General features: G+C 42.4%; 4 protein-coding genes across 8 annotated transcripts; 2 read left to right on the forward strand and 2 right to left on the reverse strand.

Moving 5' to 3' along the window:
* Positions 1–6,685: 6,685 nt before the first annotated feature.
* On the reverse strand, positions 6,686–12,987 carry C1H11orf97 (chromosome 1 C11orf97 homolog). The gene is made up of 4 exons (XM_009508448.2): positions 12,770–12,987; positions 12,095–12,199; positions 9,023–9,148; positions 6,686–7,168 (listed from the first exon to the last, which is right to left on the reverse strand). The coding sequence occupies exons 1-4, from the start codon at positions 12,861–12,863 to the stop codon at positions 7,161–7,163; spliced, it is 333 nt and encodes a 110-aa protein (XP_009506743.2). The 5' UTR covers positions 12,864–12,987; the 3' UTR covers positions 6,686–7,160.
* A 2,848-nt stretch (positions 12,988–15,835) lies between these two features.
* Positions 15,836–18,683, reverse strand: ANKRD49 (ankyrin repeat domain 49). 3 transcript variants are annotated; one of them, XM_064441356.1, is made up of 3 exons: positions 18,567–18,683; positions 17,828–18,098; positions 15,836–16,787 (listed from the first exon to the last, which is right to left on the reverse strand). In XM_064441356.1, the coding sequence occupies exons 2-3, from the start codon at positions 18,083–18,085 to the stop codon at positions 16,329–16,331; spliced, it is 717 nt and encodes a 238-aa protein (XP_064297426.1). In that variant the 5' UTR covers positions 18,086–18,098; positions 18,567–18,683; the 3' UTR covers positions 15,836–16,328. The 3 variants fall into 3 exon arrangements, with proteins under 3 accessions (XP_064297426.1, XP_064297428.1, XP_064297427.1); XM_064441358.1 differs by lacking the exon at positions 18,567–18,683 and adding an exon at positions 18,175–18,392; XM_064441357.1 differs by lacking the exon at positions 18,567–18,683 and having other exon boundaries at positions 17,828–18,168.
* Positions 18,607–42,913, forward strand: MRE11 (MRE11 homolog, double strand break repair nuclease). Of its 3 annotated transcripts, none has more exons than XM_064441354.1 (20): positions 18,607–18,689; positions 19,194–19,297; positions 20,092–20,224; positions 21,118–21,278; positions 21,911–21,998; positions 22,908–23,049; positions 24,714–24,828; positions 26,336–26,521; positions 26,968–27,139; positions 27,846–27,926; positions 28,476–28,602; positions 30,447–30,550; positions 32,982–33,155; positions 35,936–35,998; positions 36,977–37,181; positions 38,124–38,207; positions 39,244–39,299; positions 39,777–39,844; positions 40,219–40,297; positions 41,410–42,913. In XM_064441354.1, exons 2-20 carry the CDS (start codon positions 19,278–19,280, stop codon positions 41,458–41,460), a joined length of 2,109 nt encoding a protein of 702 aa, XP_064297424.1. In that variant the 5' UTR covers positions 18,607–18,689; positions 19,194–19,277; the 3' UTR covers positions 41,461–42,913. The 3 variants fall into 3 exon arrangements, with proteins under 3 accessions (XP_064297424.1, XP_064297423.1, XP_064297425.1); XM_064441353.1 differs by having other exon boundaries at positions 18,674–18,800; XM_064441355.1 differs by lacking the exons at positions 18,607–18,689; positions 19,194–19,297 and having other exon boundaries at positions 21,137–21,278.
* A 4,886-nt stretch (positions 42,914–47,799) lies between these two features.
* On the forward strand, positions 47,800–52,016 carry GPR83 (G protein-coupled receptor 83). The gene is made up of 4 exons (XM_009508207.2): positions 47,800–48,248; positions 48,996–49,121; positions 50,185–50,318; positions 51,087–52,016. The coding sequence occupies exons 1-4, from the start codon at positions 47,862–47,864 to the stop codon at positions 51,709–51,711; spliced, it is 1,272 nt and encodes a 423-aa protein (XP_009506502.1). The 5' UTR covers positions 47,800–47,861; the 3' UTR covers positions 51,712–52,016.
* Positions 52,017–52,340: the final 324 nt, after the last annotated feature.

Consider the following 52,340-nt stretch of genomic DNA (forward strand, 5'->3'; position numbering starts at 1 on the left):
GGAAGTACTTTGGAAGATGCAGAGGATTTTCTTTTAAAACAGTTGCAATTTAGAGAGTGACGTTGAGAGAAGGTTTGAATAAATCACTTAGCAAAAAAACCCAAAAGTGACAGCAGCCACAGTAGCTTTGAATTCCTGTCAAATTCAAATAGTTTCAAGCACCTCTAAAAGGATTAACAATTTGGAAAACTAAAAGAAAAGAAATTAAAATTTTAAAATCTCGCAGCTATTTAAAAATTACAAAACCTTATGGTTACCAGAAAATTACTTCTTCCAGCCCAGTTTCACAGAGCTGGTGTGAAAAAGTATATTGGATAGACTCAAAATATTTTTCACAAGTCATTTGCTTTAGTTAACTAAGAGATCATTGATTCAGTTCAGGGACTGTTTGTACAGAACTGGAGACTTTCCAGCTCAGACACTGCGTGTTTTCATATCCATCAGCTATAGATCCAAGGTCTCTCATACAGATCTACTGGAGGCAGCAGAGTTACAGCAGGCATAAATTCTCACCGATCATTTGGATTGCAGCATAGCTTTTACACACCACATAGGTCGAGGCCCTGTGACTTGTCTCTATATTAGTAAAAAAAGTGATTCAAACCTGTTTACCCCAAAACTAAGGAAGAGTTGTGTGTGAGGTTGGTGTTAGGTTAGTAACTAGGTTGTAACATATTAATTGTATATAAAAGTGCTTGCAGACTTCTGTTGTCCATGTTGTAAGAAATCATAAAATAGAGGAAACACCAACAGCTGTGGTTGTAGTCGATATCATACTGCCTCTGCTCTAACGTACAGCGTTGGTTGGCAGGAATCTCTGGAGGTCACAAACCCACCCTCACACTCGGAGGAGCACCACTGCCAGTACTAGCCAAGGTGCCCACCTAGGTGCTGGCTGGACTAGCTCCAAGGTGTTGAAAATATGCACGGACAGAGACTCCACACCACCTCTGGCTGCCAGGGCTGCGCCACCCTCTCAGTGCAGAATTTTTTCCTAATGTCCAACCCTGACCCTCCCGACCTGTAATTTGTGGCTGTTGTCCCTTGTTATATCCAAAGAGAGTCTGGCTCCATCATCTTCGTAATTTACCTTCAGGTAGTTGCTGGCTCCCATTATATCATCCCTTCACCTCCTTTCGCATGCCTGAACAAGGCCACCTTCTTCAACCTCTCCTCTTAGCTTGTGTGCTCTAGGGTCCCTCATCATCTTGGTAACCTTCCACTGGATCCCATTCTCAACATCCTTTTTGAACTGGGAGGCTGGAAACTGGAGACAGTATTCCAGGTGCTGCTTCACCAGTGGGGGGATAATTACTTTCCTGTCTGCTGGATGTACTTTTCATGTTGCTCAGCAGGTGACTTGCTTTATTTTGTAGGAGAGCTCACATTCAGCTTGATGTTCATGTACCCCAGCTCCTTTGCAGCATGGCTGTTTATCAGCCAGCCAGATCCCAACCTGTACCAGTGCATGGGATTTTTCTGCTCTACATGCAGAACTTGCTCTTTCTCCTTGCAGAACTTCCCAAGGTTTCTGTTGGCTCACTCCAAGTTCATCACGGCCTCTCTGCACTGAGGCTGTACGAGCCAAGATGTCAACGCTGCTTTCTATTTCAGTACTGTCTGCAAAATAGTGCAATAGCCAATAGTAGCAAAAAAAGTCTCCTGGTGCAATAAACATAGCATCTGTCTTGACAAATAACACTGGTTTCATTCACAAAATGGGAATCTGGGAAAACTATTTTGCCACAGTATAAAACTGTAAAGAAACGTAGACATACAATGCTAAGGGAGAGTCAAATCCTTAGGGCATGAGCTGTGCCTAGAATCAGTCCAGAGCCCATCCAACACAATGAACGCTACCTAAAATGAGCACAATCCCTAGTTTGCCTTAATTAAGGATTCAAGGTGGCCCAAAAGCTCTTCTGTTGGTAATTTTGTTTATTTAGACATTTTTGCAGATAATGTGAGAAATTTGGGAGTCAGTGGGAGAGCTCAGCTGACTTCTGTGGAATTCTGATTCACTCACAAAATCTGATTCTATCAGCTGCAGTGGTAGTTCTTATTTTCCTTCAGAAACTTAAATTTCAGTATTGATATATGACTTTGGTGGAGCCTTTGTTTAGTCAAGTTTTCACTTCCATTGCTTGAAGATTTGATGTTAAGCCATTCCAGTTCCAAAGCCTAGCCAACATTTACATGTTGCATGTAGTCCACTAGTTCAAAAGTCATTACAGAATTTATATCTAAAGCACAATGAAACCTCTTTTTAAGACATAATTTAGAATTTTTACAAATTACAGATCCCATTGTTTTGCTATTGCTATCTGTCTTCAAACCTCTCACAATGTGGGAGATAGCACAGAAATATGTTTTAGTTCGATATTCATCATAGTCACAACTGAAAGGAATGATAGGTATGCCTTCATCTCAGAGTCTCACAGCCTCCTAGAAATTCTGGTGTAGTAAACTGACAAGCAAGACCTGATGTGCTGCTCTAGAGGGATACAAGGAGTGACCTCACTGTCAGGACCAAGGTTAGAAGTCAGGTGTCCTCAGACTTCCATGGAGATGAGGAGTTTCTCCTTTTGAATGTCTCATTTATCTTATAGAGAAGAAATACCAGCCTGGCAGTAGCCCACATCAGCTCTAGTTTGCCTCATTTCTGATGTAAGACACAGGTGTCTGTGACACGATCACAATCAGCTACCCTGCACTGGTAGGGCTTTGTCAAGCAGTTTTGCTTACTGTGACTCAGGAAAAACTCCATACGTGCCACTGGGAAGTACAACATGATGAAGCATTGCAAGATGCCTGCAGACGTTCCAGAGGGAACACACCTGGTTTTGTCTGCTTTGGAGGTCAACCATCCCAGGAGATAGCTCCATAGACTGAGGACCACACAGACTCCTTGGCGCTGTATGCACATATTGGGGAACTGCGGTTTAACTGCTCTGTGAAAACCACAGTAAGCGCCACTGTTGCTGATAGCCAGGAATTTAAAATAAAATGCTGGCTGTTAGTAATGAAGCTGTTGCAAAATAAAAAACATTTTACTTATTTGAAGGTTAAATGTTCGCTGTTTCTAACAGCAGTAAATGTTTTCACCTAGAGCTTCCCAGCTGGCTTCCTCTTCTACTCTGACTCACTCTGTTTTGTCACACTTGAGAAGATTTTAAGCCTAGAAAAGTCTTTGAAGCTATTTGTCAACCGTCTTGCAAACACAGTTTAAAAGATACTTGGAAAATGTATTTTCAGCTGCAGCTATCAAGCCAGCCTCCTGTCACCCAGGGAAACCCTGTGGAGTTTTTCCTCCTAAGAAAATGTGATCAGCTACAAAGAGTAGCAGGCTGCTATCTGGTACCAAAATGACACTAAGAATGACTTTGAAATCTCTTCTTCATAAATAATCCCCATGGTTTCAATGCAAGTTTTTGCCAAGAAGGAACCTAAATTCTGTATGAGAGAGTGATAAAAGTTCTGTTGTGTATAAATTGCACGCTGTATTTTAGCATGAAGTTTAAAAGCCTGTAATTTTATTATTTAGTGCTTCATATTCAGGATTATGATCTTTATGTTTGGAAGTTTAGAATCCTGAAATATGACCAGAGAGAAAAAATTCAGCTGAAACTTGATGCCTGGCTCATTGGATGAACAGCTTCTGGAGAGACAAGCCCACGTTATTGCACATGCAGCAAATGTGGTGTTAAAATATTCCGCCTGGCAACAGTTCCACTTGTGACTGTGAGTAGCATTGGATTAAAACTGTGTGAAATTGGCATTTCCAGGTCAAGGCACAGGCATGAACAAATGTGCTGTGCACACTGTGGATGGAGGATCCTGTCCCAGAACGCTCTTTGACCTCCCTTTGCAGCACACATCTTTGTTGTTCACCATTGTGCACCAAAGAAACTCAGAGCAGAAAACTTTCCTACCAAAACCACATATGTGTACCAGCAAGTCTGAATTTGGCTCTGTGGATATTTGTTAGCTGTTATGATGGATTTCAAGCTTCCTTGGTTTTTGGAGCACTGGACCGCATGTTACACAGCAACAGTGGCAGGGGCCGTGATGTGCAACCAGCTCTGATGCTCTCATTTTACCCCGTGAGCATCCCCCAGGCCGGAGGGCAAGGGTTTGTGGTAGGGCTTTTCTTCAAACACCTTTAAACCTCAAGCATCGACGCAATGTTTCAGTCCAGGAGATAAGACTAGCTCTAGTCTGAGGTAAATTTCCTGAACCACGTACAGCCTAGTTATGGGGTTCTCAACACCAACTGCATTAATAACTTGACCTACTCCTGTTGTGCTTCATTGCTTGATAATGTAGACGTAGCCTTTGAAAGATGTCAGTGTTTGAACACTGTTATTAATACATGAAAGCAATGATAACATTTGTCTTTCAAAACAGCAGTGTTTAGTTTGGAAATGAAATAATATTAAAAATACTAAGAGAAAAGGGTGGCTGAACAGTTAGACAGTAAAAAATCAATATGTTAAAATGTAAGCACAGTTAATTTAAATAACCCCAGAGCCCATTTAATAAAATATTGTAAATATATTATATAGTAATATTAATACCATTACTATAATATTATGCAGTGTTATTATATTTTAAAAAATTACTTAGTTTTATTCAAATGAAGGATGAGACATAAAAAGGTCATGAACATTAATATATTGGTCTAGCTAAGAATTACCCAAGCCTTGTAACTGAAATAAAATATTCAGCAGAAAGGATCTAAAAGACGTTTCTCCACCTTACAACTTGCACAAAAAGGAAGAGGGAGCAAAGGCACAAATGAGAATCACAAATCTGCCTTTGTTGCAGCAAATCTAAGCTAGTACAGGAATCCAGGATAGACCCAGAAAGTCTTTTCATTTGGAAAATTTTAAAACAAGATTATAAAAAAAAATTGCTAAGAATGAGAAAGCAGGGAGAGGGGGAGTAGAATAAAAATGAAGTAAGGTGCAGAAGTCAGATGCAACAAGCTTAATCAAAGCCTCTATCTGAAAACCCAGTGTTTTTCAACCATTATTGTGGTTCATGACCAAATTTGCATCTAAAAAGTGAGAAAAATGCGTTGAAAAGCTGCTACTCCTCTAGTGCCTCAGGTGCAATTTTCAGCGTCAAAAGCGTTCACTTGAGCCAGCTAAGGGGGGTGGGGTTCCCCTTCTCACTGATATAAAAAGAAACTTCTGGTGTCATAGAAGAGTTCCAGACACTGAAAAAACAAATATCTAATTTCATTCACTGATAACTGTAAAAGAAGCAAAGGAAAACAAGGTCTAGCTTCACAGAGTTGTCACTGAGACTTTTCCTTTTTAACAATATTCAGTGTGGTTTAGATGATTCCTTAGGACCCGGAGCCCCAGAAACAAATCCCATCTCTACGCCTCAGGAAAGATGTGAATTATCAGCCTGAGTTAGCACTGGGAATAAAGAACTCTTCGACTCTGATTTTAATCAGAGTTAATTTTTTTTCACTGCACAATACAATACCCACCTTTAAAAAGACCAGAACACTTGTTTATCCCACAAACGTGCTGTCTGGGAAGAATTCTGGCAATGAAAACTGTAGGATAAGTGCTAAGCATTATTAATTTGGAAAAGAATGTGCTACAATTATTCTAGAAATCTGGCAAAGACTGATCATCAAGTTAGATTGTTAAGCATGAACACAGGAAATACCATGCCTACCAGCCTGGTCCACCATCTCGTCACTTGATTGTGGATTGTCATCTCCCTCCCATCACTCCTACTTACAGTTCTCCTCCCTGGGTTGGCCAGGCAAATGATCACAACTATGCATTTCTTGTGCTATCACAGCACTTAGGAAACAATCATGGATCATTCTAGATACGCTACAAACATAGCTTTTGTCCCACTTGTTCAGGTGAACCTCATCTCTTCCTAACAGTTCTTAGTCCTCAAGAAGAGACACCCCACAGTCATTAAAGCCAGCTCCCCATTTTCAGCACAGCTGTACAAACAACAGTTGGCCTACAGGATCCATCGATTCCTCCAGCCCTACCCCCTCACCAGTAGGACTGAGGAGAAACCACCTGGGCACCTCTGTCTGTGATTCACCCTACAGCAATGTAGTCATGCTTGATATGCTCCACATCTTCCCTAGAAGCATCATTGGTGACCGCATGGAAGAGCGGGAGGGAGTAAAAGTCTGCAGCCCAGACAAGACTCAGCACGCTTTCCACATCATCCCAGATCTCAGCCCCCAACAAACCTCCCCAGATGGCGCATTGGGGCAGCAACTGGGAGTTTCCATCTCCAGCAGCAGGGAGTCCCCAACAACTGTCACTCCTCACTTCCTCCTGCAAGGCTCAGGCACTTTGCTGGAGAGAGCTTCCAGCCTCTCACCTGCTACCAGAGCACTGAGGCTCTTCTATAGCTGGAAATGCCACTCCTGCCTCTAGTACTTCCTCCAGTCATCCACGACCTTTCGAAGTTATCTTTTGTTCTGGTTTTATACAGTACCTAGAAGGATCCATGTTTGTTTCCTAAGTGGTGTGATAATACAAAGCAAACTAATGATCATTCGATATTACCTCACCATACCAATAGTTAAGAGTGAGAGTTAAGTGACTGGTTATTTCAGGTTCCATGCTGCCTCTGTGGTCCTTTGACACTATGATAACTCTTACATATATAGAGACTATATATGAGAGGCTTATTATGTTAAACTTTTATTAAATCAGGCTAGACATTGAATCACAAACTCTTGGCTTCTGAACTGCTCTGTTTAATGAATGGACTCAGCCTAAGCCATTTTAAGGCATCTCTTCAATCACATTACAATCTTCTGCTGGAACTTAGGATCACTTTGCAACAGAGAAGCCTACGAAAACATCAGGTTTCACAGCAGCACATTTTTGTCTGCAACAACATTTTGTAATCTTTGGATTGTGACATTTTCATCACTGGCTGAAATATGGATCAGATTTGACTACTACAACATCAGATTAAAAGGCAGCACGAGGATATGAATAAAACAATAACAAAGATAAAATAGCTCCCCCCATCCAAGCAGAAATTTCTTTAAAATCTTAGAAATACAGATCTACATTTCCAAAGGCAGCTAGCTAGTCATTCTGATGTTTGATTCAACGCATCAAAACAGGCTCAGGTCTTCACAGCACTAAAGTTCAGCAATCTGTAAAAAAACCAAGATGCTCTCTAAGGATGGATGAGACACCACATAGCGAGCTCCCAAACCAATACTCGCTTTTAGGGAAAGGCAGTAAAAAGGAGAAGCAAAATTAAATGCAGTAACTACAGTAAATTCGGCAACAATGATGTATTTTTCTTTTTCTCTATTTATTTCTCCTACATCTTTTCACTTCACTTCTTACAGTTTCTACCTCTGCATTACTGCTGAAATGTATTCTCCCCTCCCCAGTTACTTTCAGGAATTCCCAACGTTCTCTTCTATGTCTCCTCTTTAGTCCCCTTTTCTGTCCTTCCTCCTTTTGCTGGTGCCTTTCCTTCTGGCACCGAACACAGCAGGCTTATCTTTCTAGAAACCCCTCTTCTTTTTATCCATTTCCATAGCCTGTACCTACTCCATTTCTTCCCCAGATCCTTACACAGAGGAGGGTACGTGAACAGAACTGGTTTGGTGAGTATTGGAGCTGAAGCCAGATTGCTTCCAGTTTTTCTCCTGTCCAGTATCTTTCCTGCCTATGATACCTGCCTATTCCGCTGCAAAACAGGCAGCACAGCTAGTGAGGAGACCACCACTTGTCTCTAGCAGCAGTCTCTGGGAATGAAGATACATCTAAATTCTCATAGGAAAACCAACAGATCCCATAAATTTCAGCACCTAAATCAATTTGAATAAACTGCTTTTTTTAAAAGCTGTTCTTTCTTCACAGATCTTAACAGGAAACGGAGGAGATCAGGATCTTTGAAAACTCTGCGTGCCTTCACTAGAAGTCTCAGGTACATGAGTTTTAAAATTATGTCAACATCTCAAAACTCTGAGACAGTCTTTGGTTCTATTTTCTATGGTGTGCCTAAATTTTCTTGGTTTAAGTACATACCAGAAGTGACTATGATTAATAACTGGCATAGATTAGCCCTGCTCTGTAACCAAAATATTCCTACAAATAGTAACTCTAGAGTAAAGGCAGCGTGGCAGAAGGCTGTACTGGTTAAATGCTTCTTATACTAGCAATAACTTAATTCATGCTGCTGTTGTAACTAAGATGCCACATCTCCAGAGCTCACATGAGTAAGAGGAAGCAGGAGGTGCTAGTCATGCAGCTAGCTGTATTTTTAAACCACTAGCCCCTGAGATGTGGGAAGGAGCTTCATTTAATGGCAAAATATACTGAGTTCATATATTCTGCAAGCTCATGGCACTAACAATATTCCTCTTACAACTTTGTTTCCTTTGGTTTGGAAGCTTTCAACTTCTACCACAAAGTTAATACATTTCACTGAAAGAGAGAAGGTGGGCACACGAAGGGATTTCAGCATGATCTTCTAAGCTCATAAGGAATAGGTCTGCTCCACAAACTAAAGAAATACATGCCCCAGAACACCAGCTGACCACTGCAGGCAAATACTAAAATGCCTGAAGTGATACCTAGATTGATCTCTTTTCAGAAGGTGTGTTGGAGGAGGGCTTTTCCAAATGTTTGAACTTGTACAGGTTGGATGTTAAGAAAGGCAAGTAAGGTTCATTACATATACAAAACCAACACCACCTATCAGTAGCAAAACAGTGAATATTCCACACATTTACAAAAGGGTTCAGAATGAGATAATGTGACTCAACATAGCAGTCCTAAACAGGTTTCTTATGCAAAGATTTCAAGTCTGTTGGCTACTCTCTAAAGGAAGAGGTGGGTTAGCTCTGCAGAAAGATGCCCGGAGATTATTACTGTAAGACCATATAGGTAATCTGCAGTCCTGTGAGATGTCTATGAGCTATAAAATAATATTACCCCACAATTTTAAAATGAGGTGTTAATAGTGAAAGTTTCGTATTATTGACTCTTACTTTTCATTCTTGCATGCCTTGAGTAGAATTGGGGCTGTAAAAGTAAACTGTTTCTGTTCTGTGACACTGGTTTCAGGCTTCCAATGTAGAAACTCTTTTCCACACTCCAAATTCCTTCCAGAGCCACTGTTAACAATTTGTCAGAATAATACTGTTATAACTGATTCCTTCAACTTCTTCTAGAATTAATGTAACATTTAAAAGACAGTCCCTTTGGTCTATACAGTAATCAGCAGTTAAACAGAACACTATAATCTTCCTCCATAGTTAATGAAAAAGACTGATATCTTCAGAGAGAAAATTCAGGTTGCTGAAGGTATACGACACTACTGTCTGTAAAACAGCGTAGGACTACTAGGGTCCTCACTGAAGCTGATCTATAATGTATAAGAAACAGCAGTAATACCATCAATGCATCCAGAGTGATTTATTGGTCATACTGGGATACCAAATGCCCTCACACAAAGGTAGCACAACATCAAACTCTACTCCCCCTGCCCCCCCCCCAAAAAAAAAAAAAACAACCCACAAACCAAACAACAAACCCAAACCCAAACCCCTCAAAAAAAAACCTCCAAAAACCAATACCACCAAAGCAAAACAAAAAAGCTAATTTATTTTCTGGAAAGGTTACAATTTACTAACCACCAAATTTATGTAAAACAATTAACTTGCTAATAATCGAAACTGTGTAAAGCAGCAACTATCCAAACTGACACCTGTTCCTTATCAGAGCCCAGGCCACTTGGGGAGCATCTCTAATTGTCCAGATATATACAGATGAAAAAGGCACTAGGTACATGCTGAATAATCTGTGCACCAGCACCTATTTGACCTTCTTACACATAGCATTGTTACGCTATGCATATAACATTATGCTATACACACCGTTTATATACTGAGCTTGTTATACATCAATATTGTATGTTCCCGTAATGAATATTTTTGTAGTGTTTCTATATTATCTTTAGTAGTTTAAGCCTTTGTAACATTCATTTCATTGGGGACTCCCCAGAAATCATGAGAACATATATGGTAGCATCCAGTTACACGATCAGACTGAAATATTCCAGACAATTTTGATCCACTGGCAGTTGGATGCAGTGAAATATAGTTGTGTTCAGCTCCTAGTAACATTAGGCACGTGAGCAGATTGGGCAGAACCCATGTTAACATCTGCAGTTCAGCTACTTGTCCAGAACCCCTTTACAGCCAACGGGAAGAGAACAGGCACTTCTAGAGCAGAACACAGGCAACAGTAGGTATCTGGGGAAAGTCAGAAGAATTGCAGTTTTCCAAGTGCCCTTTTCTCTCCATTTACTATGACCAGAGCCTCAGCAACAACCTGCATTAATTTGCAGGTGTGTGCTGTAACTGCTTAAGGAGCCTAATCATAGTACTGGTGTTTGCAGGTTCAAATAGTCTTAACATCTGACAGGAGAATGAGTACATCTCCTCACTTATGTACATTTTTGTCTGTGAATCCAACTGCTTTAAATTAACTTCAAGTGAGTTTAGACTTGGGTCTCAGTCCTACGTAAGAGAAACCAGACTTTTTTCAAAATTTTCCGAATTTGGCAATGAAGGCAAAAATGCCCGTATTACGTTTGTGGAGGATGTAATAATTAGGAGATATAGTGGTGGGCTTATTCCAGCAAAATGCAGCTTGATACAACCAAGGAATAGATTTACTCTGCGGAAGAGAACGTGGGGCTACACTGTATTGTGGAGCAAAAGCATCATGGATTTAAGAGTAACAGTTGACAAACAATTCAAGGTCCTAGTGCTAATGTTAGCTCTAAAATAAGTAGATTATTCTCTTTACAGGTTACTAGTGACACAAACACTGAAACACCACGATCAGATTTGATATTCACATTTTAAAAGAGGAGGCAAAACAATTGGTGAGAGTCCATAAAGAGCCCAAACCAAATATATGTGTACATACCTTCTCTGGAAGAAAGTCCTGGATACTAATAAAGCCACTATTATATATCCAAGAAAAGCAAGGAGCTGAATAATGCAAATCCAAATTATTAATCAGGATTTTTTTTTAATACACCACCCACGAGAACGAACTAATGAGGGAAGCTGTGGAATAACCAGCTTTACTCAGTGGACTCTACAGAGAGGTACCTAATAAAGTATAATGGCTTAGCTGATTAAAGGCAGTAAGACCCTGTATTCAGTCAGATAAGATGACCTACCCTTAAACATTACAAACTTCTAAAAATTAATTTTATACAATTAGATTAATAGATCTTATGGCTGCAGGAGACCACCAGCGTAAGTTTTGTCTTATCTGGGTCACGTGGCTTCAGGCTCATTCCTGCACCAAGACCAGCAAATGAGCTTGGACTAGGGCTAACAGTTGAAGTACAAAATATTTAAAGTGTGTATTAAAAATGGTGAATCTAAGTGATCTTTGTTAAATTGCTCCAGCACTAAGTTCTCTTCTTGTTAAAAACACCAAATCATTTCCACTCTGATCTTACCTCATTTTTACCGCCAGTTCTCAGAACTGTTAACAGTTTAGCTAGACGGAACACCTTTTTCCCTCTTAAGACTTCCATTTCTTCCTTGGCCTACTGTAATCAAGTCCCTCCCAAACCTTTAAGCTGCATAAACAGACTGATTTTCTAATTGCTTTCACTGTTTTCTTGTTCTTTGTTTACCTTTATCACTCCTACCTCAACTATTTATTTTCAACGCCAACTTTAGCTCTGAACAGCAGAAGGGGACAAAGTATTCTAATAACCACAGCACTTATTTCAAAGAAAAAAGGTAACAAAACCTCCCTTCTGCTTGGCATTTGTTTCTGTTTTATTAAATGGAGAGAGATCATATGGAATTATCCACATTCTCTATGGTCCTATAATTTCAGACTTTAAAAAAAAAAAAAGTAGTAATAAAGACTATATGCAATTCTTCTGTTTCTAAATGTTCCCCAGACTATTAAATAAATGTTCTGGACTGTGTTTTTAAAACAATACTTTTGCCACAGTTCCTCAAAACAATTTATATTTCACTTGCCCTGACAAACACTTGCCATTTGCTGATAAGGAGGATTACCTGCAGCTGGGTGTTTAACATAGCATGCTTCCTTCCCAAAATAAAGCTCTTCTTCAAGTATTTCTTTAACTCTCCTAGATGGCTCAACATGCACAGATTTCTTCCCTGTTAGTAAAACATATTACAGAAGAACCAGTTATTTCAAATCCCCTGAATGCTAGTGTGCTTTGCCGAACGTAACGTCATTTTATGCTGCTCTACTTCGGTCTTTCACACACTTGACGCCAAACCATTTACAACTACCCATCACGCCGAGCCCCGGCGACTCCCGGCCGCGGCGGGTAAGTCCCAGAGCGGTGCTGGCGGCCCGCAGCGCGGCGGGCGGCTCTCGGCTCTCCGCGCAGGAGCCAAGGCCACCCCAGGGCACTGCGGACGGGGCCGCTGGTCAAACCGTGCCACCAGCCCAAGGCAGGGCCCCGCATGCAGGAGGTCTCCAAGGAGGTGCCCTCGCTGAAGGAGCCAAGGAGGGACCAGGGCATCTCATGGCAGCAGGGGAGTCCCTGCCGGACAGGGACTGCCCGCACCCCTGCCGCGGCGGGGTGCACGGCGCCGGGGGAGGCGAAGGGCCACCGAGTGAGGTGGCCGCAGGGGCCGGCGGGGAAGGCTCGACTCCCCCGAGGGGACACGCCAGGGGGGGAGGCCGGAGGGTGAGGCGGGTCCCGCCGCCGGGCTTACAGGGCTGCCCGCCTACCGCCGCCTCGCCGCGGACATCGCTGCCCGCCTCCTCGGCTGCGGCCGCCGCCGGTTGCGCTCCGCTCGCCGCCCTCATGACCGCCGCCGCCGCGCCGAGGCAGGTAGGGGCCGGTTGCCACAGGAGCGAGGGCGGGCCGGGGCGCGCCGGCTCCGGCCAGCGGGAGGGAGAGCGGCGGGCGCGGCGCCTCGGCGGGGCGGGGCGGGGCGGGGCAGAACAGTGCCGCGCCGCCCTCCCCGCCCTCCGCCATGTTGGGGCCGCTTGAGGGTCGCCGCTCTTCACCTACCGCAGGCCTAGACCGAGGAGGGCAGGCTGGGTACGGCATTTCTAGTCACAGCTGGGGCGTTTTACCACTTCCAGAGGCCAGGGTTAACACCAGGGGCCCTCCCAGGCAGGGTGGGAGCAGCCACCATCCCTAGGGACAGCAGGTGCGGCCACCTCCTGCCCGCTTGGGGCATGGGGTGGGTGACAGCTCTAGATGACATTAACAGCTCTTCGTTTCTGTCAGGCAGCGTTACTGCGCTCGGAAGCAGGCACGCACATCATGAACATAAAGTGTCACCCCTTAAGGCAGCGCCTGCCTTACGAAAGGATGCCTTGTCATCCTCACTGGGGGCCGTGGCAGACTGATGGAAATAAAGAGAACAACCCAGTTTAACTGGATGGATGATGTAGCGTGGTGATTCACGACACGGACTGTGTATCCATGCTCAAGCAAAGCCAAAGGCTGTTTATTCACAAAGAGCAGCCTTAATATAGTCTGCCTCCTGAGCTAGTACTTTTTCCTTCTCTCTGCCTCTGAATGTGTTTTATCACGCTAGCTCCACATATGGTATAAACATAGGTAAGCGTGCTTTCCTGCTTCGGTGCTCCAGCTGTGTCCCTGACCTTCTGTCCCAGATATCAAGGCCTTAGTTCTGTGTTTTTGTGTGGGTTGTTTTTCTGTCCCATGGCTTGCATCCAATAAGGGCGATGAGATCACGGGAGGCCACATTCACTTACTCCACAATGTAGACCTACTAATACTCAAAAGTACTAGCTTGGTTTTAATAATGCTCTTCATAAAATGAGGCATCTTGAGATGCTGTTTACAGGACTGAAGTAGACTTGACTGTCCTTGGTTTGCCACTGTTGAAAGTTTTGAGAAAGAAGAGCAGCTGGCAATTACAGTAGTCAACGGATAATGCTGCCGGCAGGTGGATGGGGAAGCTGTCCCGCTCGCCTGGCCAGCAGCTTTGCCCTGCGGTAGCTTCCTTGAAATCAACACTTTGCATACAATAGTGAGGTTTTCTAAGATACAGGCCAAGTCTAGTTATACAAGTGCATGATGTAATGCATTTCTGTATTTTTCCTTGAATCATTTCAAGGTGTATTCATCTTCCACAGATGACCTGAAACCAAACTTCCAAAATAACACGCATCAAAAATCATCTGGTACCATGCATAGTTCAGAGGAAATCCTGTATTTTTTAACAAGTGCTGAACAGGGCTTCTAGAAAGGCAGGTCACAGAGGTGCCCTCCACAGATGCTTCATCAGAGCACCACATGTGGGCCAACATACCCCAACCCTGCTGCTTCACCTCTGTTAGTGGTGTCTTTAAGGAGCTTGGGGTCACTCAGTAAGGCATCTGCACAGGACAACAGTGTGTTTTGTTACAGCTCTCATACTGAGTGACAGTACCTCAGGTTTTATATTCAATTTTCAGTTCAATTCAGTTAACACAGAGAAGCCAGTTTCTCCACTGCTAAATTATGGATGGCAAAATTGAAGCTCAAAATCATGCAGTGTGCCATTACCATGGGAAAGTCTTCAGCATACAAATTCCCATGCAATACAGATCATCTGCTGGGCTGACAGCACTGCTGAAGTTCTACCAGTATCATTCTAAACCACTATTCATAAAAAAAAAAAAAAAAAAAGAAAAAAGATCTACCTGCTCAGAGTGATTGTTTTGAGATGGTACTGTACTGCTACTTAAAACCCTGCACTCATTAAGTGCTTGCATTTAGTAGCGATTGTTGTCTGAGACTTACTCTTGAACCAAGGTGAGGAAGAGAAGAAGACGAAGAGTACATTAGTGGACCTCTCGTAGACAGCTAAATAATCCAGAGATGTTGATTCTCCAGAAGTTGAAAGATTGAGAGGTGCAGACTGATACAGCTGATGTGAACAGTAACACTGGTAAATTAAACTCTCAAATCAACTCTAAAAATCATAGATTTTTTCCCTTGCCAGCTGAACTGACAAACAGAAGCAGCAAATTATGATGTGTCTTGTGAAAATTTGTATTATTAGTTAGTATTTTTTCTGCTAAATTAAGCCAAGTAGTACTCAGTGCTAAGACCTGATAAGAATGCCTCAGATGAAGGGTCCCAGGTCTTCACTGCAAACCAGTGCGATGCTGGCAGGCCTGCAGAGAGGAGCTGCACCCAGGTGCGTGCCAAAGGCCTCAAAATCTTAACAAACCAACCAATGCACCCCCACCACCTTCAGTTTGGTTAAGTGACAGCAGCCAAACCTGTCAGAACCTTTGGAAGCACAATTCGGATGTGAATGCCTGGGATTAATAATACAACCTATCACGAATTTAAAAAGTGTCAAATAAGAAAATAAATGAATGGTCTGGAAATCAGGGAATTTTGAGAAAAGTTTTTAAACTATGCCGATGGCCTAATATTTGAGTTGGAAATAGGAATTCCCTTTGGGAATTCAAAAGTGGAAGAGAAACACTGTTGAGTGTGTCCTGTACCAAATTAGCTGTAGCTAAATCAGACAGAACAGTATGTGGCTGTTTATCCTCATCCAGTTGAGATTTACCTGTTCTAACTAATACTAGATGCTAACTCTATCCATGACATTAAAACTTTACTCAACTTAATTTGCAAGGGAAAAGTAAACAGGATCTTCACAGAAAGTGATTTCCTTGAAAAGTACCAGGAAAAAATAAAACAAAACTACTTTATCATCCCATGAATGACGCTTCTGATGTATCAGCAGGTGATTGCATTGACAATTGAGCTTTCAATTAAAAATAGGACAACAAAATACTTAGGGTTAAATATTTTATTTTATAAGAAGCCTTACACCAGGATCACTAAACATTTTGTGTATCACACAAATAAGTTACATTCATTCTGAGCTTTCATGCAGTTTTAAAAAAGTTAAATTTCTCAAAAAATAGTTTTCAAGTGAGTAATAAACTCTGCATAACCAAGCCAGAATTCTTTCACATCAATTAAATATTCCAGTTTTCCCTCCTGCTTTGACAGTACAGACAAAAGCCCCTCCAAATTTGCACTAATTAAATGGAGACTCACTGAAATTTCTGAGACTTTCTGAATATCTTGAATAACAGTAGTAATGCCTCAAAGCACAAGCGAGACCACCGAGCTGAGCTGCAAGAAGTGACACTTTGCCTGGGGAGAACACTGAAGTCTCTCAAATGAAAACCTTGTTGCACAGGGACAGACCACCACCAAGGAGCATGCAGAACACAAACAGGAGGCAGCAAACCTCGCATTCACAAGCTTCACTGCACCTTTTAAGGGGACACAGCATTTATGCAGTCTTCTACTATTTCAAAAAGGTAGTGATATACATCAGTCCTCCTAGCAATGTCAAGGGCCGTTTCATCCAGGTTGTTTTTCAGGTCTGGTTTCACATAGCGATTCATCAGCAAGAGTTCCAGGGTTTCTCTGCTGTTTTTGTTTCCTGCAGCGATATGCAATGGTGTCAGCAATCCGTTTGTCTGCGCGTTGATGTCTGCACCCTGCTGAAGTAAGAACGCGGCCACTTTTGTATTGTTCCACTTACAGGCGCTGTGCAGAGGCGTCCAGCCGTCCACTGTCTGCGCATGAACGTCCGCCCCTTGTGCAACCAGTTCATGGGCAATGTCCAAGTGCCCGCTGTAGGCAGCTCGGTGGAGCGGGGTGTACTGGTCTTCGTCCCGCGCATTAACTGGAGCCAGCTTTTCGGAAAGGAGCCTCCTCACTGTACTCAGCTATTTAAAGAAAACAGGTAATTTAATGTGAAACTCTGCAAACACGATGTATGGCTTTTACTGTTCTGAACTTCTATGAAAAAGCAATTTCTGTCACTCTCAAAAGGCTTGAGTGCAACTCAAAATTTTAAAATTAAACCAGTTATTGTTACTGAGGTGTTTTTTTTTGTGGGTTTTTTGTTTGTTTGTTCGTTCGGTTTGGGTGGGGGTTTTGTTTTGTTTTTAAAGAGATACAATATGAACATTAGTTCCAAAGCCTTAGGAGTGCCTTTACCTTCCACCTCCTCCCCATTCACCGTGAAGACACAAGTACTGTAGATGGACTTTATTTTTAATAAGCCTTACACCAGGATCACTAAACATTTTGTGTATCACCCAAATAAGTTACATTCATTCTGAGCTTTCATGCAGTTTTAAAAAAGTTAGATTTCTCAAAAAATAGTTTTCAAGGGGGAAATAAACTCTGCATAACCAACCCAGAATTCTTCCACGGTAGAAGTACTTGTAGACGGACTGTAGATGGAGCTTGTGCACGCAAGGAAGGCAACTAATGAAAACAGACATACACAAGGGCGTAATAAGCTGTGTAACAGGAATCTTGGTCGTCTCTCCCTTGCTTCCAAGAATAAAAAGCGCTTTTTTTCCCATAAAAAGATAGGAAAATGGTCACCCATTATCTGCATAGGGAGCTTTTCAGAAAATAAGATTTCAGGTACACCCTCTCTACCCTGGCTTATTCGCCATGATGGAAGAGCCTGGCACGCTTAAACTTATTTCAGAAGTTTAAGTAAAGCTGTTACTTTAATTTTGAATTACAGTCAAAGCTTTTGTTCTGAAAACTCATGGATCCAGAGATATTTTAGCACGCGTGGGCTACAAAGGAAGGTGTTTGACGCACAGTGGCTTCCAAAGCCAGTTCAAAATAGTTTAGGGAGATAAAGGAAAGTGGTGGTTAATTTCTGTTTGTGGATGAAACTGTAGATACCTGCTCAAAACAACATTCTTGTCTGTGATGCCTGTGAACAGAATAAACGCCTTACCCGGTTGTTTTCGGCTGCCCAGAGTAGCAATTTCTCTGGATTTTTTTCCATTTTTTTTTCTTGCGTTTCGTACCATTCCTCACTTCTTTCTTGTTCATCATCGTCATCATCAGACTGTCCTGACCAACAGCTCTGAGTTCCTACCGGGATCAAGTGCCTGTGCGTCTCCAGCAGTTCAAGCTGGTTAAAATTCTCCATAAAGTCATCGAACTGGTCGCTGTCATCATCGTCTTCATCGATTTGCTTGTCTTTATTCATTTTCAGTCAGCATCTGTAAGCAGCAGACACACAACGATATTTATAATAACTTTTACTGTTATCCATCCACTAATTGCCGACAAAAACACCGGACGGATGATGCAGACGTCGGCAACGCCACAAAGAGCAAAACTCGAGATTAAGTTCCTCCGTTAAGTCGGGCTCTGCCAGCTCCGCCGGAACCCCCAGTTAACGTCCGGTCTGGGCACGGCGAGGGCGCGGCTCAGCCGGTCTCTCGCAGCGCCACGCGTTTTATAAACAAAAGATTTTGAGAAAATACGAGACCCTGAGGCAGCACTCCCGCCTCTCCCCGGGAGCCAGCCCCGCCCGCCGCCCCTCGCCGCCCTCCCTTCCCCCTCAGGCCCCAAGCCGAGCCGGGCCCGGCCCGGGAGCACCGGTCTCGCTCCCCGCCGCGGGGGCCGCGCAACGGAGGAGGGCCCCGCCGCCACCCCGGGAGGGCCCCGCCACCCCCCGGCCGCACCTGCCGCCCCCCACGGCGGAGCGCCTCAGGGGCGGGGCCACTCCAGGGACGGGGCGGGGCCAGCCGCCGACGGACGGACGGACCGACGGACGGACGGACGATGGAAGAGCGCGCGCGCGCGCCGTAAGCGGGGCGGCTCTCGCGAGAGCGGCGGCGGAGGCGGCGGACGGGCCCCGCCCTTCCCGGCGCTATGGAAACGGCGCGCGGTGGCAGGCGACCGCGTGGGGCCGGGGGGTGAGGGACGGGTCCCGGGCGTTCGGTGTGGGACCGCGGCCTCCCTCGCCGCTCGGAGCGCTCCGCGCGCGGACTGCTGCCCCGCGCTCCCCGGGGGGAGTGGGCCGGCCGCCGCCGCCGCGCGCCGCCGGTGGCCCCGATGGCGCCGCCGCGCCCGCCCAGCCGGTCACGTTGTGCGGCCCTTCCCGGAAAGCCGCTCGTTCCTGGCGGGGCTGCGGGCCGGGCTGCGTTCCTGCGGCGGAGGCCCGGCGCGAGGGCGGCCGCGAGCGGTTAAACCCGGCGCGGGTCTTGCCTTGTCATGAGGTTTTTTGCAAGTGATAATTACCGGTAAAAGACCGATCGTTCGTCTCAGCGCGCCCTTCGTCTTAATTTGTTTCTGATTTTGTGTCTCAGGCACCTGTGAAGACAGAAACTGACTTCTGACCCGACTTACCGAGCTGTGTCCGGAGCCTTTTTGTGAGGAGTCTCGGCACAAAGATGAGTGCCATTAACTCGCAGTAAGCTCCTTTTCCGTGGCTCTGCGCTGTTTTCTCATATCACATAGCGAGTCTCCTGTGGGTTTGGAATGAGTTAAGGAGGACTCAGGTCATCATTTGTGTTTTCCCTCAGGTCCTTTCCTATAGGAAAGATGGGGGCAACCTGTTTAGCAAGGCCTGTTGTGACAGGACAAGGGGTAACGGTTTTAAACTGAAGGAGGGTAGATTTAGACTGCATATAAGGATGAAATTTTTTACAATGAGGGTGGTGTAACACTGGCACAGGTTGCATGGAGAGGCTGTAGGTGCCCCATCCCTAGAGACATTCCAGGTCAGGTTGGACGGGGCTCTGAGAAACCTGATCTAGTGGAAGATGTCCCTGCTCACTGCAGGGGGGTTGGACTAGATGACCTCTAAAGGTCCCGTCCAACCCAAACCATTCTATGATCATACTTGCGTTCATACATGTGTAGATTACTAGTGCAAAGAGAAAAATATTTGTTCACCAAGTCTTTTTAAAGGCAGAAAACATAGGAAGGATTCTTTGGTTTTTCAATAGATACTTCAGAGACACCATTGCAGCCCTTGAGTAGGCTGCTTGGGATAACCAAATCTTCAAACTGGTTGGTTTGGTGAAGTCCTATTTGCAATAATAATGAAATGTTTTGAAAATATTACAGGAATGATATTTTGAGTTTTACAACAAATCTTCTGTGTATTTAATGACTCTGGACAGAACAGGTTACCTTAATAAAGTCTGTGCTGAAATTCTTAAGTATATTGTTCTCTAGCACCAATTTTCCTGTCTTATTCAGGGATGATGAAGATACCTTTAAAATACTTATTGCTACTGATATTCATCTTGGCTATTTGGAGAAGGATCCAGTGCGTGGAAATGATACATTTGTAACTTTCAATGAAATTCTGGACCATGCTCAAAAGAATGAAGTAAGTATCACTTTTTGGAAAGTGAAGGAGTGAGACTGTAGAAAATACGTTCCAACCTGCCAGAAGCTGTAAAGCTTAGTCCTGGTGCAGTCTTCAGTAATCAAATAACTAAATCAAACCATTTATTGCAACCAGTTATGTTTCTGTTTTAGTGAAATGCCTGTTGCTTTGTGACAGCATTCTTACTGATTTCTGGCCCCGGTGGCATAACATGATTCCATGTTTTCAGGTTGCCTGTGCCAGTTCCAGTGGTATTTAGAGAGGGTTTGTTACTGCAAGAGGGGAAAATAACTGGGGAGAGTGAGGGTAATGATACAAAGTCTTCAGACAAGTCAGAAAGTAGGAAAAAAGTTATAAGCTTTAAAAATACTGTTTCTGGTTTTAAGGATTGGATGTTTATTGGTCAAATTAATGGTGATTTTGGAGAAGATGACTTTTTTTCCCTAATGCTTTTTCAAAAGTTAAATACATACAGAAACTGCAACTAGTACCATCTCAAAGTAATGTGGCGATAGCTACTAGTTTCCTCCCACTAGGTACCACAGCAATGAAAAGACAATGTGTCTCTTCATGCTTGTCAAAGAAAATGTTCAGGAGCTGATCCGGAGAGCCTTATTAAAACACTTCACTGATATTTTTTTTCAACAATATCAGTTGCTTTCTCCTATAGCTCTTCACAAATGGGTCTTCTTGGATTTGGTTTTGTTTTAATGAGTAATTTAGGTAAAGTTTGTTTTGTAAGGAAATGAAATATCACGTCTGCAACTACCAAGTCCAGATATAAGGAGCTGTGTGGAACTCCTTAGAAGAAATAATTTAAACAATTTACTTAGAAGTCTTTCAAGGTAACACAAAATGTGTGTTAAAATAATAGAGCTTTTTGTTACATGCAGGTGGACTTTATTTTATTAGGTGGGGACCTTTTTCATGACAACAAACCTTCCAGAAAAACAGTACACTCTTGTTTGGAGTCACTAAGAAAATACTGCATGGGTGATCGTCCTGTTCAGTTTGAAATTTTGAGCGATCAGGAAGTTAATTTTCATTATAGCAAGTAAGTATGTTCCTGTAAATTATGGCTTAAGGTTTGGCTTGTGTATTGGGCGAACGTGTTGTGATTCTTATGATTTATATCCTCCGTGACTGGAACCTTGGAGTTTTAGGCCTGTTTTTGTAGGACAGTTTGCAGGATGACTTCACGTGTCACCTTTCATAATCTAAGTCTATAAAGGAATGCACACAATATTTTGAGAAAGTTCTGAATGCGTTGTGACATTTGATACATTTTTGTAATACATAGTTTCTGTCCTGCAAGTACAATGCAAGTAAACCAATCTATATGAATTGCTGTACTAAAATCAGCAGCTCTTTGTGTGAAAACAAAGGTTGCACAGCCCAGTCTGCTGCTCTTGCATGTGCCACACGATGTGTTGTACAATTCTTTTCATATGCTTGCTCTAAAAAGACAGGATATTTTTGCTACCCTGTTCCCAGTGGGAAGTGCCATTCCCATCCAAGAGTAAGAATCTTCCTGTGCTGTGCAGCTTAAGCTTATTCATAGCCACCTCATACTCATCTGTGCTGCTACCGTGATGTATTTGTGATGATGTTAATTTGAATAGAATATTGAGAACTGTCCACAAATTTGCAGATACAGTTTAACTTTTTTTTTGTCTTCTTGTTCAGGTTTCCATGGGTGAATTATCAGGATAGAAATCTCAACATTTCTATTCCAATTTTTAGTATTCATGGCAATCATGATGATCCCACAGGGGTAATTATTATCATAATTGTACTATGCTGTTATACTACAAAAACAATATTGAAATAGTGACTTGTGTAGAAACACAGTTCATGGAGAACAGGCTAGTTTTAGTCAGTTGCTCCACTCTTCACATAAATATTTTGTGTATTTATAGGAATGCAGTTAATTAGCGATGAGTTAAGTGTGACATCAAAAAAGAGAATGGAAAGAAGTTAAGGGATCCATATGAACTACGTTTCAGTTCTTAATTTACTAGATTTCTGTCACTGAGAACAGAATCACGTTTCATGCCAGAGATGTCAGCCTTTCAGAAAGTTTATAAAACAAATTCTATCTGTCGAGACTGAAAGCTTTTTTTTCTTGAAGGGAAATTTTGATACTTTGACTTGTGCATATGCAATTTATATGCATCTTATATTTTCAGGTAAAACAATAATGATGAAATGCTAGTTTAAAAATCAACAACTGAAAGCAGGAAAAGGGGATTTAGAAAGCAGCAAAGCATGTGGGTTGAATTAATAATTTTGGATTTTATATCAGATAGCGGTGTGTCATGGAGATGAGTGTGTTAACAACAGAAGTTTAACTTCAGACCTACTGTGAAATAATTAGCTTCACCAGATAGTTTTCTGTAGTAGTTTAGAGACTTTGGATGTTTGGATTTTTTTGTTTTGTTTTTCTGAACGATTTAATGTTTAATTTTATGTTGTCAAAATGAAGTAAGACTTCTAAGGAAAAGGGATTTGCTTCTGTACCTGGGAGTTCTAAAAAAGAAAAGCTAATACACGTGGCGGGGGTTTTCAGCTGCAGAATTTAGGGAAAGATATTCTCTCTCCCTTTTGAGACTCTTCCACTGAGACTTAAAAACTAAATGTTCTGTTCAAAGGTTTTGTATTTGTTTCTTAATATTTTCTGCAGGCAGATGCACTGTGTGCGTTGGATATTTTAAGCTGCGCAGGATTGTTGAATCACTTCGGACGTTCAACTTCTGTGGAGAAAATAGATATTAGTCCCATTTTACTGCGTAAGGGTAGAACAAAAATTGCCCTGTATGGCTTAGGTAAGTATTAGTTTGCCAGACTGTGGCTGGACTGTTCATGTATTACTGAAGCTCAATAGGTCTATATTAAGGCAGAACAAACATGAAGGTCTATTAAAGCCTATCAGTTCTGTGGTAGTGTCAGTTTTCTCCTCCTGCTGCGTTGTCACTGGCTGACAGTTTTTTTCTTAGATTTTTTTTTTTTTTACTTTTAAAATAAATCCTTCAATAACTTTACTTCTGTACTTTCATTGCTCTTAAATGAACCCTGCTTAAGTTAGCCATAGGTAGTGCCTATGTATCGAGTCAGGGCAATCACAGTCTTAAATTCTCACTGTTGTGTATTAAGCTTACATCCTCGTGCTTGGGTAAAACTTAAACACTGCAGGTTCATGTGCCATTTTGGGTATATTTAAACACATAAACTGTCTGAGCAGAAACTAATGTCTGACATGTCTGTCTGATGTGGTTCATAAGTAACATCTGTCACAGGTAACCCCAGTTTCTTTGAAGAAACTTACGAAGAGTTTCATATTTTAAAGGTGTTCTATGGTGGATTTTCAGCTTCAGTTTGTCCCCGTTTTCTCCACTACCTTCCCTTCTACCCTCACTTCTTACTTAGAATAGTTATGTATGACTGCTTTTTGTATAGAGACGTTTACTATGAAGATCTTATTTTTTTCCCCTTATTTTATGTCCAGCCATGAGTGCTTAAATGCTTATTTCCAAGCTTAGCTAAAAGTTAAGTCCTAGTTGGCCATGTATTAATGTGTTTAATGAGATACTTTAAAAGCTTGCTAGATGTTCTAGGGTTAGTAGTGAGGGTTCTAATACCACAATATAAAAGTTTTCAAAAAGCATTTGAATTTTTAATACCCAAAATCATGACTTTCTAAAGTATGGGTATTGCTGCATGAAAATGCTCATGAGATATCTCTTTTGAGCTTGTGCCAGGATTATATTGACTCTTGACTTTCTCTGATTTAGAGAGAAGTTGTTCTTACACAAAATATGTAAACTCCATGTGGGATTTCATTGAAATACATGATGAACCCTGGGTGTGGATGGTTTGGGGTATAAACGTTGTTATACTATATATAATAAAATATATTGTTATAAACATCAAGGAAATAATCAGTGGCAAACAGTTCAGAAGTACTGCAGACTTTTTCCTGCTGTGTGGGAAAGCGCAGACTTTGCAGAATTAACAGTTTATTTCTTGTTTTGTAGAGAATGTCAGAATATGTGTAAGAGCTCCATCTCTACTCAGTAGTTTCCGTTTTTAGATGCCACCTTACAGTAAAACCTTCTTCTGTCAACAAGAAATAAAACACCTTCTAATGTTCTTAATTCTGTCCATAGTCAGTTGTTTGGCACAGAAAACTGGCAGGAGGTCTCAAACCAGATGTAGTTAATAAAACTGCTTTTTGCTGTTGTTTAAATGTAGATTTCATGTTAAAATATCTTATTTTCAGAAGTCTATCTAGTAAAATAGCTAATTTATACTTTGATCTGTTCAAAATCATAATCATGCCTCAGATTTCTTAGGTCATGAAGGTGAAGATTTGATCTTCCCACAAAGTTGAGTTCTTCATGTTCTTTTTAATAGAATTGCTAATCAAAGTGCTATAAAATAAAGAGTTGGTTTATCACACAAAAATGGTGTTTTGTCTTGTCCACTCCAGGAGCTATTCCAGATGAGAGACTGTATCGTATGTTTGTCAATAAACAAGTAACCATGCTGAGACCAAAGGAAGATGAAGATAGTTGGTTTAACCTGTTTGTGATTCATCAAAATAGGTAACAGTATTGCATGAACTCCGGTGACTTCTAAACTTACTGTGTTACTTCATTAAACTGCTGCAAAAAGGATAGGTGATAAAGGAGCTATGCTAGTTGGTGCTTCTTGTGAGTAGCTGGTTTCTTAAGATTTTTCCCCAATGAAAGAGTTGTTTTACAGCTCTTCTTACAGAAGAATCATAAAGGAAAAGAGTTGAAATAAGTTAGTAAGGAATGTTGGGAAGTCTCTTTGCAAACTCTTATAGTTAGGGGCAGTGAAGGGTTTGTTGTGTAAAATGCATATAATTGTATTGTCTGCTTGTTAGAGTTGAAAGATCATTAAACTTCATATTGTATTTTCTGTCCTTACTTGAACTGTAATTTGAGGAATACCATATCTTCACTTGCACTCTACAGTTTCACTTTAACAGAGGATAGGTAGCATGTGCTCTTTTTGCCTACACGCTTCTCCCAGCAGAGGTAGTTGGAACAGGCAGAGTTCTTTTCCCGATCCTTTCTTACAAGTTTTCCTGAATGAGAGTGCAGTCCTCATGTGCAAGTAATGGTGAGGCAGAAATACACAAATACAGCTCAGATAACCTTCTGTATTGACCTTTGTCCAGCAGGCTGAAGGAGCTCACTCCTCCTCCAAACCCTCTACCTTCTGGAAAGGGATGGGGAGTGGTGTATCCCTTGTCTGTTTGAGTGGCTTTTACCTCACCATTTGTTGGTAGATTTAGGTTAGATTTTTTGGAGGAAGTCCAGAGGAGAGCCATAAAGATAATCGGGGGACTGGAGCATCTCTCTTCTGAGGAAAGGCTGAGAGACCTGGAGAAGAGAAGACTGAGGGGGGATTTCATCAATACCTATAAATATTTAAAGGGTGGGTGTCAGGATGATGAGACTAGGCTCTTCTCAGTAGTGCCCAATGACAGGACAAGGGGCAATGGGAACAAGTTGAAACACAGGAAGTTCCACCTCAATATGAAAAAACACTTCTTTCCTGTGCGGGTGCCAGAGCAGGGGCACAGGCTGCCCAGGGAGGCTGTGGAGTCCCTTCCCTGGAGACATTCAAACCCCGCCTGGACGCGTTCCTGTGCCCCCTGCTCTGGGTGTGCCTGCTCAAGCAGGGGGGCTGGGCAAGATGATCTCCAGAGGTCCCTCCCAACCCCTGCCGTTCTGTGATTTAAGAAAAAAAAAGAGCCATGAGGTGCTGTAAAAGCATTCATATGCAAAAAACCCCTTGAAGTCTTGCAAGTCAAGTAAGAAGAAAAGGGGACACCCAAATAAAAAGAGGGGAGCGGAAAAGACTGAGCTAGGTAAGTTGCCTTTTTGTTTAACCAAACTCTTTAAACAATTGCGTAAGGATTAAATGTGAAAAGTACCTGATATGAAGTGTACATCAGATATTTTTTTCTGGAATTTTGTGTATCACTTTAAAGCACGCTGATGTTTTTCTCTTCCTTCACTCCTACCTTGTCTACCTGTGGCTGTACGCATCCTAATTATTTTTCTTTTTCTTGAACAGGAGCAAACACGGAGCTACCAACTACATTCCAGAGCAGTTTTTAGATGACTTTATTAATCTTGTTGTGTGGGGTCATGAACATGAGTGCAAAATAGCTCCATGCCAAAACGAACGGCAATGTTTCTATGTTTCTCAGCCAGGAAGTTCAGTGGTGACATCTCTTTCCCCCGGAGAAGCTGTGAAGAAGTATGTGATCTTTTCTTGTTTATCCCTTGCCTTATGTCTGTTGTGTGTTCTGCTGAGAAAGGATAAATATTTCTAGTCAGTGTGAAAGGACTTGTGTTATTGTGTGTATTAGCTTCAGGGTGTGACATAACAAATGAAGTAGGTGGAATCAGTGGCTGGAATAACTTTTTGCTTTATTTTAGAAGTAAATGAAAGTTACCTAAGAGAAGTTACACCCTAATAAATTGGAATACAATGAATTGTATCTATGTGCTTGTGTGTGGAATAAGCACGATCTAAATACAGTAGAACTGAAGTTTGTTGGGGCCAGACCTGAAGTACAGGTCCAAGAGTTTCCTATAGTTTTTAAACTTTTGTCCCTGAAAAGTAAACATGAACTTAAAATAAATCTTTATACCATAGTTCTCTTAAGTTTATCTTCTAGTAAGTTACCTTTCTCCTCCTAGACACATTGGTTTGCTGCATGTTAAAGGGAAAAAAATGAAAATGCAGAAGATTGCTCTAGAGACAGTGCGAACTTTCTACATGGAGGATGTTGTTCTAGCTGATCATCCAGATCTCTTTAATCCCGACAATCCTAAAGTCACTCAGGCGATACAATCATTCTGCATGGAAAAGGTAACTTGTAATTCTAACAGTATATGGATAGCAGTGTGTGGATGGGGAATGGGATCTGTGACTGGTTTTGGGACTGGAAGATAGCCCATATTATCAAGAGGGACTTAGGCAGTGTTTTTATAGGAAGCTAATTCCATGACATTCGCTGCAGCCTTGGCTTCCAGAGTCCTTGACTTGGACAGCTGATGGAAGTAGGCTGGAACTCCTTTATGGGGGTCCATATCATCCTTGTGCAAGAACTCACACCTATGTGTGGGGCAGCATCAAATGTGTACTTAAATAAATACACAGCATAAATACGTGCACCTAAACCCTGAGAGCTGGCCTGTGAAGTGGCAGAAGTAACTAAGCAGGTTTATTAATTGCTCTTGGTTCTTAGGTATCTTCCTGCTTTTCCCTGGAACTAGAAATTTAGCAAAAGATAATGGCTATGAAGTCAAATAGTATGAGTGATCAGTGACATAGGTACTGCTGGACTATGGTGTATCTGAAAGATAAGCCTTTTATTTGTGAATTTTTTCTCCTTCATTCTTACGGCTTTTGGCTGGATGCTGGTACATGTGTGTGTTCAGGAATGAGAGCACATCCTACCATTATTTCGTTTTATACCTCCCTCTGCAACTGGATGTATTGTAAGTTATACTTGAAGGGTTCAGGCATCTGTAAGAGAACAAAGTGGAACTGAATTTCTAATTCTGCTTCACAGGTTGAATTGATGCTGGAAAACGCAGAAAGAGAACGCTTGGGAAATCCGCGCCAGCCAGAGAAGCCTCTCATAAGATTACGAGTAAAAAATTGTTCAGTTTGGATTGCTTTGTTTTGAAACGTCACTGTGAAAAGTTTCAAAGCAAAGTTGTGCTTTTTGTATAAACACATAAAATCTCTTACTGTGTACAGGCGAATTTAAACCGCCCTCATACCATGATTCTGTTTACCTGGGGTATAACTAGTATTCTGTGGTAAAGTACGAGATTGGTCATAAGTGTACTTCACTGCTGGCCTGAGTAAGGGCGTCAAAAGCAGCTTATTTACAGAGAAGTTTTTCTTAAGCCATATTATCCTGTGTTCCTAACCTAATTTATGGGAACTTTCCTGAAGACTAGTAAATGAAACAAGTTAGGAACAAGTTACAGATTTGGGCTGTTATTAGCTATTCTGTTAATATTATTAGCTATGTTTATCCATTAAGTGTTCTGCATAGTATGGTAAAGCTTTAATTTTAGGTTGACTTACGTGTTCTTTTATTTTTCCTTTGAAGGCTAACAAACTCATCTTGATTTGTTTTCCTTTCTATTTCTGTTTATTTCACATTTACATTTTTCCTTTCCTCTCTTAGGTTGATTATACAGGTGGCTTCGAACCATTCAGTGTCCATCGTTTTAGCCAGAAGTACATGGATAGGGTGGCTAACCCAAAAGACATCATACACTTTTTCAGGCATCGTGAACAAAAAGAAAAAAATGGTAATTATAAAGGAAGGAATATTTTGCTTGCCTTGGTTTTCATTCTTCTTCCTTTTTGTTACCCAGCACTTGCAAAAGCTTGGTGTCTGCCATCTAATGTGTTACAGGAGGAGTAAAGATGCATAGTCTCATTTAAGTGTATATTTTGCACTAGTATTTCTGTTCTATTTCTGGGTTTGTCTAAAACTTTGATATTTAGCACAGCACCTCTGACAGTTGTTCATAAATAATTCCTTTTTCTTTGGCCTTAAACCTTATGGAGTTGCTTATAGTAATTCATATAGCCCCATAGCAGACTGAGTTACTCCATGATTCTAAGATAATTACCATGAAAGGCATTAAACATCTCACTCCTGAGGCTTCTCAGAATGAGGTGGTTGGCTTTGGGCACTCTGCAGGAAAAGAGATGGGTGTTTTGCTTTTTCCCTTTGTTTTTTTTTTTTTTTTTAATTTTATTGCTGTAGTAATTTATTTGTTTATACCTAAAATAGTAATGGAAGGGATGAGCTTGAGAGATGTTTGTATATTAAAAAAAAAAAGTCTGAATGTAGGACAGCATTTTGTTTGCCCTAATTAATCATGTGTATGAGGTGCCTTTGGCCTTGTCTGTTCCAGCTATGTCTCTATTCAAGCATTTGTGCAAAACAAATAATAGCTGTTACTATTGTAGCATTTCTCACTGTGCCTAGAATTTTTAATAAATGGTTAATAGATGTTGCCCAAATACTGGGTTTGTAATAGTTGCTAATGAAGATACAGCTTGCACAAGAACATACTGTGCTAAAAAACTGCTAATATTTCACAGAAGTACTCCAATTCCATTGACAGTTTTTACTTACACTGTCAGTTTTGTAAAGTTCAAAATATCACATGAATAAAAGCTGCTTTTAGTGACATTTTTAAAATTACGCTGTATTGATCTTGTTCTATTTTGCTTTGGTTTTTTTAATAGTTGTGTAATCTCATTAATGTTTTCGTAACACAAGATAGATTTGGTAGCTATCACCATGTTTCATCAATACATTTTACTTTTCCTACGTAACATGCATCTCAGCATCAGGGAGGGAATGTAAAAAGAATTCCACGGTTCTTTGCATTGCTTTATTAGATATCCTCTAATACAAGGGAGGTGGCTAATACAGCAGTCAGAATTTTCAGTACATGTGCACATAATGCTGTGGTTCAGTACAGGTGGTGTTAGGACCTCATGAGTTCAGAAGTCATTACTGTTTCTTTTGTCATAGCTGCTTCCATGACAAGGCTAACGAAACGTTTTGTGCTTGCATATGGCAGGTGACTGGAATCAGTCTGTAGTCACTTTATATTACTTTGCATGGTATGTGGGAACCTCAGTTGATGATCCCTTTCATTCTTCTGTCATTCTTATCTTGCTGCCTGAGAAAGGGGGGCAGCCTTAGTGAGCTATGAACGTTTTCTACTGAATATCAGTCAGCATGCTTTGGAGGAAAATTTCTTCTTTAGTCACAGAGTTACTTATAAAAAAAACCCTTGTCTCTGATGGGTCCTTCAATTTTCTTCCATTTGTGGTCTTTTAGAGTTCAATTACAATAACCTTCAGGACATAGCATTCAACTTAAAATTCCAGGCATTTGGTAGTTAGAAGAACACTTCGATCTGCAAGAGGTGGAAATTGTCTTGTACAATTGTTGCATCCATTATGCTTACCTGTGTTTCCAGGGAATAGACTCCACAGTTAGAACAAAAATCCTTTATGTATAAAAGGCACCACAATTCTTAAGAGGCCTCTATTAACCTTTCCTATTGCTGTCAGTGGGATGAGGTGCAAACGTGGGTGACAGTCCCACTGTGCTTTTCTGTTCTAGACAATGATCTTAATTTTGGAAAACTGGTTAGCAGACCTGCTTCTGATGGGATGACACTGAGGGTGGAAGACCTTGTAAAGCAGTATTTTCAGACAGCGGAGACGGTATCTTTCTACCTTTTATGGTTGTTTTTTTTTAATGGAATACAATCTTTTTTTATCTTTTTTTGCTTTCATAATGGAAGTAGTGTGCCCTGAAGAAACTCCTGATGTTCACCAAGAAGTACATTTATTTCCTATACAACTGTATGTATATGTCTTAGCTTAACAAGTAACTGTTGTATATGGGTTGTAGAGGGTATGTGAAAACATAACTCTTCATGTGAACTTGCAGTGTCTGCCCTGTACTAAATGTTGTGTCGTGTTCTTACAGGAGGAAAATGTGAGGCAGCATGCTCTGAGAGAGAAGCTACCTTAATTTACTATAGGGTCAATGTGAGACTGTATCATTTACCCTTACCAGCTGGCTTGGAGTAACCTCACTTTACAGTATATTTGTGTCCTCAGACATAGTGCAATTCCACATAATATTTAAAGTAGAGCTGGGAGAAGGAAGAGAGCCCCCCAATAGTTTGCTTTCTCCCCACCCTTTCATTAAACCTGCCTTTCCCAACATCAGAGCAGAGGTGAAAAATAATAATCAGTGAGTCAGACACCCAAATGCTTGCTCAAACAAAGCTTTCAGAAGTTACTTCAGAACGTGCTTTATAGAAAGTCCTTAGAGCAAGCATTCCTGAGGTAAAGATCCCCTAAATTTTATCATCTTGCATATTCTTAGATATATGTTAGGTGTCAGTATTCGCACGGCACAAATCATGACCTGGTAGGGCAATTTGCCTTCTGAATATGACAGGGAACCCAGGGTGACTAGTTCAGAAGTCAGTATTTCTTCAAATGTGTGCCACCCCTAAATCCCATGGGGAGGGATAGCAGTGTCAAAGACAGGACACTGTATTAATCTATGAAAAATAAATTTTGCTTTTAATTTCTTTTCTTCCCTTGTTCTGCAAAATTGTCCTTGTTACGCCATCATCCCAACTTATGTACGTTCTTGTATGAACAGCTGAGTTACTGGTCCCTGCTTCAGCAGCTCAACATCTATCTGTAAAGACTTGAAAGAATTTGTTGATGTTTTGGGGACGCTTGTAGTAGGGAGGTAGTACATTCTAAGTTAACATTGGCAATGAAAGAAAGAGGCAGGGGAAGGACATTGTGCCCCAAAATGGTGATAGGGTTCTTAAACATTGTGTTAAAATAATTTGTACTTCAGGCTTTGTTAGTCACCTGATCTTGTCTGATTAGAGAAAAAAAGAGAGTCTGTGGACCCTGAGGTGGCACAGCTGTAATTGGATACTCAAAAAATGTTAGAGCAAAAATGTCTAACAAGTACCAGACTCTGTTAAGTTCGCAGTGTTGGTGATAAGCTGAGGCCTAGGAACTAAATTCACTGCTATTTGCCCCTTTAGCAAGCTTTTTTGTTTTTTTATCTTTGGAAGAAAGCTTAATTGCTGAAAGTCAATGTGAACCTTCTGTATCATTATGATCAGTCACTCTTTTGAGATGCTTATCTTATTTTTTTGTAAACTTATTTTAGAATAGCTGTAAAGTTTACTCCTCTGTGCAGTATTGTTTCAGGGAAGGCTTTACCTTTCCGATGCAACCCTCAAAGCAGTTCCTAAAGGACACCTGGAAGGACCAAAAATCATTAATAAGCATATATCATGCTATTACTAAGAAATTATCTGTGCTGTAGTTTACAGACAAAAGAGGCTGCTATTTAAACATTACTGTCCATATGAAGGTTTCATTGTCAGAATGTCCTTTCTTACTGTATTGGGGAAGAGGGTAGAGAAGAGAATGGCTGCAAAGCACCACCAGCAGCATCTACAACTTTTACTAATTAGTGTCCATAGTAATATCTTAATGTAGAATATCATGATGAATATCATCTCACTTGATAAACATGTGAGAACTATTGATATTTACAGAACTGCATTTCAGTAGAGTAGACTTCTGCTTACTAGCTCTTAATGCTTCATAATAATAAATTGCTGTGCTCTGTAATTGCCATTTTTTAATGTTAGAATTTTATGGTAAAACTAAGTAATTTAGCATCTGTAATAATCAGGGCCTGTTTTTAAAAGTGTGTTTTATGTCTCTGCAAGTTGATCTTTAGTTTAAAATAGGGAGGGGAACTAGGAAAGAATACAGTTTGCCTTCTCTCTCAGCAATACATTTCAGACGAGTTACTTCAGATATGAGTAGCCTTGTAGTTTCTTTACTGTTTATGAAACGTCTTTGAGTCTGGAAAATACTCTCTTAAGTAGGTGTAACATGCTAGTAGCAAAAGAGTTGTAACTGTATTATGACGAGTAACATATCTGCTTATTTCTGTGCTTTTCTCTGATTGAACTCTTCACGTTACTGGTTTTGGAATCAACTAAATGTAATATTATTTACCCAAAACAGCAGGAACATCACACGCTCTCTTTGATGGCAGATACTTCTTAACAAAATCTTTTCCCCAATTATAAAGAAACTACAGCTTTCACTTCTAACTGAAAGAGGAATGGGAGAAGCAGTGCAGGAGTTTGTGGACAAAGAGGAAAAAGATGCCATAGAAGAGTTGGTGAAATTTCAACTGGAAAAAACGCAGAGGTTTCTTAAGGAGCGTCGCACTGATGCAGAGGAAGAAAAAATAGACGAGGAGGTAATGTTAATTTCTGTTAACGTTAATTTCTTGAGAGGTCAAGACAGTAGAAAAAACAGCGCTCAAACCTGGTTTAATTGATTTGCCTGTGTGTGGAGCATCTGCAACTCTTCCCTCTAGTCATTTTCTGGAATTAATAAATATGGTGATGAAGTTTCAAATACATAGTTTAAAAGCTTATATGGAAAATGGGGGTTTAGGTATGCTTATACTGATTCTCACTTTATCTGCACACACATGCTTAAAAAAGCTCTGTCACTCTAATATATAGAGAACTATATATATAAATATTTACTGTGAGAAAGATGGTAGATATAATCTCTTGTTAGCTTTTTCATATTGGCTTAGGGATGAGTACAAGAACAGGGCAAGCATAAAGGAAGCTTAGCCTTCAGGTGCTCTACTAGCCTCTAAATGCTTGCAGTTTAGGGTCTTCCAGAGGCAAACCTGGTTCATGAGTATCTAGTAACCCTTAATACACCTCTCTGTCAATTTGTTGAGCTTCCACATGAGCCTGTGTATTCAGTTGTAATGTTCAAGAATTGTATGACAAGTTGTTCTGCAGCTTCATTGTGCACTGTGTCCACAATTTGATGGGGGGAAGAAGGTTGCAGCTCATGGGGGGTAGAGGGGGGTAGCGTCTGTTGGTCTTTTGGACTAATATAATCTTTCCCTCTCACCCATCGTATCTTTTTCCATAGTTCACAAGTTGAGCTATCTTAGTTGTACATGCATTGCAATATTTATTTCTTCTCAGTATTGTTTTCTGTCTTGCTTCTTCATCTCTACCCATTCTTTTCCAGTTATTCATAGAATGCTTTGGGTTGGAAAGGACCTTAAGGATCATCTAAGGCCAACTTCCCTGCCATGGCCAGGTACACCTTCTACTACACCAGGTTGCTCAAAGCCCCATCCAGCTTGGCCTTGAACACTTCCAAGGATGGGGCATCCACAGCTTCTCTGGGAAACCTACTCCAGTGCCTCGCCACCCTCACATTGAAGAATTTCTTCCTTGGATCTAATCTAAAACTCTATCCTCTTTCAGGTTAAAGCCATTACCCCTTGTCCTATCACTACAGGTTCTGGTAATAAGTCCCGCTCCAGCTTTCCTGTAGGCCCCCTTCAGCTACTGGAATACTGCTCTAAGGTCTCTCCAGAGCCTTCTCTTCTCCAGGCTGAACAACCCCAACTCTGTCAGCCTGTCCTCATAGGAGAGGTGCTCCAGCCCTTGGATCATCTTCGTGGCCCTCCTGACTTGCTCCAACAGGTCCATGTCCTTCTTATGTCAGGAGCCCCATTGCTGGATGCAGTACTGCAGGTGAGGTCTCACGAGTGTGGAGTAGAGGGGGAGAATCACCTCCCTTGACCCGCTGGCCACGCTTTCTCTGATGCAGCCCAGATAGCCAATCAATTCCTGGGCTGCAAGTGCAGATTGTGGCCTCATGTTGAGCTTCTCATCAACCAAGACCCACAAGTCCTTCTCCTCAGGGCTGCTGTCAGTCCATTCTCTGCCCAGCCTGTATTTGTGCTTGGGGTTGCCCCAACCCTTGTGCAGGACCTTGCGCTTGGCCTTGTTGAACTTCATGAGGTTCACATGGTCCCACCTCTCAAGCCTGTCAAGGTCCCTCTGGGTGGTATCCCTTCCCTCTAGCACGTTGACCGTCCCACACAGCTTGGTGTTGTCAGCAAAGTTGCTGAGGGTGCGCTCAATCCCACTGTCCATGTTGGCAACAAAGATGTTAAACAGTGCCAGTCCCAATACTGACCCCTGAGGAACACCACTCGTCTCTGGTCTCCACTTGGAGCCATTGACTGCAACTCTTTGAGTGTGGCCATCCAGCCAATTCTGTACCCACCATCCATCCAGGGTCCATCCATCAGATCCACGTCTCCAATTTAGAGGCAAGGATGTTGTGCGGGACAGTGTCAAATGCTTTGCACAAGTCCAGGTAGATGATGTCAGTTGCTTATCCACCAACGCTGTAACCCTGTTTTACAAGGCCACCAGGTTTGTCAGGCATGATTTGCCCTTAGTAAAGCCATGTTGGCTGTCTCCAATCACCTCCTCATTTTTCCTGTGCCTTAGCGTAGTTTCCAGGAGGACCTGCTCCCTGATCTTGCTGGGCACTGAGTTGAGGCTGACTGGCCTGTAGTTCCCTGAGTCCTCCTTTTTTGCCTTTTAAAAATGGGGGTTATGTTTCCCTTTTTCCAATCCATGGGAACTTCACCAGTGTGCCATGACTTCTCAGATATGATGGATAGTGGCTCCCTTAATCTGCCAGTTCTCTTGGGGCCTGCAGATGCATCTCCTCAGGTCCCATGGACTCGTGCACCTTTAGGTTCCTTTGATGTTCTCAAACCTGATCGTCTCCTACAGTGGGTGGTTCTTCATCCTCCCAGTCCCTGCCTTTGCCTTCTGCGACTTGGGTGGTGTGGCTTGAGCACTTGCAGTGTTCATATTTCACTGTCCCTTATTGGCAAATTATGTATACTCCTCTTCTTTTGAACATAGCATCTCCTACTTTTCATCATGTCCCAAGCTTTTTTTCTGCCCCTGTGATGTAGCTTCAGTTACTAATAGAATGTAAGATTCTTAAACTGTAGGACAGCATGAAAAGGCTCTAAACAAACTGTTCAGTTATTCTTGCGCTCTTCTTTGCCTTTCACATGAGCTTGATTTAATAATTCCTTGATCAAGACTACTCACTGTGTTTTTATTATTGTATGAAATATTGTATGACATAAACTGTTGTTTTGATAGGAATTCTTTTTTTATTTAGGTGCGAAAATTCAGGGAGAGCAGAAAAAGGAATACCGAAGAAGAGGATGAGGAAGTTCGTGAGGTAACCAGTTTAAATTTTCAATATAGGCTAAGGAATGGAATGGTGACTTCTGCATATGAATGAAGTCACTTAGCAATACTTCAACATTGTCTTTGCCAAAATGTGCCTGTCTACCTAGGGAAGATTAATAAGTTCATTTTTTTAAAATCTTCCTTGGTCTAGTACATGCCTAAGCTACTGCCCAGTTCGGGTTTTGAGATCTCTCTTCATTGTGCAAATTTGTGAACCTGAGTGTTCCATTGGTTTTGCTTTGAACTGAGGTAAGACCACACAGGTGACCTTCAGAGATCTGTCAGCTTAAACTATTTGTGATACCATCACCAGTGGACATATCAGTCAATACAGCCGATCCATATTACTGGAACAAATTGGTATTATTGGTAAACCTTTACATACTATTGTCCTCATCAGCAATCTTAGTCTTAGATCTCCCAGAGATTCATATCTAGATTGCATATGTCTTTTCAAAGAGAATTGCCAACCACTGACAGCATTGCTGCTTCTTTGTCTTTGCAAGCTATGTGGGACTGGAATGAAATTTTGAGAAAAAGGACACCTGGGGTGAGATTCAATTCTTCTAATCTGAGATATCTTCACGTGAAGTAGTTGTCTTAAGCACCCACTGTCATCTATGAAGATCAAGTCGATGGAGCCCAGAGAGTGCTTCCTCAGAGCAGATGTACATAGCTGACATAGGATGACCTGAAGTGTTCATCAAACTCCACTCACAATGTATCATATTAACTAGCTCCAGTCTGTTATCAGAGCTTAGCGAACTATTTTGTATGTACACATCTAAATTGAATAGACTAAATACTGTCCTGCTTTTTGACAGACTTTCTTGCCTTCCATAACTCTGTGGATTTGGGTCTTCTAAGCGTCAACGGTTTAGAATTGTATGTCACAACTAGGATTTAACACTGGTGCATTTAATCATTTAAGCTTCTTTTTCCTATAGCACTTCTTGTTCCATTTCAGGCAATGACCAGGGCTAGAGCTCACAGATCTGAGGATGCAATTCTTGTCGCAGCCTCCAGTGATGAAGAACCCATGGATACAGGGATGAAAGGTACAGGTGATTCAGATGATGGCCTTCTTGTGACACTGAGCCGAGGAAGGGGTCGGGCAAGAGGTGCAAGGGGACAAAATTCAACAGCAAGAGGCTCTTCTCGAAGGGGAAGAGGTAAGAAAAACATCACATTCTTTGTAATGCAGTTACTGACTTTTTTTCTTTAAAAGGCAACTCTCTTTTGATGCTTCCATCAAGCGGAAATTTGTTGCTTAAGGTTGCCTACTAGAAAAAAATTATTCACCAGTATTTTTGGTGTCATATTACATACAGTTGGCTGCCTTACAACACTTAAGTTGTGACTCTTTCACAGGGTGGTTAAAAGAAAAACAACTTGCTTCCCAGCTATGGAAACAGTAGACTCTTAAAAGATGCATTATGGGGAAGGTCTGTGCAGTGAAGTGCATGGATAAAACTTTGTTACTGCTAAAGGTAATGCATTTGATCAGTATAGAGAGGAGGTGCAGATTGTCCCTATCCTAATGCGATTTACAGGAGACTTCATTGTTTCTAGTGACTGAGAAAATGGGAAGAGTTTCCTAAGCAAAATGAATTAAATAGCTCCTTGGCTATGTGTGATGGTGCACTCTACAGGGATAGTGGTGCTTCTGTTATATATGTACTTTCTTCCATTATATATATATATATATCTCCATAAGTAAAAAAAGAGAAGATGGGGTCTTGCAGTAATATACTCCTTTGAGTTGTCTCAGCAATATGCCCAAAGGTCTAAGAGCAGGATGAGTTGAAACAAAGGCAGTCATCTTAGGACTGATTTGGTTAGTGCCTTTAAACTAGTTCTACGAGCACGTGCTCCAACACTGTGTGATCCCATCAGAGCAGGGGCATGTGTGGTAAGAGGCTGCGCATGTACAGCTTTGAACACTTGGCCCAGAGCAGTTCTGTGTGTAAGGAGGGCTTTGATTCAAGGAGGAAAGTGAAGGAATAAAGAGGAATGGAGGTTTTTAAGTGACTTCCCACTCAGTAATGATAGACTAAAGCGGGGAAAAAATATAACCACTGAACAGATTTGCGTGTTGTTTATTATTCCTACAGGAAGCACGAGCCAAGAATCAGCTACTAGCAGCAGGACCTACAAGCCAGTATCCATGCCTGCCAAGAATATGTCTATCATGGATGGTAGGCCTTCGATCTGTCCATTATTCCAGTCTGCTTTCTCAGATTGTAATGAAGGTGTTTATGTAATGATGAAGTGCCTTAATTGCCTTTTATTTCCGTTAGTCCTATTCAGCTGTGAGAGATTCTTTTGGTTCTAATGAAATAGAATAACTAACAGTTATGAGAGAAAGAAAAATGGGTGGGGAAGAAAAAGAATAGTGATACCCTGCTGTCATGGGCTAAAACAAAATGTGTCAAACTTTTGACTAGAACTGGAAATAGGGAGCATCTAACTGTACGCAGTTTCTTAAGGAATAAGTATAGAAGGAATGTGGTTTAATAGCATCTATTTTGTGCAGAATATTCCTCAGTGGATAAAAAGTTTAACCTTGATTGATGTTTACAAGTTAGTAAGCTTTAATGCAAATCCATTTAGTCTTACATTGTAGCAAGATTTAGAAATGCTAGTTTTTACTAGTGAAGAGAAACTTATCTGTGATTTAACCTGCGATTGTGAGAGTAGCCCTTCTTTGCTACAGAGGACAGGAGCTGAGGAAACAACATAGGTAATCTGAGTATTAAAGAAAAAAGTACTGCTCACAAGTCTATACATGAATCCCATGCAAAATACCCAAAGGTAGAGTGAGTTTCAAATTAATCAGCAAACTACCTAAATATTAAATAGGTCAGCAAATGACCCAAAATACTGCAGAGAAATCAATTTTAGCAGATCTGTTGATGTCTGAACTGTTAGACATACAGGAATATCAATTGTAGTAATATTTTTCTCTTCCTCTTAACCAAAGTTACTGAAGGTTTTTCAGCCAGAGTGGGAGGCACCTGCTGCTGCACAGAGGGTTAGATCCCTGGGTTGTTAGACTCTAGCAAAGGCTTAATTTATGTTTTGGTTTGGGTTTGGGGGGTTTTGCTTGTTGTTTTTACAGGGTATTTGCAGAGGAAATGCATGCTAAGTAGGTCTTAAATAAAAAGATGATAGAATGTTGTTTGCATTTTCTTATGTGAGCACTTTAAAAATATGACATTTCTGTTATTCTAGCCTTTAGGTCTTTGAAACCAGAGCCCCCCTTGAAGTCACCTAAATCTTACTCTGAGGTAAGAAGGAGCTTGCATGAGTGAAGTTGTGCTGCCTTTTGCTGTCTTCTGATTTGAAAAATAAATATACAGTCGAAATGTTAGCCTAAACCAGCAGATGTTCCCAAGTAACAGTTCCAGCAGTAAGTTTCTGCATGTTATTTTGTAGTGCTTTTGTACCCTTTTTTTGGCATGGGGTTTGTCTCAGAAAAACAAAGACCGTGTTTTATTTGTGACCGTAGTCTAAGATACAGAGTGTATATACCTGAGTATTTTGGGGGTTTCTGCAAGATCAAAGACCTGAAGAGCAAAACTTGTGCTGTATTTGCGCAGTGTACAGTTCTAGCCTGGAGCCCTGCCCAGTGTATATTATAAGTAGGTATATAGTTGGAAAAAATCCCAAAGGTTCTATGCTATAGTACTGTAGTATTGTGCACTATATCTCTGTAAGAATAAATTCTGTGAAGAAATTCTGTGAAAAATATGTAATTTTTTCAGGATATTATAGATGATGACTCTGATCTGGAAGACATTTCTATTGTTCCTTCTTCCAAAGTAAATCAAAGGTCAGTATGTCGGTATGTTTACTGCATGAATGCTACCATGACTGCCTTATTTCTGGCTGACAGTCAGCAGAGTCCAAGGATTTGATCCACTGCCTGAAAAAAACAGATTTTTAAAAGAAGTCATAACACTACTTAGAGAATTTATATAAAATTTTATCTATTAATGTGTATGATCTTTCTATAACAATAAATTGGTCTGATTGACATACGCTAGGTCAGAGCTTTACAATTAATATGTTAGTTTGAGAATTTGAGTTGTTCTACTTACTTAATCTCTGTATTGGTGGTCCAAATTTAAGTTGAAGGGAAAGTTATTGGAATATCTGGTAACTGAGAACATGCTGATGCCCTTTTTTCTCTTTGTATGTTTCAAGGTTGTCAACTACATCTTCACTTAGTAAAAGAGGTTCACAAAGCCAAACATCTAGAGGAGTTGATTTTGAATCAGATGAGGTATGGTATATAGTGGTCTTTTTTTCTCTTGTCTTGTGTAAGTTTCTGTTTGAATAAATGGATATTTGAATAAACTTTTTCAGAGGAAAATTATTTTTTTTCCCCACTAACAGGGCTAGATTATTGCAACCAGCTTTAATTAGAATATATACATAATCACCAAAAGTAAGGCTAGAAGGGACCTTAGTAAAATATCCAGTCCTTTTTCCCTTCAGTTCTTAATCAGTTAACTGTCATTCCTGGAATGTGTGGAATAGTTAGAGGTTTTTTTGCCTGGGGAAGAAAGTTATCTTAGTTTCTTCTAGTATTTGGCTATGTCCTTTCATTTGTTTATGTATTTTATTCTTGTACAAAGGGAGAATTTTGGGTTTTTTGCATTTAAAAAAGGCTATTTTCCAGGGCACTTTATTGTTTTATTGTTGTAAATACACGTCAGAAAAAATTAAAACACTATCAAGTTTAAGGTGTCTGTTCTTGTGGTATGTAATTGAACTGCTAGGAAATGGTTTCTTCCATATTTAAACAAGTAGAACTTTATTCACAGCTTTGCACTGAATAAAATACACATTATACGATCATGCACTGTGCAGTTTGTTTTCACAGACTAGCTGCGGTCATGTATGATCAGGGTCCTAGCATTAACAGTGTCAGGTGTTGGCTGCTTCAGAGAAAATGTTACCTTCTTGTCCCATTTCTCCGCTGTGCTCTCTCTTCTATTTGTACCTGAAATACAAAACTATGTGTTTGCTTGAACGTGCAAAAAGAAACAGTATTTTTGATTCATGCAAATCTCAGTAAATTATGTGTGATATGTGCTGCTCATAATGACAGCATTTTCCTAGGTCACACCTGAAATACAGGTTGTTCCTCATTTCAGAGAGCTGTTCTGATCATATTGGTGTAAACTCAGTTTCTGTTCTCTGCACACTCATGATCTGGACTTCTGGATCAATGGATAATCTATTTCATATCAAAACCAACAAAAACAGGGTCTGTCAGAAAACATAGAAAAATATGACCAGGCTTTCTAGTTTTATTTAGAGGTGACTTTACTTTTTATGACTCAGAATGCATGCTATTTCCAGTAATGCTTATCTGTTTACAAATTGCAGGATGAATTTGATCCATTCAAAAGCAGTGTGACATCAAGAAGAACTAAGTGATTTCTGGCTCGCTATACAAGAGAGACTGAAAGTTAGTGAAGAGAATGGAAAGCAGTTTGTAGGGCATTCTATACATGACAGTTCTCTGTAAATGACAGCTTGCCTTCAATTTTCACTTCTATGAAATGTGGTTGTTTTTTTTTCAGTGGCACCAAATTTGGTATAATTTGGGTGTTGCGTTGGTTGATGCATTAGACCACGGTGTCCAATATTCTGAAGTACTGTCTGAAACTGCAAGTTCTTTCTAAAACTTCTAAAAGCCCATTTTCTTTCTGGGATGATAATGTAAATAACAGTTGTATCTTTTAGAGAAAAATCCATCTTTGGGGCATGAATTTTGCAAAGGAGTGAATTCATAGTAGTATGCAAGTATGGATGCGGGCACGGACTCGGTCAGCATAACAAAACTTGTACTTACTTTCAGTTTTCTACAGATACTGTTGAAAACACTGAAGAGTAATAGTTTGACCCAAAAATAGGCTTTTGGTATTGAAACTGGAAAATATTCTAATAGTTTCAACGCTACTAGGAAAACTAAACTCACTATTGCACTGTTATTGAATGTCATAGTATACAGAAATGAATTCTGCTCTGTAATTCAAGAAGTGCCAGAGACTTCAGACTGAATTCCATTGTCAGCTTTTACCCTGGAAATCAGGTGCAAGGGCTAGAACCTTAGAGCTTCACAAGGAAAGCTGCTGGAAGAATAAAGCAATGGGGCAAGTAAAGGGCAGGACATTACCTCTTACCTTTTTCTTAGCTGACATTTTTCAGGTATCTGTTTCCTCAGCCCACTGCTTCAGTATCCCTCCTAAAATGTCATCATTATTTTCCAAATATTCTTCAAATGAGGCTGTTAAAATACAGTGTTGTATTCACAGTGGGGGAACCACTCCTTCTGTTGAAGGGACCAAGACCTAGACCTGTTCCTCCTCCTCTGTTTCCACCTCTGTACACCCCAGTCCCCAAAAAGTGCTGTTCTAAAGCTGTGGCTGTTAGAGCTGATCAAGGAAAAGGCCGGAAGAGTTCGTCAGCTCTCAGAGAAGCACTAAATACGTTGAGCAGCTGCAGCCATGCCTTAGCATTTTTACTTTCTCCTCCAAAGAGATGGGATTGGGCAGTTGTGTTTCTCTGACTCTCGCAGGACATGACTGTTGTTACTTTGCCTGCCTATATGCTGTAGCAGGGAATCTAAATGAGCCCTGAGCTTCCTGAAGATGTTCATAAAAATGACCAAGGCCTTCAAATTTCTAGTGTAGAGCTTAGTAGTAACTTACAAAGCAGTTCAATCGCTTAAGGTATCAGTGAATAATTTGGTAGTCTGGCTCTTCCCTTTCATTAAAGGCTGTCAAAGCTGTATTGTTACCTATGCAATTTAAAAGCTGCTGTAACTACCCTTCACAATGAGGGTTTAGATTTTTTTTTTTTTTAATAAACTATTTCTGTTAAGTAAGTTGTGAAAGTCATAAGGACTACTTTGAATCTGAGGGGTTCAAATTTTTAAAACAGTTTGCTGCTTTATGTTGTTCTCTGCATGGATTTGTTCTGGCTGGGGTGGAGTTAGCTTTCCTTGTAGCAGCCCATGCAGTGCTGTGCTCCGCATTTGTAGCTGGAATGGTGCTGATAGCACCCACACCAGTTTTGGCTGCTGCAGAGCAGTACCTCACAGCGTCACGGCTGTCTCTGCAACACCCCTGCAAAGGCCACTGGGTGGGGGTGGGTGAGAGGTTGGGAAGGGGGCACAGCCAGGACAGCTGACCCCAACTAACCACGAGGATATTCCATACCAGATGGGGTTATGCTCAGCAATAAAAGCTGAAGGAAAGGAGGAAGTGGGGAAATTATATTTGGTATTAAGGCATTTTTATTCCAAAGGAACCACCACATGTACTGAGGGGGCTGGGTGCTGCCTGCTGATGGGACATAAAGAATAAGTATTTTTATGCTTTGCTTTCATGCATGACCTTTGCTTTTTTCCATTAAACTGCTTTTCACAGAATCACAGAATGGCAGGGGTTGGGAGGGACCTCTGGAGATCATCTTGTCCAACCCCCTGCTTGAGCAGGCACACCCAGAGCAGCGGGCACAGGAACGCATCCAGGCGGGGTTTGAATGTCTCCAGGGAAGGGACCCCACAGCCTCCCTGGGCAGCCTGTGCCCCTGCTCTGGCACCCGCACAGCAAAGGAGTTTTTTCTCATATTGAGGTGGAACTTCCTGTGTTCCAACTTGTGCCCATTGCCCCTGGCCCTGTCACTGGGCACTGTTGAAAAAAGTCTAGTCCCATCATCCTGACACCCACCCTTTAAATATTTATAGGTATTGATTAAATCCCCCCTCAGTCTTCTTTTCTCCAGGCAGAACAAACCCAAGCCTCTCAGCCTTTCCTCATAATGGAGATGCTCCAGTCCCCTCATCATCTTAGTAGCTCTCCGCTGGACTTGCTCAAGCAGTTCCACATCCTTCTTAAACTGGGGGGCCCAAAACTGGACACAGCACTCCAAATGTGACCTCATTAGGGTAGAGTAGAGGGGGAGGATAACCTCCCTCAACCTGCTGGCCACACTCGTTTTGATGCACCCCAGGATACTGTTGGCCTTCTTGGCCACTCTCCATCATCTTCGAAAGGTCATGGAGGACAGGAGAGGTGCCTGAGGACTGGAGGACAGCAAATATCACTCCAGCCTTCAAAAAGGGCAAGAAGGAGGATCTGGGGCACTATAGGCCAGTCAGCCTCACCTCCATCCCTGGAAAGGTGATGGAGCAGTTCATCCTGGAGGTTATCTCCAGGCATGTAGAGGACAAGAGGGTTATCAGAAGTAGACAACATGGATTCACCATGGGGAGATTATGCTTGACCAACCTGATAGCCACCTATGATGGCATGACTGGCTGGGTCGACAAAGGGAGAGCAGTGGATGTTGTCTATCTTTACTTCAGTAAAACATTCAACACAGTCTCCCATAGCATCCTCACATACAAGCTGAGGAAGTGTGGGTTGGATGAGGGGACAGTGAGGTGGACAGAGAACTGGCTCAACAACAGAACTCACAGGGTCGTGATCAATGGAGCAGAGTCTGGCTGGAGGCCTGTCACTAGTGGTGTTCCCCAGGGGTCTGTGCTGGGTCCAGTCCTGTTCAACATATTCATCAGTGACCTGGATGATGGAACAGAGTGTAACCTCAGCAAGTTCGCTGATGACACCAAGCTGGGAGGAGTGGCTGATACACCAGAAGGCTGTGCTGCCATCCAGCGAGACCTGGACAGGCTGGAGGGCTGGGCCGAGGGGAACCTCATGAAATTCAACAAAAGCAAGTGCAAGGTCCTGCCCCTGGTGAGGAACAACCCCAGGCACCAGTACAGGCTGGGAGCTGAACTAATGGAAAGTGGCTCTGTTGAGAAGGACCTGGGAGTGCTGGGGGACAGCAAGGTGACCCTGAGCCAGCACTGGGCCCTTGTGGCCAAGAAGGCCAACGGTATCCTGGGGTGCATTAAAAGGAGTGTGGCCAGCAGGTTGAGGGAGGTTATCCTCCCCCTCTACTCTGCCCTAATGAGGTCACATTTGGAGTGCTGTGTCCAGTTTTGGGCCCCCCAGTTTAAGAAGGATGTGGAACTGCTTGAGCAAGTCCAGCGGAGAGCTACTAAGATGATGAGGGGACAGGAGCATCTCCATTATGAGGAAAGGCTTTGAGGCCTGGGTTTGTTCTGCCTGGAGAAAAGAAGACTGAGGGGGGATTTAATCAATACCTATAAATATTTAAAGGGTGGGTGTCAGGATGGTGGGACTAGACTCTTTTCAACAGTGCCCAGTGACAGGGCCAGGGGCAATGGGAACAAGTTGAAACACAGGAAGTTCCACCTCAATATGAGAAAACACTTCTTCCCTGTGCGGGTGCCAGAGCAGGGGCACAGGCTGCCCAGGGAGGCTGTGGAGTCCCTTCCCTGGAGACATTCAAACCCCGCCTGGACGCGTTCCTGTGCCCCCTGCTCTGGGTGTGCCTGCTCAAGCAGGGGGGTTGGACAAGATGATCTCCAGAGGTCCCTCCCAACCCCTGCCGTTCTGTGATTCTGTGAAATCCTGGCCTTCCTGGGCAGCTGCTTCCTTTGCTGTCCGTAGGTGCCAGGGATGGTGGAGCAAGGGCACTCAGCAGGAGCAGGTGCCAGGCTGGGAAATCTACTACAGCCTGTCTGCAGTAAGAACTACATGTAGGTGACCTGTTTAGACAGTTCATACTGGGATGTATTTAAATACAAACTAAACCAGAAGGGTGATGTGAGACAGAGAAGGGCACACAGGTGACACGGGAGTGACATGACCCAGGGAGCTCCCACTGGGCTTTTTCCCAGACCCTTTGTGGCTGTTTCAGGTGGGCCTGCCTGGCATGTGGTCGGGCCACCTCCTTTGGATCACAAGAAGCTGAGTCCAGCTTGGACGAGGGTGGGCCTGGGCTGTGTGCGAGGAGATTCCCGTCCTCCCCATAGGCTGAGGAGGTGAAGAGGCAGCCTCCTGCTCTGCTGGAAGCACCTGGTCTTCAAAGGCAACAGTGGCTCTGGTTGCATATGCAAGGGTACCCTGCTAGAAATAAATCATTAGATCAAGGGGAGTAAACAGACAAAACTAATCATTTTTGCTGGAATATGGTTATAGTACAGGGAAGCAGGTCTGATAGATGCGGAAGAATAAAAACTGGAGTTGGAGTGTCAGAAGACAGAATACCCTTATGCATTGGCCAGCAGCACTGGAAAGTAGGGGGACTTGGGAACTGCTGGAGCAGCCCAGCGAGAAGGGGGACATATGCCACCAATGGTCCGGTTCTCATCCCAAACCCACACCAGAATGCTGCCCTGTCCCACTTTCTGCCATTTCCCTGGGCCTTTACATTATGTTGTGAGACTCCCTGTTTTCCTGGCAGCATCAGATCGGGTGTGCCCTTGCTGGCCAAGCGCTTCTGAGCTGGACACAGATTTCTTTCTTCTCTCTGAATGGTCACAGGTGACTGCCACCTTAGCAGCTCCAGCAGGTTTGCTGGGAAGCTTCCTCTGAGATAGGCATACTGCTAAAACAGCTCGAATTGGACAATTTTGTGGAAGAACTGGATGCTGGCAGCAGTTTTCAGAGGAGTGCTGTGGGCTGGCCATGCCGCCGGTCCTGCTGCGTTCAACTCCTGAGCGGCGGTGAGGAGAAAGCAGACGGAGTGGTTCACTGGGGGAGTCACGAGCATCTTCTGGAACAGCTGTTTTCACCAGTGAGTGACCAGCTTTATATTATAAACTTTTCAGATAATGGTCTTTTAATTGGTGGCTAAATAAAGTCTTTTATGTACAAAACCCGCTCTGGCTGGTGTTAGCTGACACCACCCAAGCAGATTTGTCCCCAGCAGAGGGGCAACACCTTACGTGTGAACTCATGGAGGCGCATGTCTTTCTGTGCTATGGAGGATTTGTGGCTCTTGGTCTCCTGATACTGATTTTAGATTTCCTGCTATGTTTTTTGGGGGAAGAAGGCACAGGGAACGCACATGCTGCCTTCTCGTCAGCGCTTGGGTCCAGCGTATGGCCTCTTGTTGCTTTGAATGCTGGACCCACTGGGCTGGGACATCCTTTCCTGTCTTCTGTCCTATATAATCACCTTTTTGTAACTACCTCTGTATTTCTACAAACCCTAGAAAGCACAATTTTACATAAAACTTTTTATTCCCTTGGCCAAGAGGAAATCCCTGCCAAGGTAAATCTTAAGTGTTTCTCTGTCTCGCTGAGGAAAAAATGTCCTTGGAAAAAGACTGTAAGTACAGTAAGCCAGCTTGTTAGTCACAGTTCATCTGTTACCCACCCATTCTATGCTAGTTAGTAAGTGTCATGCTGTGAAGTAGGCTGAAACGTGCCTGCCAGACCTTTAAAACTGAGCCTAAATTTGAACTGTGTCCTGGAAGAGAGCAGAGCTGCGACACCCGCTGCTGGTTTATAAACAGCACAGATTTTGCCTGTCCTGGGCTGCTAGTAGAGAAAAAGGATGCTGATGACTGGAGATACTGATTTGCCTTTCTCACAGATGTGCTTACCTTGGAGTAGCACCCAGGGAAGTGTGGCTGCGTGAGAAAGCAGCACATCAGAGCAGAAATGATGCAGCCCAATAGCTGCCGATGATCTTTGCTCAGAGCTTGCCTTGGGGTATAAAGCTGGCTGAAGGAGCAAAAGTAGCAGCTAGTCGAGTGGGAGAGAAGCATGCTGTGGGAGGCAGGAGCATCCACCCGCTCCTGCTGCTCGCGCATTGTGTTTGCAGCCCCTGAGCGCACCTGGGCTGAGTGAGGGAAGGATGGCTCTCCCAATACGATACACGACGCGAGCTCTGCTCTCTCACAAATTAACTATTTCCAAATTGGAGGAGAAAAGTGGAATTTCAGAGATGTTGTTCTGTTTTGTCTGGGTCTCTCTCCCTGACTTGGTTAACGCTTTTGAAACCCCAAGAAAGATGCCCCTCAACGGGAGCCTGGAGAAGACCTTTGTAACCCAGAACATCTCAGCTTTCTTTTCCTGGGATAATGACAGCCTGGCCGACTGGCAGAGCTTTGTGGGCAGAAGCCGGTACGGAGCTGAGTCGCAGAGCGTCACAGTGAAAGCCCTGCTCATTGCAGCATACTCCTTTATCATTATCTTCTCCATCTTCGGCAGCCTCCTGGTCTGTCATGTTGTCATCAAGACCAAGTGCGTGCACTCCGCCACCAGCTTGTTCATTGTCAACCTGGCTGTAGCCGATATCATGATCACACTTCTCAACACACCTTTTACTCTGGTAAGGCTGGGGCAGAGATGCCATAAGGGCATCACAGTTACTTCAGTGGCTTATTCTTCTGTATGCCGCTATAGGCAGTGCATGAACATCCTGCAGATACTTGTGTGGTCCAAATTACAGTGATTGGCGTTATCTTTGGGAAACTCCATGTCTTTTTCTTCTCTAATTCCTATTATCTAGTTGAAGATCTGAGATTATCCATTTGTTAAATGTGTCCCTGATAGCACTTGAAGAGTAATAACCTCACAGTGATTACTTAGTACTTTGTAGTATCTTGTTTTTCCTTCCCTTCTCTGAATTATTTCCAAGGGAATATGATGAACCTCTTGAAAAAAAATTAACGCTCACCATCATTTTACAAGCTGTGTTGAAAAGCTGTAGTGTGCTTTGAAGTAAGATAAGGCATACAGGTCAGCCCTGTGCTGTAAGGAGGGCTTAAAAGAGAAAAATTAATGTATTGACTCAATAGTTAAACTACAGAAGGACACACTGTGAATGGAACACAACAAACATCTTTGGTACTGATCTGCTGTGTTGTCCTGGAGGATATTGCTGGGCCACTGAACAGCACTAACCTACCTCTTCAGGGCTCAGAAGCCAGAAAATGATACCATTATGCAAAGAACCTGCTATTTAAAAAACATCTTTTATATAGCTCAAGTAATTTTGTGTCAGAGGTGTCTCAGAGATCTATAAGCATGTGCAGGTGTGTGGGTGTGCACAAAACTAATGCTATTCTGGTTTTAGGCTCGTTTTGTGAACAGTACCTGGATATTTGGGAACGGGATGTGCCATGTCAGTAGATTTGTGCAGTACTGCTCCCTCCATGTCTCTGCCTTGACCCTCACAGCCATTGCTGTGGACAGGCACCAGGTGAGAATTCTCTGAAGCAGCCAGCCAGAAGGCTTGGGAGGGCATGATTAAAAAGAGAAGGGATGATCCCATGTCCTTTCCTTCTCGGCTCCCAGATTAATGTAAGATGCATGAGGAGCTGACAGGGTAGGGGAGCAGTTCTTGGTGTCAGATGGAAAGAATAGTTTCAAGCATGCAGCAAGGTGGGAGACTGGAGATGTCCATTGCCTTGTGATTTCTTCCAACTGGGGAATGGTAGCTTTTCAGTGGTGGCTAGTCCAGTAACTCTTGAGTGAGGAGAAAGTCCGAGATCCTGATAGGAATTTGTGTGGGCAAACCTCTTCTGGGGTGGTTTGTCTGGCCCATGGAGGAACAGCATTGTTGATACTGGAACATCCTGGTTATCTCCCGCAGCCCTGTCTCCCTTTGCTCTGGGATCTCTCACCCCTTGCTACCCCAGATACTGGAGAGCTGACTATACCATACTGGTGTTTGTCAGAAACAGAGCTATGCCTTGCTGTTGATAATGGGCTCAAAGCTGGGGACAGTCAGGCATTATCAGTGTACAGTCACCCAACAACCATGCAGAACAGAGCAGTACAGTTGACATTTTCTGCTAGAAAGCCTCGAAGTTTCCAGAAGATGCACTGGCTCTCTGAAGCATTGCCAGGGAGGTTCAGTTAAATCACAAACCCTTGGCTCTTTGGGTCACCGATACTGAGGAGTCTGAGACTACTTTCTTTCTCGTTTGTTGGTTTGGGGTGTTTCTTTTCTTGTTATTAAGTAAATTGAACCTGGAAATCAACATGCGTGCAAGACCTGGTGGTACCCGGTTCTCCCCACCCAGATGCAAATACTGAAATAAGAGGGAAGGACTGGGATCTGACTTTACCCATTCCCATCATGGAAATATTCAGGCTTTCACCTACAGCTTAGAGTCAATGGGAGCTGGATGAAGGCAGTACTGCTTGCATGCTAAATTTCCACTCTAAATAATAGATTTAAGGCTGGAAGTTTTTATGAAAAATTGATGTAATTATTTCCTGAAATAGCATAAGCCTGAATATTGGTTTATTTTGCACAGGTTATAATGCACCCTCTGAGACCTCGCATAACTACTGCAAAAGGTGTTATGTACATCTCTGTAATCTGGATCATGGCAACTTGTTTTTCCCTACCACATGCTATCTACCAAAAACTCTTTACCTTTGAATACAGGTAAGGATATGCTTTGCTTTTCTCCACAGTCTCCCTGGAGGCCAAATTCTCAGTGACCATACTTTCCATTTTCTCCTGAAAGTCCTGACCTTAGTTAAGGTCAGCTAACTATGGATCTAGTCTATAATTTTCATGAGATTCCTTTTGCAATGGCTAATATCCTGTTCTTGTTTCTATTTTAAATTACTTTATCTTTATTCTGTCACACTAATCAGATGAAATAGGCTAAGAAGTTAGAGGATCCGGCCTGGACTGTCTAATTCTATATGCTGGTATTTTATATGATGTACCGATCTCACCTGTTTAGGCAGACCAGGGATTGGAAAAAACCTGGGACAGTGACAGAATCTGCATCAGCTGCTTGTTCCATAAAACAGTCTTGTGAGCCTTGATATCTGGAAAGTGCTTTGATGAGGGGAAGGTCCTTAATACGTGCAGAGACTGTGTTTCCGTTTGCCGAAGGACCAAGAATAAAACCCTGCTTCTGTGCAGCTGGAAATTTTGTAATTGATTAAATTAATAAAATTATCATAAGGTCATGAAAACCCCCGAGAAATTATCACCAAATTGCTCACAAGCTGCTCCATGGCCCAAATGCTCGGACAGCAGAGCTCCACATAACTGTGGCACATATGCATAAATGAAGAGACTGCCTCCAGGTTTTATGGCAGGAGCCCTCTCCCTCCTGCCCCCTTGTTTCTGATGCACTTCTCCTGTGGTGCCCGGCTGTACATGCTCTCACCCGCTGTCCGGTATCTCCATTTGCAGTGAGGAAGTTACCCGGTGCCTGTGTCTGCCTGATTTCCCTGAGCCTGCTGACCTCTTTTGGAAGTACCTGGACTTAACAACCTTCATTCTGCTCTATGTCCTGCCTCTTCTCATTATCTCTGCTGCCTACATGACAGTGGTCAAGAAACTCTGGCTGCGCAATGTCATTGGGGAAGTCACCACTGAGCAGTACTTTGCCCTTCGCAAAAAGAATAAGAAGACCATAAAGATGCTGATGCTTGTTGTCATCCTCTTCACAGTCTCCTGGTTTCCCTTAAATTGCTACGTCATCCTACTCTCCAGCCAGATCATTCACACCAACAATGCCCTGTACTTCACCTTTCACTGGTTAGCAATGAGCAGCACCTGCTACAATCCCTTCATCTACTGCTGGCTCAATGACAGCTTCCGATCGGAACTGAAGGCTTTGCTCAACTTGTGCAGAAATCCTCCCAGACCTGCAGAACAGAGGCTTCCCTCCACGGTCTCGTCCTACCAACTGGCTTGGCCAGAAACCAGCAACTTCAAGAGGCTGCAGGTCTCCCATGTCTTTCCATCAGCCTCCAACATCCAGTCAGGGAAGACAGACATCTCTGCAGTTGAGCCAATGGTATCTGCGAACTAAGCGGTGGCCCTGTGAAATCTATAAGGACTGCACACAGATCTGGCTAAAGCTAAAATGGTGGGAATGTGTGGAGCTCTGGCCTACTTAGGGACTGTGCAACTACACACGGTAAAACCAAGGAGGTTCAGCAGGATGTAGCATGAAAGAGCTGGATGTTTGATTCAGGCTCATGATAATGGCATGCAGACCCTAAAAGGGAGAAAGCAAACTCTTCCCAGGAAGGTCCTGGGCTTTGGACCCTCTGCATCCCTGACTCCAAAACCCTAGGGGTCGACCTCGGGTCTCCCCTGGTGCCTTCTGCCAGAGGCTCCAGGTAGGGCCATTCTCCCCAGCCACGGTGCAGAGCACATTCTTTACATCTTGTCCTGCCCAGACTGGCCCAAGAGCTACTGCATGATATCAGATATCTGATATCTGTTTAATCATCATCTGTAATATCAGATTGTTCATGCAGTGGCTCTTGGCCCAGAATACTCCAACTGAAAAAGAGATATTGGCAGCATATGAAGGGGTTCGAGCTGCTTCAGAAGTGGTTGATACTGAAGCACAGTTGCTCCTGGCACCCCGACTGCCAGTGCTGGGCTGGGTGTTCAAAGGAAACATCCCCTCTACACATCATGCAACTGATG

Source organism: Phalacrocorax carbo, chromosome 1 (genome assembly GCF_963921805.1).
Source record: "Phalacrocorax carbo chromosome 1, bPhaCar2.1, whole genome shotgun sequence".
Lineage (NCBI taxonomy): Eukaryota > Metazoa > Chordata > Aves > Suliformes > Phalacrocoracidae > Phalacrocorax > Phalacrocorax carbo.

Coding starts and splice junctions, on each gene's coding strand:
- C1H11orf97 (XM_009508448.2), bottom strand. CDS start 12,863: ATGAGGGCGGCGAGCGGAGCGCAACCGGCGGCGGCCGCAGCCGAGGAG. Junction 12,200..12,769: donor GGCGGTAGGCGGGCAGCCCT/GTAAGCCCGGCG, acceptor TTTTACTAACAG/GGAAGAAATCTGTGCATGTT. Junction 9,149..12,094: donor TGTTAAACACCCAGCTGCAG/GTAATCCTCCTT, acceptor AATTGTTAACAG/TGGCTCTGGAAGGAATTTGG.
- ANKRD49 (XM_064441356.1), bottom strand. CDS start 18,085: ATGAATAAAGACAAGCAAATCGATGAAGACGATGATGACAGCGACCAG. Junction 16,788..17,827: donor GGGCAGCCGAAAACAACCGG/GTAAGGCGTTTA, acceptor TTCTTTAAATAG/CTGAGTACAGTGAGGAGGCT.
- MRE11 (XM_064441354.1), top strand. CDS start 19,278: ATGAGTGCCATTAACTCGCA. Junction 19,298..20,091: donor ATGAGTGCCATTAACTCGCA/GTAAGCTCCTTT, acceptor TGTCTTATTCAG/GGATGATGAAGATACCTTTA. Junction 33,156..35,935: donor AAGAAAAAATAGACGAGGAG/GTAATGTTAATT, acceptor TTTTTTATTTAG/GTGCGAAAATTCAGGGAGAG.
- GPR83 (XM_009508207.2), top strand. CDS start 47,862: ATGTTGTTCTGTTTTGTCTGGGTCTCTCTCCCTGACTTGGTTAACGCT. Junction 49,122..50,184: donor TTGCTGTGGACAGGCACCAG/GTGAGAATTCTC, acceptor TATTTTGCACAG/GTTATAATGCACCCTCTGAG. Junction 50,319..51,086: donor CTCTTTACCTTTGAATACAG/GTAAGGATATGC, acceptor CTCCATTTGCAG/TGAGGAAGTTACCCGGTGCC.